General features: G+C 44.7%; 2 protein-coding genes across 2 annotated transcripts; one reads left to right on the top strand and one right to left on the bottom strand.

The window, feature by feature from the left end:
* Positions 1-3,249: 3,249 nt before the first annotated feature.
* Positions 3,250-13,705, top strand: LHFPL5 (LHFPL tetraspan subfamily member 5). The gene is made up of 3 exons (XM_040422007.1): positions 3,250-3,661; positions 3,844-4,080; positions 12,287-13,705. Exons 1-3 carry the CDS (start codon positions 3,250-3,252, stop codon positions 12,301-12,303), a joined length of 666 nt encoding a protein of 221 aa, XP_040277941.1. The 3' UTR covers positions 12,304-13,705.
* A 6,316-nt stretch (positions 13,706-20,021) lies between these two features.
* On the bottom strand, positions 20,022-45,024 carry CLN5 (CLN5 intracellular trafficking protein). The gene is made up of 4 exons (XM_040425341.1): positions 44,755-45,024; positions 33,334-33,508; positions 22,589-22,814; positions 20,022-21,344 (listed from the first exon to the last, which is right to left on the bottom strand). Exons 1-4 carry the CDS (start codon positions 44,862-44,864, stop codon positions 20,851-20,853), a joined length of 1,005 nt encoding a protein of 334 aa, XP_040281275.1. The 5' UTR covers positions 44,865-45,024; the 3' UTR covers positions 20,022-20,850.
* Positions 45,025-72,089: the final 27,065 nt, after the last annotated feature.

Genomic DNA, 72,089 nt, shown 5'->3' on the forward strand with positions numbered 1-72,089 from the left:
GTGAGCCTCAAAAACAGGAAGGCCAGATTAGAGTTTGCCAAACGACATCTAAAAAAGCCTTCACAGTTCTGGAACAACATCCTATGGACAGATGAGACTAAGATCAACTTGTACCAGAGTCATGGGAAGAGAAGAGTATGGAGAAGGAAAGGAACTGCTCATGATCCTAAGCATACCACCTCATCAGTGAAGCATGGTGGTGGTAGTGTCATGGCGTGGGCATGTATGGCTGCCAATGGAACTGGTTCTCTTGTATTTATTTATTGATGATGTGACTGCGACAAAAGCAGCAGGATGAATTCTGAAGTATTTTGGGCAATATTATCTGCTCATATTCAGCCAAATGCTTCAGAACTCATTGGACGGCGCTTCACAGTGCAGACGGACAATGAGCCAAAGCATACTGCAAAAGCAACCAAAGGGTTTTTTAAGGGAAAGAAGTGGAATGTTATGCAATGGCCAAGCCAATGACCCGAATCCGATTGAGCATGCATTTCCCTTGCTGAAGACAAAACTGAAGGGAAAATGCCCCAAGAATAAACAGGAACTGAAGACAGTTGCAGTAGAGGCCTGGCAGAGCATCACCAGGGATGAAACCCAGCGCCTGGTGATGTCTATGCGTTCCAGACTTCAGGCTGTAATTGACTGCAAAGGATTTGCAACCAAGTATTAAAAAGTGAAAGTTTGATTTATGATTATTATTTTGTCCCATTACTTTTGGTCCCTTAACAAGTGGGAGGCACATATGCAAACTGTTGTAATTCCTACACCGTTCACCTGATGTAAATACCCTCAAATTAAAGCTGACAGTCTGCAGTTAAAGAACATCTTGTTCGTTTCATTTCAAATCCATTGTGGTGGTGTATAGAGCCAAAAATGTTAGAATTGTGTCGATGTCCCAATATTTATGGACCTGACTGTATGTTGTTAAAACTATGAGCTGTCCTAGATCACAATAGCACTAGGTCTGAGAATTGTGTTATGTGCTCAGACCAATTACTAGGACTGTGTACACACACGGGGAGCAGATTGTGTGTCAGCAGGGCGGCGGGTTGTATATCCGGTGATACACGCTTATTTCAACCCCCACACATGTTGCCCCAACATACTACTCATCAGCTGGGTTCCACACTATCACTGAGCCCTGAACTGCTACCCTAGGTGTACCTACTCATATAGGCTGGCTACAGTGTGATTATAATTCCTATCATAAGGATATTGGTTTCTATATCACTTGAGGTATCTAACCCTATTCTGCTTGACGCGTTTCTTAGTTGCAGTGTTCTGCAACTTAGTCATCAGGAGCGCAGAGTAGCATTTAGAAACAAACAAACATATAGCGCTGCACGCTCTCATACATAGCGTGCAGTCACGTATCCTGCGGCACTGGGACGGCCGTGCCGCAGGCTACGTGGCTGCATGCTATGTATGAGAGCGTGCAGCGCTATATGTTTGTCTGTTTGTTTCTAATTGCTACTCTGTGCCCACTTGACAGTGACCTCCACAGGAGCCTGCCCCCCTTACCAGTGGCCTTTACAGCAATCTGCCCCTTAACACTGACCTCCATAGCGGACCATCCCCTTAACTGTGACCTCCACAGCAGCCTACCCCTAGGGTGGCCAGAGGTCCAGTTTTAGGCCGGACAGTCCGGCTTTCAGACTCCCTGTCCTCCGTCTGGTGCAGGGCCTGGACGGACACAAGGATGTCCTTTTGAACAGCTCACTCTTAGACAGCAGCACTGTGCTGTCTGAGTGTGAGCTGCAGGAAGAAAGTCACCCTCCCTCCCACCCACCCCTGCAGCTGACAGAAGTTGATTTTTAACTTCATTTTTTCAATCCCTGTCATCTGAGTGGGAGGGGGGCATGGCCTAACTGAATCGGGGGCATGTCTAATCGGGACCTAGAAGTTGATTTTTAACTTCATTTTTTCAATCTCTGTCGGCTGAAGAATGGGAGGGGGCGTGTCCTTTTGAACAGTTCACTCTAAGACAGCAGCACTGTGCTGTCTGAGTGTGAGCTGCAGGGAGAAAGTCACCCTCCCTCCCTCCCACCCCTGCAGCTGACAGAAGTTGATTTTTACCTTCATTTTTTCAATCCCCGTCGGCTGAGGAGTGGGAGGGGGCGTGACCTAACCAGATCAGCGGTGTGGCTTATTGGGACCTGGGGGAGGGATTTTAAGTTCGTCTTTTAAGGGTGGACACATTGTGGCAGGGCTCCTTCCTGCAAGAGTGACGCCCCTCTGGGCACCTTAAAAGGCACATCTTGAAATAAGGTACTAATTGGTATTAGGCCATGGCTTTGCTTCAATAGCGATTATCCTGTTAACAAATTTCCTTTAAAGCTCACCTACAGCAGTGAAGAAAAATGGCTGGGTTGTTATGGAAACCTGGAGTAAAACTGTGTATGTGGAGGCTAAGGGCCTGCGAGCTTCTATTAGCTGATGCATTTTTTTAAGGAATATCTCAGGAACGGTACTTCCTAGAGGGCTGAGACCTGGTCTAAAACCTTCCCGGACACCTGATGTACCTGTTTGCCAAATTTCGTGATTGTAAATGCGACGGTGCGGATTCCTTTAGCGGACATACATACACGCACACATATACTCAGCTTTATATATTAGACAAATATGATTTATTCATCTTTCATAATTAGGGTTTTTCATTTGACAAATGTGTGAAAATTACCCTGTTGAAGGAGGAAACCGAACAACACAGAGGATCTGTCTGCAATTAATAAGTGATCGTTACTTACCCAGCAGATCATTTGCAGCCACAGCAGGTCTTCCGGCCAGGATCTGTTTACCTGGTTGCAGCAGTGATGACACGTCGACAAGATGTGACCGCTGCAGCCAATCACTGGCCTCAACAGTGCACTGAAGATGATAGTGATTGGCTCATGGTCATGTCTTGTTGTCGTGACATCACCCTTGTCGCTAAGTAAACAGATCCTGAGCAGGAAAACGAGAGCGGCTGTTTAGGATATGATAGGTAACGATCACTTCTTTATTGCAGGCAGATGCCGTGTTGTCTGGTTTTCTCCTGAAAATTGCCATTTCTAAGTAGGCCAAGGTCCTAGCTACTAGCATGAACCACACTAAGATGGAAGACGTTATGTGATAGAGAAAAGCTTGAGTGAAGTGCTCTGAAAATAATTTGTGTATTTACTGTAAATTATCTTCATCATGGTTTTGTTGCTTTTCTGCCTTTACAGGTTTTACTTTTGAAAAGCATTATACCCACATTGAATCAAAATGGTTCAGCTGCTGCCAGCAAAAGAAGCAGCAAAAATATACCATACCAACTATGTACGCAACGCACGTGCAGTCGGGGTGTTGTGGGCAGTGTTTACCATATGCTTCTCTATCATCATGGTGGAAGTTTTCATCCAACCTTACTGGATTGGGGATAGTTTAAACACCCCACAAGCAGGTTATTTTGGTCTGTTCAGCTACTGCATAGGAAATGCACTGACATCAGAATTAATCTGCAAAGGAAGTGCCTTGGACTTTGAAAGCATACCTTCAGGAGCCTTCAAGACTGCCATGTTTTTTGTTGGAGTCTCCATGTTCCTGGTGGTGGGTTCCATGCTGTGCTTCAGTCTTTTCTTTTTCTGCAATTCGGCCACAGTGTACAAAATCTGTGCGTGGATGCAGTTGGCTTCAGGTATTAAATGAGAACTATTACTTTTCAAATGATGTTGCATGATATAACTCCAGTACAGTACTTACTGTCTACATCCTTTATGCGTAAGATTTTATACAGTTTTTTGTACTTTTTTTGTTTTGTTCTCGTAGTTATCTCAAAGCATGTCAAAACCTTAGTACTTTTTATTTTTTACCTTGCAGGTGCAGGCTTGATGATTGGATGCCTAATTTACCCAGATGGGTGGGACTCTGCAGAAGTGAAGCGTATGTGTGGCGATAAGACGGATAAATACACGCTGGGAGCCTGCACTGTGCGGTGGGCCTACATCCTAGCTATCATAGCTATAATGGATGCTGTCATTCTTTCCTTCCTCGCCTTTACACTTGGAAACAGGCAGGATAATTTGCTGCCTGAGGATTTCAAGATCCAGAGCAAAGGTAAGTCTTTCATTAGTCGCAGTTTCTTAGGTTGCACTTCACTCCACATATACAGGTGAAACTCGAAAAATTCGAATATCGTTCAAAAGTCCATTTATTTCAGTAATGCAAATTAAAAAGAATTGCATTAATGCAGCTTAAAATTAGAATTTTGTGAAAAGGTTCAATATTCTAGGCTCAAAGTGTCACACTCTAGTCAGCTAATTAATCCATACCCCCTGAGCAAAGGGGACCTGAGATTGTGACTTTGGGGTTTCATAAGCTGTAAGCCATAATCATCCAAATTATAACAAATAAAGGCTTGAAATATCTCGCTTTGCATGTAAAGAGTCTATCTCATATGTTAGTTTCACCTTTTAAGTTGCATTACTGAAATAAATGAAAAATTAGAATATCGTGCAAAGTTCAAGTTTCACCTGTATATTTAAGGCTACTTTCACACTGGCGTTTCTGGGTCCGCTTGTCAGATTCGTTTCAGGGCTCTCACAAGCGGCCCAAAACGGATCAGTTTAGCCCCAATGCATTCGGAATGGATAAGGGTCCGCTCAGAATGCATCAGTTTGCCTCCGTTCAGCCTCCATTCCGCTCTGGAGGTGCACACTAAAACGCGCAGCGTTTTGATGTCCACCTGACGATGAGGAGCCAAACGGATCCGTCCTGACTTACAATGTAAGTCAATGGGGACGGATCCGTTTTCACTGACACAATATGGTGCAATTGAAAACGGATCCGCCTCCCATTGACTTTTAGTGTAAGTAAAAACGGATCCGTTTGCATTATCATGAACAAAAAAAATAATGTTTTTTAATTTTTTTTTTGTTCATGGTAATGCAAACGGATCCGTTCTGAACGGATACAAGCGTTTGCATTTTAGGTGCGGATCCATCTGTGCAGATACCAGACGGATCCGCACTTAACGCAGGTGTGAAAGTAACCTAACACAGAAGACACTGTACACATGAAGAAAACTAATGACATCTTTATTAATTACTGAAATCATAAAAACACTAAAAAGATAGAGCCAAACAGTATCCATGAGGACATATGGTAAGAAGTGAGTTATATCCTATAAAAGTAAGGCATGTATCACAAGATACAATATATATGGCTGAATAGCAGAACTGTCACATTACCCCTACCACTGATTTAAACATCATATACACCGAGCAAAAATATAAAACGCAACACTTTCGGTTTTGCTCCCATTTTGCATGAGCTGAACTCAAAGATCTGAAATGTTTTCTACATACAGAAAAGACCCATTACTCTCAAATATTGTTCACAAACTGTCTAAATCTGTGTTAGTGAGCACTTCTCCTTTGCCGAGATAATCCATCCCACCTCACAGGTGTGGCATATCAAGGTGCTGATTAGACAGCATGAATATTGCACAGGTGTGCCTTAGACTGCCCACAATAAAAGGGCACTCTGAAATGTGCACAGTTTTGCCTTACTGGCAACACATCTCCGTCACATAGAGTTGATCAGGTTGTTGATTGTGGCCTGTGGAATGTTGGTCCACTCCTCTTCAATAGCTGTGCGAAGTTGCAGAATATTGGCAAGAACTGGAACACGCTGTCATATACACTGATCCAGAGCATCCCAAACATGCTCAATGGGTGACATGTCTGGTGAGTATGCTGGCCATGCAAGAACTGGGATGTTTTCAGCTTCCAGGAATTGTGTACAGATCCTTGCAATATGGAGCCGTGCATTATCATGCTGCAACATGAGGTGATGGTCGTGGATGAATGGCACAACAATGGGCCTCAGGATCTCGTCACAGTATCTCTGTGCATTCAAAATGCAATCAGTAAAATGCACCTGTGTTCGCTGTCCATAACACACGTCTGCCCATACCATAACCCCACCTCCACCATGGGCCACTCGATCCACAACGTTGACGTCAGCAAAGCGCTCACCCACACGGCGCCACACATTGTCTACAATCTGCCTTGAACAGTGAAACCCGGGACTCATCCGTGAACAGAACGCCGCTCCAACATGCCAGACGCCATTGAATGTGAGCATTTGCCCACTCAAGTCGGTTACGACGATGAATTGCAGTCAGGTCCAGACCCCGATGAGGCGACGAGCATGCAGATAAACTTCCCTGAGACTGTTTCTGACAGTTTGTGCAGAAATTCTTTGGTTATGCAAACAGATTGTTGCTGCAGCTATCCGGGTGGCTGGTCTCAGACGATCATGGAGGTGAACATGCTGGATGTGGAGGTCCTGGACTGGTGTGGTTACACGTGGTCTGTGGTTGTGAGGCCGGTTGGATTTTCTGCCAAATTCTCTTATGGTAGAGAAATGAACATTCATTGCATGAGCAACAGCTCTGGTAGACATTCCTGCTGTCAGCATGCCAATTGCATGCTCCCTCAAATGTTGCGACATCTGTGTGATCAAACTGCACATTTCAGAGTGTCCTTTTATTGTGGGCTGTCTAAGGCACACCTGTGCAATATTCATGCTGTCTAATCAGCACCTTGATATGCCACACTTGTGAGGTGGGATGGATTATCTCGGCAAAGGAGAAGTGCTCACTAACACAGATTTAGACAGATTTGTGAACAATATTTGAGAGTAACGGGTCTTTTATGTATGTAGAAAATGTTTCAGATCTTTGAGTTCCGCTCACGCAAAATGGGAGCAGTACCGAAAGTGTTGCATTTATATTTTTGCTCAGTGTAGTACATGGCAATCTCTTTGTAACAAAGCTAGAACCATCCCTGTACCTCACGTGGATCCAGAGATCTCCCCAATTGCACAGCTAGATTTGTTTCAAGATGGCAGCTCAGGGGCGTGCCATTTCTGTTGCAGTTCTCTCCCTATCACAGCTCATGAGGCAGCTGAAGGATGGACCCTAAGCACGTGCGTCCACCTCAGCAAAGTGCATAGAAAAATAAGAAAAAGAACGAATAGCAGGTGGCACTATACAAATACATTTTAATGAATAACTCCGGGACTATACAACATTTTTTATTAAATGCAGTTACAAAAATATTCAGATCCAGGTGCTGGTTTGAAAACTGCAGTATATTTTTTCGTGGGACAACCCCTGTGCTGTAATGAGGAATTGGGGGTCCACTATGTGCACTCTTGTTCCTCCTGCTTCCTCTGCCAGCCCCTTCTTCTCCTTCTTGATAGACAGGTCCAAGTAAGAAGTCAACATTTTGAAATTTAAATCTGTTGAAACGGGGGGATTCTGCTCATGACAACACATTAGAAAAATTTGAGAAATAGATGGATAAGCAGGCACACTCTTATTTGGGTCAATCTATTATGATTTATTTGTAATAGTAAATACTTATTGTGGTTGTAAGGTCTTTTATGATAAAAAAAAAGTATGTATTAAAACATTAAAATATAAGGTGAGTGCTGGTGGTAAAAGTCATAGGATTAATAGTTCAAGATTAGGAGTCTATGAAAAAATGAATAAAAAAGTCCTTTTTAATAAGTGATAAAAATGTAGAAAAATGTAAAAATAAAAAATAGTAAAAATAGTCATAAGTGGGTAATCACCACTAAGTAGAGGATGAACAATCGCCACTGGGTAGAGGATAAATGATGCGCTTTTTATAGTGATGCCTCTATTCATGGAATAGTCTTGTTGTAGTGGTGCCTCTATTCATAGGGAAGTCTTTCATAAATCAGTAGCTGCTGGCTAGAGGGTAAATGGTGCGCCTTCTATAATAATGTCTCTATTTATAGAGTAGTCTTTCATAGATCAATAGCGATATAAAGGAGATTTTTAGTTCAAGACTTCAAAATATATAATAGTATATATATATATATATATATATATATATATAATGTAAATCGCTGTATTCCTTGTACAGAGCTGTGGGAGGAAGGGATGCTCTGTGCCTGAGTGCGGCGTCCCGCACTGTCTCTGGCTACAGAGGTCACTTACCCTTCACCCGGCGCTGTTGTATCAGGTGCTCCAATGATGGTCGGCTGTTCCTGGGAGAGTATCTTGAATCCAGCGCAGTTCAGAGAAGTCGACAGCGTGCCTCGTGTTGCCTAGGACGCCGGGGGGCGTGGTTCGCGATCTTCTCAATGCTTTTTCACAGCAATTCTTTTGCTCTGGTCAGGATGATGCGCTGTAATTAGTGTTCTACCAATCCTCGGCTTCTTAAACGCGTTTCGAGAGCCTCTCCCTTCATCAGTATGTCACTCAGGCACAGAGCATCCCTTCCTCCCACAGCTTTATATAAAGAATACAGCGATTTACATTATATATATATATACTATTATATATTTTGAAGTCTTGAACTAAAAATCTCCTATATATATATATATATATATATATATATATATATATATATATATATATACAGGAATATAAGGTACAATTTCTGTTCAAATATTTAACCCTCTAGCGCTACAAAATCCTGGACACAAGTGAGCAAAAAGTCCACGCAATAAAATAGAAGAAATGGAGTGCGCTGCAGGAGAGTATACTAAAATAATAATAATAATAATAAAGTCCAAAAATATATTTTCTTTCTTGTGTAGATCTTCGGTCAAATGGGTTCATCCATATACATCAAACATAACTGCGGTGTAGAAATCTGGAAAAATAGAAACCGCACAATGGTGTAGTACTTCTGGAAAGTAGTATCACCTGGCCGCAGGTTATACTTACAAAACTCAGATGGTAGAGAATGTGTAGATTCTGTAGTATCCAATAAAAGAACAGACATCAATTTTAAAATAAAAGGTAATCTGTCATGCAATAATGTGGGTGTCATTTACCTGTTGGAGTGCCCTTGTGGCCTCCAATATGTGGGGAGAACCACACGTAGTTTGAAGACCCGTGTGCAAGAACATATACGTAACATCAAAAAAGGATTGGAGACCCATAGTGTCTCACTTCACTTTAAAATTCACCACCAAAAAAATCCCAGGGGGCTTATTTTCACTGGCATTGAGTTGGTCCGCACCCCTGTACGGGGAGGGGATTTCATTTCAATACTAAACAAAAGGGAGGTGGAGTGGATGTTTTTATTAAACACCATTCAACCCCAGGGACTCAACATAGAATGCGATGTGAATGCTTGTATAGTTTAAATCCAGTATGTTGGTATATTAGGTCTGTTTTGTCCATGATAGGGAGAGGATTGTACTAGTTTTTTTATATATATATATATATATATATATATTTTTTATATATCTTTTTATATATATCTATTTTATATTTATTTTAGGGACCATATTTTATGTTTCCTACCCGTCTGTGTGCGGGGGAGGAAAATATACATGGTTGTGTATTGATTTTATAAGAAACTTTTATTTGAAAAGTCTCATGACGCCTAACAGAGGAGGTTCCCTGGATCCTTTATATTCAGCTGCATGCACTTAGGAACATACGCCCCAGACGAAGCATCATGGCGAAACCCGGGTCGGGCACTTTGTACTTGTTTTAAATTGCTCCTAAACTTGCTGTTTTTGTGAGTATAATAAATCCTTTTTATCCAACATTGCTGTATTTACTTCACCATTGGTTGCTATCCTTCCTCTGAGACCCTGAAGAGTGCAAAGGTGGTGACATCCTACCAATTTGAGATCTAACCTGTGCCTGTGCAAGATTTCATACAAGCGGCTAAGATCTTGTTCGTTTGTGTGGCTTATTGAACGGCATCTGAGGTGTGCAGCTCCTGGGTGGATGAAAGTGCTGAGCCGGTTTTCTACGCTTATTACCATCTGAGTTTTGTAAGTATAACCTGCGGCCAGGTGATACTACTTTCCAGTAGTACTACAACATTGTGCGGTTTCTATTTTTCCAGATTTCTACACCGCAGTTATGTTTGATGTATATGGATGAACCCATTTGACCGAAGATCTACACAAGAAAGAAAATATATTTTTGGACTTTATTATTATTATTATTTTAGTATACTCTCCTGCAGCGCACTCCATTTCTTCTATATATATATATATATATATATATATATATACACTGCTCAAAAAAAATAAAGGGAACACTTAAACAACACAATGTAACTCCAAGTCAATCACACTTCTGTAAAATCAAACTGTCCACTTAGGAAACAACACTGAGTGACAATCAATTTCACATGCTGTTGTACAAATGGGATAGACAACAGGTGGAAATTATAGGCAATTAGCAAGACACCCCCCAATAAAGGAGTGGTTCTGCAGGTGGTGATCACAGACCAATTCTCAGTTCCTATGCTTCCTGGCTGATGTTTTCGTCACTTTTGAATGCTGGCGGTGCTTTCACTCTAGTGGTAGCATGAGACGGAGTCTACAACCCACACAAGTGGCTCAGGTAGTGCAGCTTATCCAGGATGGCACATCAATGCGAGCTGTGGAAAGAAGGTTTGCTGTGTCTGTCAGCGTAGTGTCCAGAGCATGGAGGCGCTACCAGGAGACAGGCCAGTATATCAGGAGACATGGAGGAGGCCATAGGAGGGCAAGAACCCAGCAGCAGGACCGCTACCTTCGCCTTTGTGCAAGGAGGAACAGGAGGAGCATTGCCAGAGCCCTGCAAAATGACCTCCAGCAGGCCACAAATGTGCATGTGTCTGCTCAAACGGTTAGAAACAGACTCCATGAGGGTGATATGAGGGCCTGACGTCCACAGGTGGGGGTTGTGCTTACAGCCCAACACCGTGCAGGACATTTGGCATTTGCCAGAGAACACCAAGATTGGCAAATTCGTCACTGGCGCCCTGTGCTCTTCACAGATGAAAGCAGGTTCACACTGAGCACATGTGACAGACGTGACAGAGTCTGGAGACGCCGTGGAGAACGTTCTGCTGCCTGCAACATCCTCCAGCATGACCGGTTTGACATTGGGTCAGTAATGGTGTGGGGTGGCATTTCTTTGGAGGGCCGCACAGCCCTCCATGTGCTCGCCAGAGGTAGCCTGACTGCCATTAGGTACCGAGATGAGATCCTCAGACCCCTTGTGAGACCATATGCTGGTGCGGTTGGCCCTGGGTTCCTCCTAATGCAAGACAATGCTAGACCTCATGTGGCTGGAGTGTGTCAGCAGTTGCTGACGAAGGCATTAATGCTATGGACTGGCCCGCCCGTTCCCCAGACCTGAATCCAATTCAGCACATCTGGGACATCATGTCTCGCTCTATCCACCAACGTTACGTTGCACCACAGACTGTCCAGGAGTTGGCAGATGCTTTAGTCCAGGTCTGGGAGGAGATCCCTCAGGAGACCGTCCGCCACCTCATCAGGAGCATGCACAGGTGTTGTAGGGAGGTCATACAGGCACGTGGAGGCCACACACACTACTGAGCCTCATTTTGACTTGTTTTAAGGACATTACATCAAAAGTTGGATCAGCCTGTAGTGTGTTTTTCCACTTTAATTTTGAGTGTGACTCCAAATCCAGACCTCCATGGGTTGAAAAATTTGATTTCCATTCTTTTATTTTTGTGTTATTTTGTTGTCAGCACATTCAGCTATGTAAAGAACAAAGTATTTCAGAAGAATATTTAATTAATTCAGATCCAGGATGTGTTATTTTTGTGTTCCCTTTATTTTTTTGAGCAGTGTATATCGCTATTGATCTATGAAAGACTACTCTATAAATAGAGACATTATTATAGAAGGTGCACCATTTACCCTCTATCCAGCGGCTACTGATTTATGAAAGACTTCCCTATGAATTGAGGCACCACTACAAAAAGACTATTCCATGAATAGAGGCATCACTATAAAAAGCGCATTATTTATCCTCTACCCAGTGGCGATTGTTCATCCTCTACTTAGTGGTGATTACCCACTTATGACTATTTTTACTATTTTTTATTTTTACATTTTTATATCTTATTAAAAAGGAATTTTTTTTCATAGACTCATACTCTTGAACTATTGATCCTATGACTTTTACCACCAGCACTCACCTTATATTTTAATGTTTTAATACATACTTTATCATAAAAGACCTTACAACCACAATAAGTATTTAATATTACAAATAAATCATAATAGATTGACCCAAATAAGAGTGTGCCTGCTTATCCATCTATTTCTCAAATGTTATTCTCCTGACTGGGTGAGTCAGGCTTAGCAGTCTCTGCACCTCTACTATTTGCCTGAATAGTAGATCCGTCTATTCCATTTATCACATTAGAAAAATGCATATAAAGCAACTTGTTGATATCAATTTATGTAGATAAATTAAACAGGTATGTTATTTTATGTTTTGCAGAAGATGAGAGTGGTTGAGTGGATCTTCTTTCCACTGCAAGAATATGAATACTTATTTCAACTTTCCTATGTAGGATGATAATACTGATAACCAAGACAGAAATTCCCAACAAACATCTCTGTCCGGCAGTGAATGGAATCTGTTCAAGGGAGATGATTAATAAAAATTGTATATTACTGTACACATGCAGTTTACATAGTAATATAGTTATATAACTGATCGACAATACTCAATAATCAGTAGTATCGACTAAGGCGACATTCACATGTGCAATAGCCTGCCGGAGTGGATTGATATTTTTGTCCAGCCAAAACAAACCACTCATGCCATCATGTAGCCAGATTCCAATATTAGTGTATGGTGTCCGGCGGTGAACGGCAACAACGGAGCCGGTGAACTCCAGCAGACTGTTCTCTACTACAACAGCATACTAGATCAGGCTACCACATGTGAACGTATTTAAAATGTTGTCTTACAAAGTGTTATTGAATGCTTCACTTAGGGTATGGCTGGATGGCGCCATGTTTCGTGCAACATTTCATGTAATGTATTTTAATGGCAGTATGCCGCAAAAAAGCCATCCAAGTCGAATTTTTTTATTTATTTTTTTGCGAATGTCAGTCGCAGCTTGTTGCATTATATGAAATGTCGCCATGTAACCATACCATTTTCTGTTGCACGACACGTGTCACCGTTTAGCCGTATCCTTATAGCATTGCGCTACTGCCCTATAGAAGCCTACAGTATTTGGCAGTATGTGCCTGGAGATTTTATTTTTTTCATTTCCAGATGTACAATGCCAACTGTATAGCCAAACATGGTGGATATAGGGGCTAACATATGTAGACCCACTAATGGATTATTTCTTTACACGAACAGTACAAACCAGCAAAATTATAAGGAATACAAATATAAAGTACATGGTAATACATGACCAGAATTCTGTTTTACTTTCTATACTTTATTTGATGGGTCTCCTGTTTTAAGATCACTAAAAAAATTCAGTTTCCATGAAGATTTTATTTGGTCTTTTGTCTTCACTGGCAGGAAATCAGTCAGGTATAACTACAACGGAGAATGGGTTAATAAATAAGAGTGACAGAAAGTCTTGAAAAAAAGAATGGGATGCCTTGATCAGAATTTGATCAACCAACTGGTCCTGTATAGTGGACACACAATTGCTAAGCTGCTCATATATACGAGAGATAAAAGTCAGCTGATATGGGCCAAAATGTGATCCATCCTGTTGGGAAATTTAGGCTGTGGCCAATCCTCTGCCATTCCAGTGTGTTTTCCTCCTCTTCTAAACTGGCTACCTGATCTTTCGGTTTACTCTGTGTTGTTGGTTGGATTGTTCATACCAGTGATCCCACCAGCAACACAGGGTTACAGACAGTGAATGTGGATCCACTGTGCCCACAGGACAGCGGCAGCCATGAATCACCATTGTAACACATAACAGATGATACATCAGCCACATTCAGTTTGATACTTCTGCCATGTGTATGGCCGGCTTTACTCAAATGTGTAATTCAATACAATGAATAGCATGAGGGTCATTTATCAAATCTGCTATGTCAGTTTTGTAGCGTAAGAAAGTTGCAAATGATGCCCGCATGCGACATTTGGTGCATATTTTTGTGACATTTGGTATGCTTCGCAACTTTTAGAAGTGAAGTGAAAAGTAGGTCAGGATTTCAGATTAGTACACCCTTAGGCTAGGTCTACACAACGACAATAAGTCGTGCGACAGATAGGGCACAACTACACTGCAACATTTGTCGCGCGACAATTTTTATAATGGTAGTCTATGGTGTTGCAATGCGACTTCGAAGCGACAGTCACAGAAAAATCCATCTCCATAGACTATCATTATAAAAGTTGTCGCGGGACATTGGTGCGAAAAAATATCGTGCGACAAATGCCGTCGTGTAGACCTAGCCTTAACACCTTCCCCACTGGCTATATACATTCTATCTGCACATACCCTGTGCAAATAGCACGTATATAAAATGGTCAGGCAGTGCTGTGTGTAATGCCCCTACAGGGCTCTTTTCCCCTATACCCGGGTCTCCTGTAGATGTCCCAGTTACAGTGAAAAAAAAAAAAAAAAAACTTTTAATGACCTCCTGGGGGACATATGTGCCAAAAATAAATTAAAATGTAATAAAAAATGATAATATACAAAAAAAGCGTCACTAATGGAAACCGTCACCATAGTCGTCCTGTTCACTCAAAGCTATACATGTTATATATCAAAACAATCAGCATAAAATAGGGAACCCATTGCAATAGTTACATTTTGTCAGCTTTAATATTTAAGAAATAAAAAGCTAAAATAAAATAAAAAATGACTAATAAGAATTAGCGGTTTCCCCCAAGTTAAACCCTTAAAAAAGGGGGAAAAAAACATGCTAATAAAAAGTCCTATGTGTCAAGTAAAAACATTGCAAAAACTATTTTAGTAGTCAAACAAATAAAAAAGGGTCACTAAACCACCACATGAACAAAATCACAAATTTTAGACCCGGTCATGAAAGGGTTAAGTTTAATTTATGATCTCACAAAAAAAGTCACAAAAAATTCACATCTTCACACCAGTGCACTTTTACAGACATAAGGCATACACCATATTGCACTTGTGCCAAATATATTATTACTGTGCGCCATTTCATAAATTTGGTGCAACCTCACAAAGCAAAGACAGACTTAAAACTGACACCAAAACCACTGCAAATAAATTCCCCCTATACACCTAAAGGGGACCTGGCACCGTCCCAGACATGTCCGTTTTAGTAACTACTTGCCTCTCCCATGTAACAGTTCTGGAGCATGATGTGCCATTCCTCTGTTGTTTCTACTAGATGTTTATGAATGGTCAGCAGCTTGCAGTTAACGTACAGATGGGTGTTACAGTCCGACAACAGCAGCACTGATTGGACTGAGTCAAACACATCAGCTACTGGTAACACCCAGCAGTACCTTTACTGCAGACTGCTGGCAATTTTTTTTTTGTAAGCTTCTAGCAGGAATAATACAGGAGTGGCACAACATATAGGGGGTCATTTAATACCCTAAAATAAAAGCCTATATTACGCATAGTTCAGGTGCAGATTGTGGCGCAACTGTTGTTTGGGCTGGAATCTGCGGCTTCTCCCCACTCACGCCAGGTCTAAAAATAAAAAAAAGTGGGCGTGGTATGGGCGGGGAAGGAGATGGGCCGGTAGGCCCGTCTCATTCATCATTTTCTATGCCTGTTTTAGGCTTAGAAAATGGTATAAATGTAAGACCGCTAGGAAGCTGGCTTACATTTAGAAGTGACGCTGGATGCGCAGAAGTTATGTAGAGGCCGGTACCGCTACATAACTTTGGCGATCCACCGCAGGGGCTTTATTAAGACCGGCGTCTAAAATGTTGGTCTTAATAAATGACCCCCATAGTCTTAATAGATGCTCCAGAATTGTTGCACGTGGAATGCACGTAGTTACTAAAGCTGACATGTCAGGAGAGGTGACCCGTCCAATTTTAAGGCAGGGTCTCCAACAAGCAAGAATCATCTGTATGTGGTTTTACAAGGTGGAGTTTACCTGTGTTTCACTGCTTAACAAATGGCTCAAGAACTGGTGTAGGAAGGAGGGGTTTGGGTTCCTGGAGAAATGGGCCGACTTCTCTATTGGCTACAGGCTCTATCGTAGGGACGGGCTGCACCTCAATGGGGAAGGGGCAGCTGTGTTGGGGAGAAAGATGGCTAGAAGGTTGGAGGAGTGTTTAAACTAGGGACTGGGGGGGAGGGAAATTACAATATTGGAGGGGAAGATAGTGCAGATAGAGACCGGGGCAAGGTAGTGGGACTGGGGGAGGAATGGAAGGAGGGACTAGAACAGTTCAGAAGGAAAGGTAGACTGGGAAACTGAAAGCTGTACATCCCATAAAGGAAACAGGTTCTTGGCAATAACCAAAGACAATTACCTCTCCCAACTGGTTCAGGACCCGACTAGAGGGACGTCCATACTGGACTTAGTATTAACCAATAGGCCTGACAGAACAACAGACGTGCAGGTTGGGGGGGGACACCTGGGAAATAGTGACCATAAAGTAATAACCTTCCAATTATCATTCAAAAGAGTGTTTCTACAGGGAGGAACAAAAATACCAAACTTCAAAAAAGCTAAATTCAGCCAACTAAGAGAGGCCATAGGCCTAATTAACTGGGACAAAGTCCTCAAAAATAAAAATACAGCCACAAAATGGGATATCTTTAAAAGCATCCTAAAATCTCATTGTGAGAGGTACATACCGTATGGGAATAAAAGGTTAAGGAACAAAAATAAACCAATCTGGATAAATAGAACTGTAAAGAAAGCAATAAATGACAAAAAGAAAGCATATAAATCACTAAAACAGGAGGGGAGCACGGATGCACTGAAAAACTATAAGGAAAAAAATAGAACATGTAAAAAACTAATAAAAGCGGCCAAACTAGAGACCGAGAGATTAATTGCCAAAGAGAGTAAAACTAACCCTAAAATGTTCTTCAATTATATAAAGGTTAAAAAGTATAAATCTGAAGGTGTCGACCCTTTAAAGAGTAATATGGGGGGAGTCGCAGAGAGCGACGAGGAGAAAGCAAAGCTGTTAAATATTTTTTTCTCCAATGTATTCACTGAGGAAAATAAACTGTCAGATGACATGCAGAATGTAAAAATAAATTCCCCATTAAAAGTGTCCTGTCTGACCCAGGAAGAAGTACATCAGCGACTTAAAAAGATTAAAATAGACAAATCACCAGGACTGGATGGCATACACCCCCGTATCCTAAGGGAATTAAGTAATGTCATAGCCAGACCCTTATTTCTGATATTTGCGGACTCTATACTGACAGGAAATGTCCCACAGGATTGGCGCATGGCAAATGTGGTGCCAATATTCAAAAAGGGTCCAAAAACAGAGCCTGGAAACTATAGGCCGGTATGTTTAACATCTGTTGTGGGTAAACTGTTTGAAGGTTTTCTTAGAGATGCTATCTTAGAGCATCTCAACGGAAATAAGCAAATAACGCCATATCAGCATGGCTTCGTGAGGGATCGGTCATGTCAAACTAATTTAATCAGTTTCTATGAGGAGGTAAGTTCTAGACTTGACATCGGCGAATTAATGGATGTCGTATATCTGGACTTCTCCAAAGCATTTGACACTGAACCACATAAAAGGTTAGTATATAAAATGAGAATGCTCGGACTGGGAGAAAATATCTGTATGTGGGTAAGTAACTGGCTCAATGATAGAAAACAGAGGGTGGTTATTAGTGGGACACACTCAGATTGGGTCACTGTCACTAGTGGAGTACCTCAGGGGTCAGTATTGGGCCCTATTCTCTTCAATATATTTATTAATGATCTTGTAGAAGGCTTGCACAGTAAAGTATCAATTTTCGCAAATGACACTAAACTGTGTAAAGTAATTAACACTGAAGAGGACAGTATACTACTACAGAGGGATCTGGATAGATTGGAGGCTTGGGCAGATAGGTGGCAGATGAGGTTTAACACTGACAAATGTAAAGTTATGCACATGGGAAGGAATAATGCAAGTCACCCGTACATACTAAATGGTAAAACACTCGGTAACACTGACATGGAAAAGGATCTAGGAATTTTAATAAACAGCAAACTAAGCTGCAAAAAACAGTGTCAGGCAGCTGCTGCCAAGGCCAATAAGATAATGGGTTGCATCAAAAGGGGCATAGATGCCCGTGATAAGAACATAGTCCTACCACTTTACAAATCATTAGTCAGACCACACATGGAGTACTGTGTACAGTTCTGGGCTCCTGTAAACAGGTAGACATAGCAGAGCTGGAGAGGGTCCAGAGGAGGGCAACTAAAGTAATAACTGGAATAGGGCAACTACAGTACCCTGAAAGATTATCAAAATTAGGGTTATTCACTTTAGAAAAAAGATGACTGAGGGGAGATCTAATTACTATGTATAAATATATCAGGGGTCAGTACAGAGATCTCTTCCATCATCTATTTATCCCCAGGACTGTGACGAGGGGACATCCTCTGCGTCTGGAGGAAAGGTTTGTACACAAACATAGAAGAGGATTCTTTACGGTAAGAGCAGTGAGACTATGGTACTCTCTGCCTGAGGAGGTGGTGATGGTGAGTACAATAAAAGAAATTCAAGAGGGGCCTGGATGTATTTCTGGAGCGTAATAATATTACAGGCTATAGTTACTAGAGAGGGGTCGTTGATCCAGGGAGTTATTCTGATTGCCTGATTGGAGTTGGGAAGGAATTTTTTATTCCCCTAAAGTGGGGAAAATTGGCTTCTACCTCACAGTTTTTTTTTTTTGCCTTCCTCTGGATCAACTTGCAAGATGACAGGCCGAACTGGATGGACAGATGTCTTTTTTGGGCCTTATGTACTATGTTACTATGTTAGATCAAAAACAGAGAGAGTGAAGAACACTGCCACCTAGAGCTACCGGCGCAAAGTATATTTTCAGAGATCCTACCTGTTAAAATCTGATTTATGCACAAGGAAACCTTATCTTTAGAAAACATTTTAATATTTAAAATTATTTCTCAGTTGAAAAATACATTGATAATATGGAAACAAGCTTAGCTAGCAATTCTTCAATATAATATTATTCACAGAATTTGCTGTGAGGCTATCCGGGAATACAGCAGGGCTTTCCCAAGTCCCCCACCGATGCCCTTTGCATTTTTATGTGGACTATGATAGGATGCAGACTAGCAGACAGAAAAATAGCTGAGGGTAATTTCAACTTCCCATGATGGCATTCCTAGAATGTTGGATTACTCAGTGGTAGGGATGAGTGAATCGATATGTACAATTCAATCTTTTCATTAAATAGAGTCCTTCAGCTGAGGGGCTGTCCCCACTGCTGAAAAAGCCCCCCCTTGCCAACTGAAAGACAAGGGTGGACATCTCACCTGGCCCTGACAATCTTGCGTCAGCCACCAGTACTGAAGGAGCTACTGTTTATGCACCGCTACCCGAAAGTATAGCGGCAGATGCACAGTTGCTGCTTCGGCATCAAAAGCAGAATCTCTGCACTTGTTCGGCTACTCAGGGGAGCGGCGGTACTAATGTGAGATTGTCAGGATTGGGCAAGATGTTAAGCCCTGTCAATCAAAAGGCAAGGGGGAACTTCTTCATCAGCGAGGAACAACCCCTCTGCTGAAGAAATCTATTTAATGAAAAGACTGATTCACCCGTCTCTACTCAGTGGTTATTGGGAAAAGTTTCATTAAAAGGGTAATGAAGTGCAAAAAAAGTGGTCCCATGGACTGCATGTGCTGTAAAAAAAAATTACAGAACTTAAAGGCCCCTGCCAAGTATGCGGCAGCTCCCGTCCTGACCTCCCAGCACTGACCGGGTCGCATAGCATTATATTGATTTATGATGCTATGTAACCATTACAGTTCTGGAATGTACTGGATAACACTGACAGCATTAGGTCACTCTAAGGCCCCTTGCAGACGAGCGTTCCTCCCGCAGCGAGTCCGCATAGCAGCACCCAGCCTGACGGGATTCAGATAGCATCATAAATCAATATAATACTATGTAACCCTTACAGTTCTGGAATGTATTGGATAACACTGGCAACATTATGCCAGTGTTATCCAATACATTCCAGAACTGTAAGGGTTACATAGCATTATATTGATCTATGATGCTATGTGACCCCCGGCAGCGCTGGGAGTTCAGGCCAGGAGCTGCGTTGCGGACTCGCTGCGGTAGGAACGCTCGTCTTCAAGGGGCCTAAGGGTTACATAGCATCATAAATCAATATAATGCTATGCGACCCGGTCAGTGCTGGGAGGTCAGGGCGGGAGCTGCCGCATACTCGCATTGCGAGTCAGATGCGTGGAACTCGCTCATCTGAAAGAGGCCATACTCACCTCACCGATATCCCGCTGCTTCTGTTCTGATGGCTTCTGGGGTCACTGCACTCCACTTCCAGCCCCTGCCTCCACATGGCAGGAAATAGCGATTAATGCCATTCAGTCAATCCCTGCCTGTAGTGATGACCTGCCTCATCGGCTGGGCGGCAATCCCAGTAATTTCATGCTAAGCTGAGCAGGAGCAGAAAATGGAGTGAAGCAAGGACATATCAGAGTGGGAGACAAAGTCTCTTAAACTTACGTAGCAACCACTTGACTTTCTGTCTGGGTGAAGACCAGTTGGTAGATGTAGCTACTCTTAAGCTGGTCACAGGAGGTTTGTATATGTATCATACACCGCCTCTCTATTGTTACATGGCCCTTTTATGGTCTTCCACTCAGGTGGCTCCAGGGAGGAAATATGCAGAAACTCTAATTTTTTTCTTTGTTGTTTAGAGACACGTTTGAAAATAGGGCATAAAAATGGCAGCTCCTCCACTTTTTTCTGGTGGTAGTTCGGATATATAATTTTCATTGTGTTCTTTATAGAGATCAACTTACTGCAGTAAGAGCTAAGGTGGCATGAATAAAGTTCAGTCCACATTACTGAAGCTATGCAATTTCTGAAGGTACAAGCTTGTCAGCACGTTATCTGGAGGGTAGGGGAATTTCCTCATACGTTATCTTCACATAAGGAGGCTTCATTGGTAAATACCAGTATTCAAAGTTATAATACAGATAAAATGTCTTGTTTAAAATGACCTTCCCATATATATCTAGAATACTCAGGAGAAGTTGTGTAAAGGATTGATGGGATCTGTAAGGGAAGTAAAATTTTTGAATATCGGAAGCCAATGACTTATTTCCCTGTGGACCAAAGATTGAGCTTTCATTCCCTAGATACACAGGTTCTCCACTGAACAAGAATAGGCGAGTATAGTTGGTTGGTATATTTCTCTTAAACGTGGCACCAAGCTGAAAAAGCTTTTCGTAAGTTCGGAGCACAAACTTGCTGCAGTCATAGGAATCAAACCACACAGATGAGTTTGGTTCCAAAGATCCCTGCACAGTCCAAGTCTCATAATAAATGCCAGTGTTGTTATCCTCTCGTATCCATTTTGCCAACTGATTAAAAATGGAGCCTAAAGGAAACAAAAAGTAAATAATGATTTTTTTTTTTTAACCCCTTAAAGGGCCTTAAAATGGTTCTCTGGCCTAGGAGCCAACAGCCCCTATGGTCCTAACGTGTACCCCATAGAAAAAAAAAATATGCACTCACTTGTCCAAGGTCCCCCGTTCTTGTCTGTTTCTAGTCCCTTCAAGATCAGGAAGTGGAGGAAGTGGCTTGGATCTCTGACCAAAGAGGTCAACCACTGGCCTCAGTAGTCAGTTACATCTGCTTGAGAGATTCATCTCAGCAGAGGTGTATCATTCAAGCACAAGTGACTGCTGAGGCCTATGACTGGATGAAGCAGTCACAGGACCAAGCCATTTCCTGAGGGTGGAAGTGGCTGGGAACGACGCCACAAGTACTTAAAGCAGCACAGCAGGACCACGTTTTTTTTTTTTTTTTTTTTTTTTTTTTTTTTAAGTGGCACACATTAGGACCATAGGGATTGTTGGCTCATAGGCCAGACAAACCCTTTAAGGTCAAAGTATTTATTATCATTTCTCATTTTCTGATTCCAACAGACTTTTTGAATTAGTGAGTGGAGACTATTATTGCAGCATGAGGTGTCATTTTAAACTACACCATTTTGGGGTACATATAACATTAACATTTATTAACTCTTTCTTGGAGGAATGGAAAAACAAATTCTGCTGTTCCTCTTTTTTGCTTTTTATTTTGAGCCATTCACTTCGCAGCATAAATAACATTACCTTTATTCTGCGAGCTGATAGGATTATGGCAAAATATACCAAATATTTATAGGTTTGTTTATGTTACTTCTTTTGCACAACAAAATGTTTTAAAAATGTCTTTGTGTCTCCATATTTTGAAGCCATACGTTTACGGTTTATTTTTTGTGGGATTATGGCCTTTTGCTAATTTTTTTTTAGAAGGCAGGATAAACCAAAAAAACATTAATTCTGGCTCGATTCTGATAGAGAATTAAGACTGTGGACAGTAAGTGATAATAACGTCTGTAAGGCGCTGCGGAATATGTAAAATAAAGAAAGAAAAATGTGGATTGTTAGTGGATCTGATGTGGATGGCTTGAATGGAGCCTTATAAAGAAATCATGCCATGCATGCCCTTTACGACAACCATTCTGTATTTACAACACTAATTATATGGAGGACTGTAAAAATCATGATCATATAAATATGCCAGTCCTATTAAGCCCCTAACGCCATGTTGCAGTGAACCTTCCACCTCCATTACCTGATATTGTTGCTACTGATGCTAAAGTCCCGTTACTTTTCCAGTGCTGATCATCGATTCCTTCAAAGAAACACGCTGCTCCCTGATTGCACCAGAATGGCTGTGACATGCCAGGCCTGAGATGCGGGAAGGTGCAGTTACCCAGCTGGAAGAGTTCATACCATTCCGCTGTGTAATTCTTTCCAGTTAATGTGCTTCGGAAACCAATGGCGTCATGCATTATTTTCTGCAAGAAAAAAAAAACACAACAACAAAAAACAGAAATGTTTCATTAGAACTTAGTACTAGTATATGTGACCGCACATGGACCTATAGAATTACAAGGTGCTATTCACATCTCCATTTTTATGTAGGGCATGCACTACTTTGGTCTGGAGACACGTGGTACCGATGGTGATCAGATCTGGGTCCTACATGGACATCACTATAATAAAATCATCCGTGTGTTTCAGGCGCAACATGGACAATCTTTAATACAGACATCTGACCCTAAAAACCACCTCAGTCTTTTAAAACACTGACCCCATTACCAGGGTCTCATCTGGCTATGGCCTCATGCACACGACCGTTCCATTTTTTGTGGTCCGCAAACCGCAGATCCGCAAAAAACAGAATCCGCCCGTGTGCCTTCCGCAATTTGCGGAACGGAACGGGCGGCCCATTGTAGAAATGCCTATTCTTGTCCGCAAAACGGACAAGAATAGAACATGTTCTATTTTTTTTGCAGGGCCACGGAACGGAGCAACGGATGCGGACAGCACACAGAGTGCTGTCCGCATCTTTTGTGGCCCCATTGAAGTGAATGGGTCCGCATCCGAGCCGCAAAAAACTGCAGCTTGGATGCGGACCAAAACGGCTGTGTGCATGAGGCCTATAAAGAATCCATGGCTCACAAGACATACCAAGCTGCAAAAAATGCATTCCAGTATTGCCAAATGACAAACATCACCAAAGATGACTTAGGCTGTGTTCACACTGTGCTTGGCATGTATGTGTGAACTAAGCCACTGACTTCCATTGTAAGAAAAATGTATATTGTGCAGTCGTCTATGGATCTAGTCGTAAGGAGTCAGGACTATAGTTTCTAATACTGTTTGGAATAAAAAGGTTCGCCATCAATTACCAGCCAAATGTACGCTAAAAGTAGTCTTTGAATAATAGTAGTCTATGGATGCACTGGTGAATACACTGGGAAGTGTATCTGGTGTACACGCTAGGTACAGAGTCCAAGCAGAGTGTTTCAAATGTCCTCTTGTGCCATTGAGTCCAGGCGCAATGAAGATGAGCAGTGTGGAGTTGGAAGCAGCTGTACCAGGATCCGATAAGCCAACACACAGCATGCTGCAATATACACTGCCTGTCAAAAACAAACAAAAAAAAAAAAAAAACTCGCCACTGTTGCAAGCGAATTTCTAAAACAGCCACCAAAAAAAATTAAATAAAAATTATTCTCAATGGGGTTAAGGTCTGGACTCTGTGGTGGCCAATCAATGTGTGGAAATGATGTCTCATGGTCCCTGAACCACTCTTTCACAATTTGAGGCTGATGAATCCTGGCACGGTCATCTTGGAATATGCCCGTGCCATCAGGGAAGAACAAATCCATTGATGGAATAACCTGGTCCTTCAGTATGTTCAGGTAGTCATCTGACCTCATTCTTGGAGCACATACTGTTGCTGAACCTAGACCTGACCAACTGCAGCAACCCCAGATCATAGCACTGCCCCCACAGGCTTGTACAGTAGGCACTAGGCATGATGGGTGCATCACTTCATCTGCCTCTCTTCTTACCCTGATGCGCCCATCACTCTGGAACAGGGTAAATCCTAACTCATCAGACCACATCACCTTCTTCCATTGCTCCAGAGTCCAATATTTAGGCTCCATAGCAAATTGAAGCCTTTTTTCTGGTTTGCCTCACTGATTAGTGGTTTTCCTACGGCTACTCAGCTGTTCAGTCCCAATCTCTTGAGTTCCCTTCGCATTGTGCATGTGGAAATGCTCTTACTTTTACTATTAAACATAGACCCGAGTTCTACTGTTGTTTTTCTTCGATTTGATTATCACCAAACGTTTAGGTAATCGCCGATCACGATCATTCAGCATTTTTTTCCCGCCACATTTCTTCCTCGAATATGATGGGTCCCCACTATCCTTCCAGTTTTTAATAATGCGTTGAACAGTTCTTAACCCAAGTTTCTGCAATCTTCTTAGATGTTTTCTCTGCTTGATGCATGCCAATGAGTTGACCCTTCTCAAACAGACTAACATCTTTTCCACGACCACGAGATGTGTCTTTCGACATAGTTGTTTAAGAAATGAGAAGCAACTCTTGGGGTTAAATAACTTATTGCCAGCTGAAAGATAATCGCCCATTCAGTAATTATCCAATAGGAGGCTCATAACTATTTGCTTAGTTAAATCCAGGTGGCGACTTTTTTTTTGAACAGGCGGTGTATCATAGATTTCACAAGTGGAAAACTAAGAAGAGATCACCACTTAGGTAACTTCAGTGATAAAACAAAAAAAAGGGATAGCTGCAAATTGTGTATTAGCATTTTGCTTTCTTCAAGGCTCTCTACCCTTACAAATAATTTTCATACATTGTTCTATGACTCGTCAATAATCCATCAATCGTCGGGTCCAATTAATATCAGGTTCATGGAATTGTACTGCAGTAATAATAAAGGGATAACTTCCAGATGTCAAGCAGCTTTTCCCCTTCTCTACTAAAAGTTTTCGCACTGGCCACTAAGGCTAATAGGCACCACTTCTTAGTCTGTACAGATCACTTTACTGCAGTTATCTGCTTATCTCTCATTCTAATCCTGCCTGTATCGATATAACATTTGATAAAAACTATATGCAAAATATATGTGAAACTATATGCAAAAATCCTTGCACCTAGATCACAGGCTTTACTCCCAAATTTTGTTCACCCAGACCAAACAGGGTTTGTCTAAGGTAGAGAAGGTAGGGACAACGTCTATAAAATAATTAACGCTCTTTCTTCCAGAAATATCATTGGCCTTTATTATTATGATTAGGAACCGACGCAGAGAAGGCCTTTGAGAGGGTCTCCTGGCCATACATGGAAAACACCCTAGCCAAAATTCGGCATCCTGGTACACTTCATTCAAGCCATCATGACTATGTACAAAAACCCCAATGCATATATTAAAATCAATGGCACCCTTACCGAAAAAGATCTAATAAACAACGGAACAGGGTTGCCATCTTCCCCCCTGTTTATTAAGGCCATGGGGACCCTGTTACAGTCCATACATCAAAATAAAGATATCCAGGGCCTGGTCCACTGAGATAGGGAATACAAAAGGGTAAATTACTCTTACCGGTAATTGGATTTTCCAATAGCCTCCACAACGGCATTCCCAGGAGGGTGTCCCCGCCTCCAGGACAGGAAACAACGAGGAAGCACAGGATTTAAGGAGCCTCCTCCCCTTACCTTACCAGTCAATAAGAGAGGACACAGAAGTGATGCAGAAAAAATTATATATTATAGTAAACAAATTACATCATTCGTCTACATTCAAAATTTGGGAGGGAAACCAGTGCCGTTGTGGAGGCTATTGGAAAATCCAATTACCGGTAAGAGTAATTTACCCTTTTCCCCGGCGCCTCCACAACGACATTCCCAGGAGGACTAACAGAGTAATCAAATATCAGGGGGCGGTTATAGTAGATAGAACTTTACGACCAAAGGACAAGTCCTGATCCCTTACTACATCTAGCTTATAGTGCCTGAAAAAAGTCATAGGGTTAGCCCATGTGGCGGCCTTGCAGATTTTTTCCAGAGGGACCGCTTTCGTCTCTGCCCAGGATGAGGCCACTGCCCTTGTAGAATGAGCCCTCAATACCTCTGGTGGCTGACAGTTCTTGGTAACGTAGGCAGAGGATATTACGTTCCTAATCCATCTAGCTATGGTTGATTTGCTAGCCGCTTGCCCCTTATTAGGGCCCTGAAATTGCAGAAAGAGGCGGTCCGATTTTCTTAGCGGCTTAGTGGCTTGTAGGTAAGAAAGGACTGATCTCCTGACGTCCAGATTATGAAGAGTTCCCTCCAAGTCAGTAGATGGAGACTGAAAAAACGAAGGTAGGGAGACTTCCTGTTCCCGATGAAATCTGGATACCACCTTTGGGAGAAAGGCAGGACAGTGTCTGAGGATTATACGATCATCCAGAATTGTAAGATAGGGAGGCTTGCAAGAAAATGCTTGAATTTCCCCAACTCTTCTGGCAGAGGTTATGGCAACTAAAAAAACCGTCTTCATGGTGAGGAGCCTTAGAGGGATATTATCAATTGGCTCAAACGGAGGAGTAGTGAGAACAGACAGAACTAGGCCCAAGTCCCAGGGAGGAACCACCGGACGGGGGAAGAAGGAAGTTCTTACTGCCCCCTTCAAAAAACGTTTGATCAGAGGGGAATCTGTCAGTTTTACGTCCAAGAAGGCGCTGAGCGCGGAGATCTGTACTTTTAGAGTTGACGGGCGGAGGCCTTTTTCCAACCCAGCTTGCAGGAACTGGAGGACCTGAGGAACATCAGGAAAATCCACACTACCCAAAAAGGACAAGAAGGCATTCCAGGTTCTCAAGTAGATCCGGGAAGTTATGGGTTTTCTGCTTTTTAGCATCGTGGAAATAACCGCATCTGACAGGCCTTTCCGTTTTAGCAGGAGGCGTTCAGATTCCAGGCCGTCAAACTGAGTTGCTTTACACTGGGATGATTTATTGGTCCCTGGTGGAGTAGGTCTGGGTTTGACGGCAGTGTCCAATAAACTCCGGCTGATAGTTTGAGCAGGAGTGGAAACCAAGCCCTTTTCGGCCAGAAGGGGGCCACCATAATTACACGGACCCTCTCTTCCTGAGTTTTTACCAGGACTCTGGGAATGAGACTGAATGGAGGGAAGGCATAAAGGAGCTGTTTTGGCCATGGCCGGGAGAGGGCGTCTAGCCATACCGGATGATCTTTTTGCGAGAGGGAACAGAATTTTGTGACCTGCCTGTTGCTTTTGGTGGCAAATAGATCTAATACTGGGGTCCCCCACATCTGGCAGATCTGGATGAAAACGTGGTGATTTAGGGACCATTCGGTTTCTCTTATGAGATGTCGACTGAGATAATCGGCCACCACGTTCTTTTCCCCCTTGATATGTACCGCCGAAAGGGACAGAAGGTTTCTTTCTGCCCAACAGAAAATGTTTTTTGACACTTCCGCCAGTGAGCGACTTCTGGTTCCCCCTTGTTTGTTTACGTACGCCACCACTGTAGTGTTGTCCGTCAATATTTTTACGTTCTTTGGGGAGGTAGTTTTGAAAAGGGAAAGGAGAACTCTGTGGACAGCTGACAATTCCTTTAAATTTGAGGAGGCGTCCTGCATGTTTTTTTCCCAGGATCCTTGAACCACTGATCCTGAGGAATGACCTGAGTTGCTGGCGTCTGTTGTAATGACCATAACATCTTTTGGGCGCCAGTGAACCCCTACGCTCAGGTTTCCCTTTATTCTCCACCAGGTTAGTGACTGTTTTACCTGTCTGGGAACGTGAATTTTTCTGTCTAGAGACGAGTTCTTTCCGTCCCATGAGGATAGGAGAAAGGCCTGAAGGGCTCTTGTGTGACTTTGGGCCCACCTTACTGACGGGATTGTGGCCGTTAGCAGCCCTAGTACAGCCATGATGTCTCTTATCGAGGACCGATCCCTGGTGGAAAAATGAGACACTGTTTGGATTAAGTGAGATTGTTTGTCCTGAGGAAGGAAAGACATTAGATGCCTTGAGTCCAACAGCACCCCTAAAAATACCTTTTCCTGATTGGGGATAAGGTCTGATTTTTTTGGATTTATTATCCACCCTAGATCTGTAAGACAGTCCCGGATTTGCTTGAGGCGTGACTGTAGAAGTTGGCGCGACTCCGCAAACACCAGAAAGTCGTCCAGGTATGGACAGATCTGTACCCCCTGAAGGTGAAGAAATTTTGTGACTTCTGACATTATTTTTGAAAAAACTCTGGGAGCAGAGGATAGGCCGAAAGGAAGGGCTGTGAACTGAAAATGGGACAGCTTTCCTAGATAATAAATTGCAATCCTTAGAAAACGCTGATGACTATGGTATATTGGGACGTGGTAATAAGCGTCCTGAAGGTCGACAGTGGCCATAAAGCAGTCCTGTGGAAGGATCTGTGTGGTAGATTTTATGGTCTCCATTTTGAATCTCTTGTAAATGATGGACTTGTTTAAGGACTTTAAATTTATTATTAGGCGAAAGGAGCCGTTTGTTTTTTTTATCAAAAATATAGGGGAATAGAATCCTTCGCCGTGTTGTTCTTCTGGTACAGGGATGAGGACTCCTTTGAGGAGTAACGTAGTTATCGCTGACTCTAGGGACGCCTGTTTGTCGGGCTGCTGTATTTGGTTGAGAAAAAAATGTTTTGGGGGTGGGGAAACAAATTCTAGCTTTAGGCCTTCTCTTATGGTACAAGTGACCCAAGGGGAGGCATAAATTTCTTGCCAGGCGGAGGAGAATTGTTTTAGTCTGCCTCCTACCTGGATCAGCATGTCACTGGGTAGGGCGGGTAGAGGCCTCTGGCTTAAAAAGGTATCCCCTTCCTCTACCTCTAGAAGGTTGCCATCTTTTTGATCCGTCCCTTTTACTTTGATCCGCTCTTGACCTCTTCTGATTTTGAAAGGAACGCCTCTGTTGATAGTAACGATTATCAGATGGGAACCCTTTTTTTCTGTCGGAGGCCTTCTCCAGAATATCGTCAAGAGCGGAGCCAAATAACCTATCTCCCTCACATGGGATGGAGCATAGGCGGTTCTTAGATCCTGCGTCCCCCGTCCAGGAACGGAGCCATACTGCCCTACGGGTCGCATTGGCTAAAGCACTGCTTTTTGCAGAGAGTTTAACCAAGTCGGCCGAGGCATCCGCTAGAAAATTAGATGCTCTCTTTAAGGTGGGAAGGGAGTTCAAGATTTCTTCCCTGGACGTACCCCCTAACAGATTGCTTTCTAGCTGATCTAGCCACACTGAGAGGGTTCTGGCCGTACAAGTGGACGCTATGCTGGGGCGCAACATCGCAGTATTTGTCTCCCAGGATTTCCTTAACAGATTTTCGCATTTTTTGAAATACGGGCCACCGGAGCATCTATTTTGGGAGTTTTATCCCACAAATCAGAGTCAGACTCTGAAAAAGGGTATTTGCGCTTGAAGGCGGCTGATACAGTCCACCTTTTATCAGGATCCCTCCATTCCCTGGAAATAAGGGCTTTTATATTATCGTGGATGGGGAAGGATCTCTTCTTTTTTTCCCCCAACCCCTGAAAAATCTGATCGTGAAGGGACTGAGTCTCTTTTACATCTTCCAAATTAAGGGTAGATTTGATATCTTTTAGTAGGGATTGTGTTTCTTCGGGAAAGCACATAGGCCTCCCTGCAGCCTCCTCAGAGGATAAGGAGACCTGATCATCAAGTAACTCCCCTTCATCCAGATCCACTTGGTCTGATATTTCCAGATTTAGGGAACGGGAAGGCCCAGGGGAAAGCGCCAATTGTCTGGAATCAGCTGCAGCCTTAATTTCTTCTCTAATGAGGGTTCGCATGGACTCCACAAAGGAAGGAGATTCTTCTGAGATGACTTTCTCAATACATCTGGGGCAAAGGGTCTTTTTTGGATCCGACACCAAGCCTTTACGGCAACCACCACACTTTTTGCGCCCCGAATCCCCTTTGGTTTTAAGCTTTCTGGACTCACTGTCCTAAAGGGAATAAAACAAACTTTGTATAGGATAAAGGAGGGACCCAGAGTAAGGGTGATGAGGGGTAAGTATATAACATTACAGACACCCAGCGTGTAGGGGGAGGAGAGGTACAGGACTCCTTAACCCTATATATCTATGTGGAAACATAAAAGCATAGGGATGACTCCCCCAGGGAGGAGGCTTACCGGGCTTAGGGCCGAAACAGCGGGATCACCGGAGCGCTTTGACGACTCTCTGTCGCTGGAAGGCATCTCTGCAGAACGGCGGCGGTGATGAATGTGAGCTTCCTTTTAAATTTCCCGCCGCACGCAGGAGCCGTTTTCCCGCGAGAATCTCTTGCCCAAGGAGATCTCGTTCCGGTGACGTCACAACGCCCTATCCCGCGCGAGTTCCGGCGGACTCGCAAGCCTGGGGATGCCTGAGATTAGGACTTACTCCGCAGGATCGAGGAAGGGAGACAATGCGTCCCTGGAGCCCCCAATCCCTGCACCAGCCCTCCTAAATCACAGGGAAAAGACCAGGCTGGTGCGGTAGATAAATTCCTGGATAATCCCAGAAGTGGCTTCCACGCACGTCCGAGGACAGGAAACAACGACTGGTAAGGTAAGGGGAGGAGGCTCCTTAAATCCTGTGCTTCCTCGTTGTTTCCTGTCCTGGAGGCGGGGACACCCTCCTGGGAATGCCGTTGTGGAGGCGCCGGGTAAAATAGCAGCCTACGCTGACTACCTCCTCTTACTAATCTCAAACCCTGAAATAGCTGTCTCAAAATTAGACTCACTTTTGAAGATGTTTAGTGAAATTTCTAATTTCAAATTGAACATCAGCAAATCACAAGCTTAATATTACAATTGCCCCTGAACGTATACAACAAATAAAAAACAACTCCTCCTTTGAATGGCCTGATAACTTTATCAAATTTCTATGGATTAAAATATCGGCAAAAGTAAATCAGCTGTTCGGCCTTAACTACAAACCTCTACTTACATCTTTACTATCCATTATACATTCCTGGTTACCTGCATTCCTCTCATGGATTGGCAGAAAAAATATATACTAAATTCCATGATCATACCAAAAGCTACCTCCTCGAGGTCCTTCCAATCTCTCTACCAAAGAAGGTATTCCAACAGTTCGAGAGAATTTGGTCCATCTACATATGGGACAAAGTCAAACCTCGTATATCACGCAAAACTCTCCAATTCCCCCCTCACAAAGGTGTGAACGGATTCCCTTCAATACATAAGACTTATCGGGCAATTCATTTGAGCAGGATCATAGACTGGTTTCAGATGCCCCACTCACAAGGATTAGGTTCATCTGGAAGAGGGTCTAATCAAAATACCCCTAAGACACCTAATACTTACACAATCTCCTAATATATTGCAGCCATCTTCATTTGGGACACTTCCAACCGCTACAATGAAGGTTTGGAAGCACAATCACATTACTGATCTATGCTCCAAATTGCCCTCCCCATTAGTAACACTCAGAGTTTTTCCTCAGCTGAATTTAGGTCAGGAAAAGTCCACCTCTCATTCAAGAAAGCAGACAACTATCCAGCCAAGCTGCTGGACCGGGAGGGCACCTTTCTTTTGGCTTCTTAAATACCAGATCTATTAATCATTCCTTCTTAGAAGATAAACAGTACAAATACTCGTGTGAAGATATTCGCCTTTATCTAATTTTCAAGTGTAGAGCAATGACCCCTTTCCTGGTTCGAGTGGCTATGTGTCCAAGCAAAACCCCCATCCAAGTTAATCTCTACCATAAACAAACATTCCGTCCCTTTAGAGAACCCGTCCATTCCTTACTTCATCAGAGAGTGGGAAAGAGAATTACAAACCAAATTCTCACCCTCCCAAATTATATCACTTTTACGCAATCACAAACATATTTCTAGATGTGTGAAGATGCAAGAGAACTCTTACAAAATCCTCTCCATGTGGTATTTAACACCACTTAAGTTGAGTCAAATGTACGACACGACACAGCAGATGCAAATTGCTGGCGATGTTAGAGCATGAGGGGCCCTTTCCTACACATTTGGTGGGACTGCGAGACAATCAATTCTTTTTGGCAATAGATCTTTAAGACCACCAGCAAAGTCTATAGCTCTGCTCTTGCTGTAGCCCTCAGATGTAAATGGGAAAACTATACGGCTTTCTAACCACATGCTAGCAGCTGCTAGACTTCTAAACCCATTGCATAGAGATGTTCCCTCAACTCTACATTGGCTAAACGAGATGGACCAGATCTCCAGATTTGAAGAAATTTCTTCCTGGGAATCAAGGTCACACCTAGCTTTCTTTCTCGTATATGGTCACCTTGGTCCCGACACAGGGGACTTCTCTATGACTCCTGCCCTGCACCCTCTGTTTCTTAGCTCTCACATCCGGTCAAACTCCCACTTTTATTTCTAACGTGCGTCATACATCGCTCTCTATTAATATTTGGCCACTCTAACCCATTCTCTGATGTGCTGGCAAACCGAACTGATTAAGCCCGCCTAGGAGACGGTGGCGCCCCTTCCTTTTTCTATCATGTTAGGTGGCTTTAGTTCTCTACTTGTTGTAATGATGTCAAGATTACTTGAAAATGACAAGCTTCTGTAATTTTGATTCTTTCAATCGTGCACCTATATCAAGAAAGGAGCCTGCGCATGCGTAGCCGCCCTCCATTCACTTTCTATGTGGCCGCCAATAGAAATGAATGGGAGCAGTGGTCAGTCATACGCGGTGCGCTTCCATTCCCTTTTAATGGGGAGAGCGTTTGGTGGTGGCCGGACCGGAGTCCTCCAGCCACCACTTTGTGGAGCTTTGTTCCCGATATAGCGGCGGGTCCCAGCGGTGGATCCTAGCGATATGCCCCCATTGTCTGAGTTGAGACAACCCCTTTAATGTATAGCACCATGGAATTAATAGCACTTTAAAATAGATAATAATAATAATAACACTATAAAATCATACATACAAAGTGTCCAAGCATATCGCCATATTTGAATTCCCACACAGGTGCCTGTAGTCGGAAAACCTCGATGACATCTTCATTCTTCATAAGGGGAATAAATCCATCTGCATACCCAGTAGGGCAAAACGTGTATTGGGCTTGACAGTATGGATCAGACATTGGCCGATGGTCAAAACGCCTGGAAATAAAAACAAAAGCAATCTACTCCATACAGTCTAACTGTACATTCTCAAAAACAGTGGACAGGATAACGCCCCCTGGATACTATAACAAGAAGCTTTACAGTCACATTAAAACAAAAGGCCTCAGACTGAGAGTCTTCACATACGTCATTGGTCACTTTGAGGTGACTCCTAATGTTTGTAATAAATTCTAGTAGTGAGTATATTATTCCTTAAAGAGGACCTTTCAGTAGTTTAAAAACTAAAAACTAACTATATCAGTGGGCAGAGCGGCGCCCAGGGGTCCCCCTGCACTTACTAGTATGTCTGGGCGCCGCTCGGTTCGCCCGGTATAGGCTCCGGTGTGTGCAGCTCCCTCTTTTGTACGGGGCAGAGTTTTTGTATTAGGGTTGTCCCTTGCTGCAGCGCTGGCCAATCGTAGCGCACAGCTCATAGCCTGGGAGTCCCAGCATGCCTAGACTGCCTACAGCTATCATCCTACAGCAGGGCATGGGGGGAAAAATCATAGTTTTACAACAGCTGGAGAGCCGCAGGCTGGCCATCCCTGCTATATATCAATCTGCTCAGCTCCTCTTGCTCTGTAACATGCTGCCTACAGTTCAGAAGCCACATTCAATGTGACAGGTTGCCTTTAAAGAGAACCTGTCACCAAAAAATGCAATACAATCTGAAAGCACCATGTTCTAGAGCAGGAGAACCTGAGCAGATTAATGCATGTGTGGGAAAAGATTCAGTAAAACTTGTAATTTATCCATTTACATCTGCAGTCCTGTAAAGTGTTATCGGTACAGGAGGGAGGTGTCTGTCTCTGTATGTACACTAAATACACCCAATGCTATCAATCACTGATAGCTCCTCCCACCTGCACTGACGCTGTTAACAGATGGTAGAAAAAGCAGAGATGTAAATGTAGAAATTACAGGTTTTACTGAATCTTTTCTCACAAAAATATACATCAATCTGCTCCTTCTGCTCTATAACATGGTGCTTTCAGACTGTATTGCATTTTTTGGTGAAAGGTCCTCTTTAAAGGGGTTCAGCAGTTCTTTTAAAATGATGATCTATCCTCTGGATAGATCATCAGCATCTGATCGGCGGGGGTCCGACACCCCTGCCGATCAGCTGTTTGAGAAGGCAGCGGTGCTCCAGGCGCACCGCGGCCTTCTCTCGGTTCCCTCAGGCCCAGTGACGTCACAACTAGTATCACTGGCCTGGGCAGGGCTAAGTTCTGTTCACTTGAATGGAGCTTAGCCGCCCCCAGGCCAGTGATACTAGTCGTGACGTCACTGGGCCAGTGGTAAACAGTGAGAAGACCGCGGCGCTACTGCCAGCGCCGCTGCCTTCTCAAACAGCTGATCAGCAGGGGTCCCGGGTGTCAGACCCCCGCCAATCAGATGCTGATGATCTATCCAGAGGATAGATGAGCTGCAGTAACCTGGCATGGCCACTACACTTTGAATGAAGCTCCACTTCCAGCTCCATTCAAAGCGCTAAACCCAGCACCAGAGGCTGCAGGATACAAATGAATGGGGGAAGGATGCCGGACATCCACTGATCAGATATTGATAACCTATCCTATAGGTCATCTATATCAGGAGCCTGGAAAACCCCTTTAAGAAGTGGTCTATTTAAGGCCTTTAGAGCCAAGTAATTCTTCCACTGAGAAATTTCTAAAGCTATAACTTTATTTTTCTGTTGACAAAGCTGTATTTGAGCTGTTTTTCCTAAGAAAAGTTATAGCCCAACACTGACTGCTGTAATGGCTGGGGGGCTTGCTCTGGTACTCCAACAGAAATCCCCTGGAGCAGCAGCACACATTTCCAACAAGCCGCTCCGTCCATTACAGGGGACTCAACGTTCTTCTAAAAGAGGGGGTCCCGGTGGTAGGAACCCAACGGATCTAATAGTTATTATAAATTTATATAACTGGAATAACCCTTTAATAAAAGTTAACCAAGTGACATGTACTGTACCTCCAAACTGTGCCACAAAAAAATATAACTGCCTGTATGCAACAACAAAAAAAACTAAAATCCTGGGGCCTTAACACTAAAATAATACTTTAGAGGTTAAAGTGACTCCTATCCACAGGACAGGGAATAACTAACTGATCAGTGGCGGACCAGCTACTGGCACCCCCACCAAACCAGAGTATGAGGGTCCTGCTTTCCGTTTCCTGGAGTGACAAGCCAAGCATGTACAAGGCTGCGCCATTCATTTTCCATTGGACCATTGGAGAGCAAGAAAAAAAAAAAAAGACTAAAATCAATAATCATTGTTAAACTGAAACAGTAGTAAGGTTGCAAGTACTCATAGTGGTAGTGTGACATGCAGCAAAACAGCAAGTGGTTTTAACCCCTTAAGGACCCTTGCCGTACATGTACGTCACAGCTGGATGTGACTTAAGGACCAGCGACGTACATGTACGGCACAAGGTCCGCCGGGTGCTGGGAGGGAATCGCAGGGGGTAATCGGGGCACCATTGCTGCTCTTACCGGCAGGCATCCATGACAGATAAAGGCAGGATGGTGCAGCACCACCCCCCTGAAGCTCCAAGCGCTGCAATTGGCCAGTCAATGAAGGCCGGCACATCGCAGCACCGGAGCAGTATGGAGCTGCGGGGCGGGTGGGGGTGACCGGTGCTGAATCGGTCTTCACCTGTTTCCTCCGATGTGAGGCAGAGGACACCAATGTTTGGCGTCCCCTGCCAGCGCTGCGATTGGCTGGAACAACGCTCCAGCCAATGGCAGCGCTATAGCTGCACAGGAAAGGCCTGAACCTGTCTGCATGCAGCCATTCTAGCTGGTGACTGCATGCAGAGAGGTTCTGTGCTTTTCTGTGCTGCTTGTTGGCTTGCTGGGACTTGTGGTGCATTGACACGGATTTCAAATTTTCCTGCTGAAGGAAGAAGAAAAAAAGGAATTGCTGCACTGATTTTATTTTTTTTATTTGCAGCTGTTCCAGATCCCTAAACGACCCTCCATACCTGTCCCTTCCCGCCGCCCCCACCCCGTTCTTTTTTTATGGACGCCATTTGGTCCGTGCGCTTTTTTTTTTTTTTTTTTTACAATTTTCCAGCTCTGTACCACTTTTTCTGCGTGTGAGCTGTGACCGGCAAGTGCTGTTCAGTGCATACCTGTCTGATCAGCACCTGGGGATTATTCTTTGCGCTTTTTTTTTTTTTTTTTCACGTCCGTGTTCAAAAAGAATATATAAGAGTATATATACATACATACATATATACATACACACAGTACAGACCGAAAGTTTGGACACACCTTCTCATTTAAAGAGTTTTCTTTGGACACACTATAAAAGGCATCAAAACTATGAATTAACACATGTGGAATTATATACATAACAAACAAGTGTGAAACAACTGAAAATATGTCATATTCTAGGTTCTTCAAAGTAGCCACCTTTTGCTTTGATTACTGCTTTGCAGACTCTTGGCATTCTCTTGATGAGCTTCAAGAGGTAGTCCCTTGAAATGGTCTTCCAACAGTCTTGAAGGAGTTCCCAGAGATGCTTAGCACTTGTTGGCCCTTTTGCCTTCACTCTGCAGTCCAGCTCACCCCAAACCATCTCGATTGGGTTCAGGTCCGGTTACTGTGGAGGCCAGGTCATCTGGCGCAGCACCCCATCACTCTCCTTCATGGTCAAATAGCCCTTACTTTCAAAGTTTTCCCAATTTTTCGGCTGACTGACTGACCTTCATTTCTTAAAGTAATGCTGGCCACTCGTTTTTCTTTACTTAGCTGCAAATACAAATTCTAACAGTCTATTCAGTAGGACTATCAGCTGTGTATCCACCTGACTTCTCCTCAACGCCACTGATGGTCCTAACCCCACTTATTAAACCTGACAGGGCACACCTGTGAAGTGAAAACCATTTCAGGGGACTACCTCTTGAAGCTCATCAAGAGAATGCCAAGAGTGTGCAAAGCAGTAATCAAAGCAAAAGGTGGCTACTTTGAAGAACCTAGAATATGACATATTTTCAGTTGTTTCACACTTGTTTGTTATGTATATAATTCCACATGTGTTAATTCATAGTTTTGATGCCTTCATAGTCATGAAAATAAAGAAAACTCTTTGAATGAGAAGGTGTGTCCAAACTCTTGGTCTGTACTAATATATATATATATTTATTATAAGTTAATTATTAGCCATTGTTCACTGTAGTGAATTTTTATACTAGTTTTTGCACGCACAATCAGTAGTGTTTGTGTGTGTATATATATATATATATATATATATATATATATATATATATATATATATATATATATATATATATCAGGGCTCGACAAATCCCAGACGCCAGGTCGACCAGGAATTTAGTCCTGGCGCTTGGGTATTTGTCAGCCCGTTTTCAAAGGTGCCCGGGGCGATGGGTGCGGAGCTGCCGTTCTGTCCGGAGGCAGTACCGTGTGAAACAGCTCTGTCACAGCACACAATAGCAGAGACGCTGGCAGCAGGGAGGGGAGGGGCTCGGGAGGAGTGTAATCTGATCCTAGAGTGAAGCTGCTTCTGCCAGCCCCTCCCCTCCCCGCCCACCAACCAATCAGAGCTGAGGCAAGGCAAGCACTAGCAGCTCTGAGTCACTGACACAAGTACAGGGAGTCTAAGGCCTCTTTCACACTTGCGTTGTCCGGATCCGGCGTGTACTCCACTTGCCGGAATTACACTCCGGATCCGGAAAAACGCAAGTGTACTGAAAGCATTTGAAGACGGAACCGTCTTCCAAATGCTTTCAGTGTTACTATGGCACCCAGGACGCTATTAAAGTCCTGGTTGCCATAGTAGGAGCGGGGAGCGGGGGAGCGGTATACTTACAGTCCGTGCGGCTCCCGGGGCGCTCCAGAGTGACGTCAGAGCGCCCCATGCGCATGGATGACGTGATCCATGTGATCACGTGATCCATGCGCTTGGGGCGCCCTGACGTCACTCTGGAGCGCCCGGGGAGCCGCACGGACGGTAAGTACACTGCTCCCCCGCTCCCCGCTACACTTACCATGGCTGTCAGGACTTTAGCGTCCCGGCAGCCATGGTAACCACTCTGAAAAAGCTAAATGTCGGCTCCGGCAATGCGCCGAAACGACGTTTAGCTTAAGGCCGGATCCGGATCAATGCCTTCCAATGGGCATTAATTCCGGATCCGGCCTTGCGGCAAGTGTTCCGGATTTTTGGCCGGAGCAAAAAGCGCAGCATGCTGCGGTATTTTCTCCGGCCAACAAACGTTCCGTACCGGAACTGAAGACATCCTGATGCATCCTGAACGGATTTCTCTCCATTCAGAATGCATTAGGATAATCCTGATCAGGATTCTTCCGGCATAGAGCCCCGACGACGGAACTCTATGCCGGAAGACAATAACGCAGGTGTGAAAGAGCCCTAAGTAACAAAGAATCGAATGAGTCACAGAATCTAAAGATCCGACTCAGTTAGTGACTCATTCGATTCTTTGAGTTAAAAGAACCGTCAGTCAGACTCTAGAACAGGTTACACTGAGGCTGTCGCTGATGCTTTTGCAGTAGTGATAAGATTAGGGACAGGAGCAGAGAGATGAGAGAAGTGACAGGACACAGTTTAGATTACAGTTTGAATTAACCCTTTAGGATCAAATTGGCTTCTCAAGGAGATCTATATGTTAAAGGCATCCCTTCTTCTGTCTCATTCAGTAGCTATAGAACTAAGGCTACTTTCACACTTGCGGCAGGATGGATGCGGCAGGCTGTTCACCCTGTCGGATCCGTCCTTCCGCTGTTTCGCCGGACCGCAGCTCTGTCCCCATTGACTATAATAGGGGCAGAGCTCTGGCGCAGCACGGCAGTGCATGGTGAAAGGCCGCCGGACTAAAAGTCCTGCATGTCCAACTTTTTAGTCCGGCGGCCTCTTACCGCGAACTGCCATGCTGCGCCGCAGCTCCACCCCCGTCCCCATTATAGTCAATAGGGTCCGGGGATAGAGCGGCAGTATATGTAACATGGTATACAGCATTATTGGGGGGGCTCTATGGAGAAGTGGGGGGGGGGGCACCTACTAGGGGCTTTATGATGCGGCTCCGCCTGGCTCCTAACTTTTTTAGCTGGCTCCTAGATTCCAAGGAAATTTGTCAAGCCCTGATATATATATATATATATATATAGATATATATATATATATATATATATACACACACACATATATACACACACACACACACACACTCACCTAAAGAATTATTAGGAACACCATACTAATACAGTGTTGGACCCCCTTTTGCCTTCAGAACTGCCTTAATTCTACGTGGCATTGATTCAACAAGGTGCTGATAGCATTCTTTAGAAATGTTGGCCCATATTGATAGGATAGCATCTTGCAGTTGATGGAGATTTGAGGGATGCACATCCAGGGCACGAAGCTCCTGTTCCACCACATCCCAAAGATGCTCTATTGGGTTGAGATCTGGTGACTGTGGGGGCCATTTTAGTACAGTGAACTCATTGTCATGTTCAAGAAACCAATTTGAAATGATTCGAGCTTTGTGACATGGTGCATTATCCTGCTGGAAGTAGCCATCAGAGGATGGATACATGTTCTCATTCTGTTTACGCCAAATTCGGACTCTACCATTGGAATGTATCAACAGAAATCGAGACTCAACAGACCAGGCAACATTTTTCCAGTCTTCAACAGTCCAATTTTGGTGAGCTCGTGCAAATTGTAGCCTCTTTTTCCTATTTGTAGTGGAGATGAGTGGTACCCGGTGGGGTCTTCTGCTGTTGTAGCCCATCCGCCTCAAGGTTGTGCGTGTTGTGGCTTCACAAATGCTTTGCTGCATACCTCGGTTGTAACGAGTGGTTATTTCAGTCAACGTTGCTCTTCTATCAGCTTGAATCAGTCGTCCCATTCTCCTCTGGCCTCTAGCATCCACAAGGCATTTTTGCCCACAGGACTGCCGCATACTGGATGTTTTTCCCTTTTCACACCATTCTTTGTAAACCCTAGAAATGGTTGTGCGTGAAAATCCCAGTAACTGAGCAGATTGTGAAATACTCAGACCAGCCCGTCTGGCACCAACAACCATGCCACGCTCAAAATTGCTTAAATCACCTTTCTTTCCCATTCTGACATTCAGTTTGGAGTTCAGGAGATTGTCTTGACCAGGACCACCCCCCTAAATGCATTGAAGCAACTGCCATGTGATTGGTTGACTAGATAATTGCATTAATGAGAAATAGAACAGGTGTTCCTAATAATTCTTTAGGCGAGTGTATATATATAAATTTCAGTTAGTGTCAGTTTAGAACTTTGCATTTGTAAACTCAGTTTTGAATAGCTTGAGGGGTGTAGTTTCTAAAATGGGGCGATTTATGGGTGGTTTCTAATATGTAAGCCCCACAAAGTGACTTCATAACTGAACTGGTACTTAGAAAATCGGGTTTTGCAAATTTCCTTAAAAATTTTAAGGTTGTTTCTAAACTTCTAAGCGTTCTAACGTCCCCAAAAAAAATAAAATGTCAATTCAAAAATGATCCAAACATGAAGTAGACATATGGGGAATGTAAAGTAATAACTATTTCTGGAGGTATTACTATTCATTTTAAAAGTAGAGAAATCGAGATTTGCTAATTTTTCTCAAAAAATTTGGTATTTTTATTATAAATAAAAATGAAATATTTTGACTCAAATTTACTAGTCATGAAGTATTTTGGTTGCATGGTTTGGACAGGTGAAGCACATCTTCTGAAATGTCAACAGATAGGGCCAGCTGGGACTCCACAACCAAAGTGGTTCAGGGTAGGGATGGGCGATATGGCCTAAAATCTATACTGCGAGATAATTTTAAGCATGTGCGATATGCGATATATATCACAATATATTGTTTTCTATATTTGGGGGGGGGGGGGGGTGGTGTTTAAACTTTTTTTTTTTTACTTTTTATTTAATAACTATTAGCCTACTTAAGGGCTAGAGCCCTTGTCATATTCACCGTAATAGAGCTCTATTAGGGTAAATAGGACTTCACACTCTCCCTGCTGCCCTGTGCTTTGTGCACACAACAGCAGGGAGCTGACCATGGCAGCCAGCCTCTCATGTGCCCCCCAGCCTCTGATCCACCCCCCAGCCTCTCATGTTCCACCCCCCCCGCCTCTGATCAACCTCTCATGTGCCCCACCATCCTCTCCCTCTTATCAGCCCCCTCTGGTAACTCAAACCTCCCCCCCAGTGTAATGCTGGGGCTCCGATCGGTTACCATGGCAGCCAGGAGTCACGCTACTGAAGTCCTGGCTGCCATGGTATGTTAGTGAGCAGCATTATACTCACATGCGCCGTGGCCGCCGGTCGCTCCTTCTCATAGGTCTGCGCCGCACAGACAGAAGAAGGAGCGACCGGCGGCCACGGCGCACGTGAGTATAATGCTGCTCACTAACATACCATGGCAGCCAGGACTTCAGTAGCGTGACTCCTGGCTGCCATGGTAACCGATCGGAGCCCCAGCATTACACTGCTGGGACTCCGATCGGAACTGCCCACTGCCACCAATGATGGGGGGGAGGAGGGGGACCCTGTGGGATATGGCCGGCACATTCATTGGTGGCGCAGTGGCCACAGTCCCTCCCCTCCTCCTCTGTCCTCATTGGTGTTCAGCAGCAGCCGCGCACAGTGGGGAGGGAGGGACTCCCTCCTTCTCCACTGTGCCGGCTCAGGAGAACATGGTGCGCGCCGAGAGCGCGATCATATCGCGGTCCGGCGAAAATCCATATCGTGGCTTAAATTTATATCGCATATCGCCCACCCCTAGTTCAGGGTGCTCTACCCAGCATGTACACTGCAGGGCATACAGATATATGAAGAAGTGGGGTCCTATACTAGGAACCCCCTCCCCATAAGGTAGGCTTTCTTGACCACTTATGACATGCAATGTCTTGTGATGCATTCTCACATGAACACACCGCAAACTCCCATGCAATAAGCACAGAAAAGTACATGTAATAAACAATGCAGCTTTACATCTCTGTTCACATTGTGTCTGAGCCCTACATTTGCTGCATACGCGTTAGGCTACTTTCACACTGGCGTTTCTGGGTCCGCTTGTGAGATCCGTTTCAGGGCTCTCACAAGCGGCCCAAAACGGATCAGTTTAGCCCCAATGCATTCTGAATGGATAAGGATGAGTTCAGAATGCATCAATTTGGCTGCGTTTGGTCTCCGTTGCGTTTTTTTAGGCGGTCACGAAAACACAGCTTGCAGCGTTTTGGTGACCGTCTGACTATGCAGAGCCAAATGGATCCGTCTAGCCTTACAATGTAAGTCAATGGGGACAGATCCGTTTTTCACTGACACAAAATCTGCAATTGAAAACGGATCCGTACCCCATTGACTATAAATGTAAGTCAAGACGTTTTTACTTAGACTTTTTTTTTATGAATAATGCGAACGGATCTGTTATTAACGGATACCAGCGTTTGCATTATTCGTGCGGATCCGTCTGTGCAGATACCAGACGGATCCGCACAAAACGCGAGTGTGAAAGTAGCCTTAAACATATCCATAGGGCTCCACTTACCTCACAGAAGCCAAGAGTGTCCTTTTGGCCCCCGTCAGGCTTGTATATGTTACAGTATGCATTCTTTTACAATGGGAGTTAATAGGTAATTGCCTACAGTCAGCAAAACTCTGGAGTCCTGAAGTATACGTCTGACGGAAGACGAGTTGAATGCTGCCTTCTTTGTAAAGACCTGTACAAAATTTTAAATCACACTGTGACTTCATCACATATGGCGAAGAACATAAAAAATGTAAAAAAAAAGAAAAAAAGTTTTTCCAAATTTTTTTCCAGCTTTCCACTACAACCACTAAAGGTGCCATAAAAAAAAATGTCCCGCAAAAAAAAAAAAAAAAAGCCCTCATATGGCTATGTGAATGGAAAAATAAATAAGTTATGACTCTGGGAAGGTCGAGAATAAAAAACCAAAAAAAAAAAAAAAGGAAGGGTCCGGGAGGGGTTAACAGAGCTCCGAAATGTATTGTGATCACATGAAATCATGCGTACACCTTTTGTTTCATGTGCTCACATTAGGATATAGGAGACGCAAGTGCGTTAGTTATTTATTGCCAAGGAGTCCTGGCCTTGGAGTGAAGAGGCCCTCACCCTGAAGGTAATAGGTTAAAAACAAGCCTTTAGATGGAAATGTCAACAGAATAATAAAAAAAAACTCAGGATCCTTAAAGGGGTTGTCTAGCAGATGTGTGCCTGAAATTGGATAGGGGATAAGTGTCTGACCAGTGGAAGTTTGAGCCCCCGCTCTTTCCCATTCTAATGGAGTGGCGGTCATGCATGGGTGCTGCCGATCCATTCAGCTCTGTGGGGTCATCAGCAGTAGCTGAATGGAGAGCATGGGTCCCTGTTCTCATGTGGCAGGTGTGGACAGGACATAGACCCTACAGGGAAATTTCCCAGGGGGCCGCCAGAGTCCTCCTCACGGCCGCTGTCCAGGTACATAATGATCTGATGCTTAAGCACCTGGCCAACCGTGCGGCACTGCTGGCCCCGCCGACTTGTGTTGCCCAACCTTCTGCCACTTTGGACTCTCCTACAACATGAGGCCACTTTTAGGTTTTTTTTCCCTTTAAGTTCCCAGTCCGACCCTTGACAAGCAACCCCTTTAAAAGAAATCACTTGGTTCGGGGCCACTAAATGATCAGCATGTCCTTATGCAGCTGGGGTCCAGCTTTCTAAAGATGCTCCTGTCGCTGAATTTTGCAGTAACTCTATAACGCCGCGTTCACATCACATTTTTAAAGGACTTTGGAGGATGGAAAATTGTGGTGGGCACTGCGGCAAAATTTGGTAGGTAGGCGGTTGTGTGGTGTCTGCCTAGCACTGTTCTCAGGTGGAGGCAGAACTGCAGTACATGGGCCGGAGGTTTAAAGTCAGGACCGCAGTGACCTTCTTGGCATGCTGTCCGAACAGACGCGGCTGCGGGTGTCCATTCCAATGGCGCTCAGCCACAAGCAGGTCTGCGGCATCTCAAAGCGAACAACCACAGCAGAAACCACTGGGATAATAGAATATCCAGCGGATTATAACCGCATCAACATCAGACATGTGAACAGACACTAACAATAAGGGGCCTGAGCTGCACCAGGGCATACTGGTGGACTAGTGCCCCCAAACATAGTAACAGGTTTTCTTTAAGGGGTTAAAAGTTCTCCAAAACAGAGGCATAAGGTGATGAAGGGCTTCACGTACCTGTACGGCACCGGCCACTGCCGCTCTCCAGCGGTGCCGCACACTAACAGCCCCGTCCACAGCAGTACCGCTGCCGCCCGCTGCGGCTTGGTCTGAACGCAGCGACCCATGCCAACACCGAGCCCCGTGTAATGCTCGCTGCTCCTTCCTCACCACACTGCTCTATCATATGACCAGGAAGACGCGCGCACACAGATAGTCTGCGGCCTGCCTTACATTCACACCCTGCCTGCTCCTGCACGAGCTTCAACAGTTTAATATAGAAGCACCAGCAACACAGCGGGACCAGACATAGACGTGTACGCTGCAGCTTTATTTATCAAGAAGTCATCCCGCCAGGATCAAACATGGCCGAAAAGCATTCAGGGAACCTGCAGAGAGCTCCTGATGACGTCACTGCCACGCGACGCAAGGTCATGTGATCGTCACATGATTCAAAGCCGTGATAGCGCCCTATGTAGCGGGACACAGCCAGAAAACTCTCCAGCTCCCCCTGCTGCCAGTCCTCCAAGTGCGCAAAAGACCCTTTTTGTGCCAGCAGCTATTGTGCATTGGATCCTGTGGGCTGATAATTTACCAGTCATTTGTAATCTAATGCAGGTTAGGGAAGCAATAGTGACACTTTATATCTGTAAACAATAACTGCCTGGCAGACAAAGGGTCAAATACAGCGCAAGCACCAGCTCTCATGCTGCTCTGTCCATCCATTTATTATGACATTTTGCATACCCACTGACTTCACCGGGGTCTGCTTTCATACTTTGAGTTGGTAAAATTGGGGCATATAAGAACAGCTCCAAACGTGCCCGGGAACACCCACTTGCAAGCGGGGTTTGCGTTAGCCCTGCCTACTTTTGGCTTGGGACAGCGCGTATTTGCCAGGACTGTCTCTGAAAATCAGGGACAGTCCAGGCAAATTCGGGACAGTTGGCAACTATGTAGCACCGTATCCATATGTCCGTTCTGTTCTGAAAAAAAGTAGAACATGTCCTATACTTGGCCGCAAAATGCAGGCCATTGACCCGTTGAAGTCAATGGGTCTGCAAAAAATGCAGATGCAACACAGACGGTATCTTTATTTTGCAGATTCGCAATTTGCAGTCTACAAAATACATACGGTCACGTTCATGAGGCCTAATTCACACTTGTATGTTTTGTTTAGAATTTATTATGTTTTCCAAAGTTTATAAAGCTGCAAAAAGACATCCGTCCATCCAGTTCGGCCTGTTACCCTGCAAGTTGATCCAGAGGAAGGCGAAAAACCCCTGTGAGGTAGAAGCCAATTTTCCTCACTTTAAGGCCTATTGCACACGACCGTATGGCTTTTTCAGTGTTTTGCGGTCTGTTTTTCACGGATCCGTTGTTCCGTTTTTTGTTTCCGTTGTGTTTCCGTTTTTCCGTATGGCATATACAGTATACAGTAATTACATAGATAAAATTGGGCTGGGCATAACATTTTCAATAGATGGTTCAGCAAAAAACGGAACGGAAACGGAAGACATACGGATGCATTTCCGTATGTGTTCCGTTTTTTTTTGCGGACCCATTGACTTGAATGGAGCCAAGGAACGTGATTTGCAGGCAATAATAGGACATGTTCTATGTTAAAACGGAACGGAAATACGGAAACGGAATGCATACGGAGTACATTCCGTTTTTTTTTGCGGAACCATTGAAATGAATGGTTCCATATATGGACCGTATACGGAACGCAAAAAACGGCCAGTAAAAAGGCCTCTTTCACACGGGCATTGCGAGCGCGTTGCGGGAAAATGCACGATTTTTCTGCGCGAGCGTTTTAATGCGTTTTGCACGCGCGTGAGAAAAATCATCATGTTTGGTACACAAACCTGGACTTCACAGAAGTTCGGACTTGGGATCGGTGTTATATAGATTTTATTATTTTCCCTTATAACATGGTTATTATTATAACATGGAGGGGTTAAAATATATATTTTTAAACTTAAACTCACCTCATCCACTTGTTCGTGCAGTCCGGCTCCTCTTTTTTCTTCTTCTTTGAGGACCTGGGAGCAAAAGGACATTTGGTGACGTCACTGCGCTCATCACATGATCCATCACCACCTCCTCAGGCAGATAGTTCCATAGTCTCACTGCTCTTACCGTAAAGAATCCTTTTCTATGTTTGTGTACAAACCTTCTTTCCTCCAAACGCAGAGGATGTCCCCTCGTCACAGTCACAGTCCTGGGGATAAATAGATGATGGGATAGATCTCTGTACTGACCCCTGATATATTTATACATAGTAATTAGATCTCCCCTCAGTCGTCTTTTTTCTAAAGTGAATAACCCTAATTTTGATAATCTTTCAGGGTACTGTAGTCCCCCCATTCCTGTAATTACTTTAGTTGCCCTACTCTGGACCCTCTCCAGCTCTGCTATGTCTGCCTTGTTCACAGGAGCCCAGAACTCTGCACAGTACTCTATGTGTGGTCTGACTAGTGATTTGTAAAGTGGTAGGACTATGTTCTCATCACGGGCATCTATGCCCCTTTTACTGCACCCCATTATCTTATTGGCCTTGGCAGCAGCTGCCTGACACTGGTTTCTACAGCTTAGGCCTTTTGCACACTACCGTATTTATTTTGTGGTCCGCTAAAAACCGATCTGCAAAAATATGGATGACATCCATGTGCATTCCGTATTTTGCGGAATGGAACAGCTGGCCCTTCATAGAACAGTACTATCCTTGTCCCTAATGCGGACACTAATAGGACATGTTCTGTTTTTTTTTTTGTGGAACGGAAATACGGACATACGGAAACAGAATGCGCATGGAGTAACTTCCGTTTTTTTTGCGGATCCATAAAATTAAATGGTTCCGCATACGGTCCGCAAAAAAAACCCAAAGTACACGGAGAGAAAATACGTTTGTGTGCAAGAGGCCTTAGTTTGCTGTTCACCAAAATTCCTAAGTCCTTTTCCATGTCAGTGTTAGGCCTCTTGCACACGAACGTATGGATTTTTAAGTATTTTGCGGTCCGCAAAAAACGGATCCGCAAAAAATCCAGATTAAGTCCGTGTGCATTCAGTTTTTTGCGGAACGGAACAGCTGGCCCCTGATAGAACAGTACTATCCTTGTCCATTATGCGGACAATAATAGGACATATTCTATCTTTGAACGGAAATGGAAGGCATACAGATCCATTGAAATGAATGGTTCCGTATACGGAACACAAAAAACGGAACGTAAACGGAAAAAAAAAAAGTTCCTGTGCAAGAGGCCTTACCCAGTGTTTTACTATTTAGTATGTACGGGTGTCTTGCATTATTCCTTCCCATGTGCATAACTTTACATTTCTCAGTGTTAAACCTCATCTGCCACTTCTCTGCCCAAACCTCCAATCTATCCAGATCCCTCTGTAGTAGTATACTGTCCTCTTCAGTGTAAATTACTTTACACAGTTTAGTGTCATCTGCGAAAATTGATACGTTACTGTGCAAGCCTTCTACAAGATCATTAATAAATATATTGAAGAGAATAGGGCCCAATACTGACCCCTGAGGTACTCCACTAGTGACAGTGACCCAATCTGAGTGTGTACCATTAATAACCACCCTCTGTTTTCTATCACTCAGCCAGTTACTTACCCACATACAGACGTTTTCTCCCACTCCGAGCATTCTCATTTTATATACTAACCTTTTATGTGGTACAGTGTCAAATGCTTTGGAGAAGTCCAGATATACGACATCCATTGACTTGCCGCGGTCAAGTCTAGAACTTACCTCCTCATAGAAACTGACCCTGAAGCAAAATACTTACTTAAATGAAACCAACTATAATTATAAAGCAAGTTTTTTTTTTTTTTTCAAAATGTAGACTGTTCTAAAATATTGCAGTTTTCACTTTGGCCACTAGATGTCAGCATGAGCGCAACAGGCTACCCTCTAGAGTGGTCAAAAAATGAATTTGACAGCCTATCGTGAAAATGAAAGAGATTGCCCTCCTGGATTAGAGGGAAAAAAAAGCTTAACTTTTTTTTTTTTTTAAACATCACATAACCATGAGGTTTCTGTGGTGTTTCAGTATATTTCCATTTATTGAATGAGGATGAGCTGCAAGATCAGGGCTGTGTGTAGAAGCCACTCAGATCCTGTTGTTTTTTTTTAATACTGGGCAACCCCTTTAACCCCTTAAAGGGTTTCTGTCATCAGAAAAATCGTTATGTAGCTGGCTGACATTAGCAATGTGCTAATGTGAGCAGAACATAACAGTATGACTTATATCACCCTGCCTGCCGCCGTTCGCGCTAAGGGTACTTTCACACTTGCGGCAGGACGGATCCGACAGGCTGTTCACCATGTCGGATCCGTCCTTCCGCTATTTTGCCGTGCGGCCGGACCGCCGCTCAGTCCCCATTGACTATAATGGGGACGGGGCGGAGCTCCGGCACAGCACGGCGGTGCACGGCGAGAGCCGCCGGACTAAAAAGTCGGACATGCAGGACTTTTAGTCCGGCGGCCTTTCGCCGTGCTGCGCCGGAACTCCGCCCCCGTCCCCATTATAGTCAATGGGGACGGAGCGGCGGTCCGGCGGCACGGCGAAATAGCGGAAGGACGGATCCGACATGGTGAACAGCCTGTCGGATCTGTCCTGCCGCAAGTGTGAAAGTACCCTAAATAATGACTTTTACAATATGCAAATGAGCCTCTAGGTGCTAGTGCGGCGTTGCTGCAGCACCTAGAGGCTCCGTCCTCTAACTGTTTGGCACGCCCTTGTAAAGGTGATTGACATCCTCGGTCTCCTCCGTGCCCCGCAAATCCCGCGGCTGCGCCGTCCATTTTAGCATTAGGCGCTGTGAGTGAAGGACGTGCCAAACGGTGAGAAGACCGAGCCTCTAGGTGCTGCAGCAACGCCCCAGTAGCACCAAGAGGCTCATTAGCATATTATAAAAGTCATTATTTAGCGCGAATGGCGGCAGGCAGGGAGATATAAGTCATACTGTTATGTTCTACTCACATTAGCACATCGCTAATGTCAGCCAGCTACATAACGATTTTTCTGATGACAGAAACCCTTTAAGGACACGGCCATTTTTCATCTTAAGGACCAGGCCATTTTTTGCAAATCTGACATGTCACTTTATGTGGTGATAACTTTAAAACGCTTTTACTTATCCAAGCCATTCTGAGATTGTTTTCTCGTCACATATTGTTCTTCATGACAGTGGTAAATTTGAGTAAAAATATTTCATTTTTATTTATTAAAAAATACCAAATTTACCACAAAGTTGGAAAAATTATCAATTTTCAAAATTTCAATTTCTCTGCTTTTAAAACAGATAGTGATACCTCCTAAAATAGTTATTACTTTACATTTACCATATGTCTACTTCATGTTTGGATCATTTTGCAAATGACATTTTCTTTTTTTGGGACGTTAGAAGGCTTAGAAGTTTAGAAGCAAATCTTGAAATTTTTCTGAAAATTTCCAAAACCCACTTTTTAAGGACCAGTTCAGGTCTGAAGTCACTTTGTGAGGCTTACATAATAGAAACCACCCATAAATGGTCCAATTTTAGAAACTACACCCCTCAAAGTATTCAAAACTGATTTTACAAACTTTGTTAACCCTTTAGGTGTTCCACAATATTTAAAGGAAAATGGAGATGAAATTTCAGAATTTCACTTTTTTGGCAGATTTTCCATTTTAATCCATTTTTACAGTAACCAAGCAAGGGTTAACAGCCAAACAAAACTCAATATTTATTACCCTGATTCTTTAGTTTACAGAAACACCCCATATGTGGTTGTAAACTGCTGTACGGGCACACAGCAGGGCGCAGAAGGAAAGGAATGCCATTTCGTTTTTGGAAGGTAGATTTCACTGGGATAATTTTAAGTTGCGTTGTCACATTTGAAGACCCCCTGATGCACCCCTAAAATAGAAACTCCAAAACAATGACCCCATTTTGGAAACTAGGGGATAAGATGGCAGTTTTGTTGGTACCATTTTAGGGTACATATGATTTTTGGTTGCTTTATATTACACTTTTTGTGAGGCAAGGCAATAGCTGTTTTGGCACCGCTTTTATTTTTTGTTATTTAAAATGTTCATCTGACAGGTTAGATCATGTGGTATTTTTTTAGAGCAGGTTATTAGGGACGCGACAATACCAAATATTACTTTTTTTGGTTGTCTGTTTCAGTTTTGCATAACAAAGCATTTTTGAAAAAATTATATTTTAGTGTCTCCATATTCTGAAAGCCATAGTTTATTTTATTTTTTGGGAGACTGTCTTATGTAGAGGCTCATTTTTTTCAGTATGAGATGACGGTTTTATTGGTACTATTTTAGGGTGCATATGACTTTTTGATCGCTTTGTATTACACTTTTTGTGATGTAAGGTGACAAAAAATGGCTTTTTTGACACCGTTTCTATTTTATCTATTTTCCGATGTTCACCTGAGGGGTTAGATCATGTGGTATTTTTATAGAGCAGGTTATTATGTACGCGGCAATATACCTAATATGTCTACTTTTTTTGTTTATTTAAGTTTTAAACAATAACAGTATTTTTTAAACAAAAAAAATCATGTTTTAGTGTCTCCATATTCTGAGAGCCATAGTTTTTTTTTTTTTTTGGGCGATTGTCTTAGGTAGGGTCTCATTTTTTGCAGGATGAGATGTCGGCTTGATTGGTATGATTTTGGGGTGCGAATAACTTTTTGATCGCTTGGTATTACACTTTTTGTGATGTAATGTGACAAAAAATGGCTTTTTTTTAGCACATTTCTTTTATTTTATTTTTACGGTGTTGACCAGACGGGGTGGATCATATTATATTTTTATAGAGCAGGTTGTTACACACGCGGGGATACCTAATATGTCTTTTATTTATTTTTTCTGTTTATACAATTTTTTCTGTCCCTTTTTATAGGAAAGGGGCTTTTTTTTTATTGAAACTTAAATTATTTTTGTTAAAAACTATTTTTTTCACTTTTATTATTTTTTATTTTTGTCCCACAATGGGACTTCAACATTACAGGGTCTGATCCCTGTTTCAATGCAGCACAATACATCTGTATTGTACTGCATTGCTATATCAGTGTATTACACAGTGTAATACACTGATAGTTTGCCTATGAGACCCAGCCTGGAGGCTGGGCCTCATAGGCCTTCGTACATGCCGGGCCCCAAGGCCTTGGAATGGCTTGGGGCTGCCATGGCAGCCATCGGGTCTCCGCCACCGCAGTGTGTGGACCGGATGGCTAAGGAGAGGGAGCGCAAACCTCCCATATGCCACGGTCAGTGCTGACCACGGCATATTAGGGGTTAATCCACCGGCATCTGTATTATCACCGATGCTGGTGGATGCAGCAGGGATCTGTCTGTCAGTAACAGCCGGATCCGTGCTGCTTATTGCTGGACCGCACATTGGGTGGAGGAAGGACCACAGGACAAGAATGCTCGTCTTGGGGCGCAAAGTACTGGCCATTTAGGACGATGCTCGTCCTGGGTCCTTAAGGTATTAGTGTTATCACTTTATTGTCATTATAACCAGAGAATCAGTCCAGGACCACACCATTCAGACATTTTTATGTTATTCATCGCTGACCCAAAACAAGAGTAATATATAATATATATATATATATATGTATTTCACAGGGTGAAGTAATTGAGGGTGTATACGTGTCTCCCAGGTTCCTAACATATGCTGAGGAAAGCTATTTAGGAAAGGGTTAAAACCTCTAGCCTGGGTCCTGATGAGGAGCACCTGGCAAGGTGCTAGTTAACCAGGCTCCCCAGTTCACTTGGTCTCTTGGCCTTGGGAGAGGGAGAAGCCACATCTCTCTGAGAGACACTGAAGGTCCTATGCAAGGAAACCGCAAGTATCACAGGTTGCTGTTCAGCCACGTCCTAGAGAGGGACCTAATGTTTAGTTAGCGCCTGGACAAGGCTAGGTGTGGTTTTCATGATTTTGTTTTATGCAACCTGTGGAAATAAAACTGGTAGGACATCAGTTTAAACGCACTTCTGTCTCCTGAGTCCTCCTTGTGCGTAATAGACTGACTATTCCCCTACCTTTCACCCCTGGAAAGGTGAGCTTGCAAGACACATTATCACAATATATATATATATATAATTGTCCTCTATAGGCATCCAGACACCTGAACTGTTGGACACCAAATTTGGCATATAGGTACATCAGGTGTCTGAAAAGATTTTCGTGAAGATCTTTGCTCTCTAGGACGTACCATTGCTGAGATATTCCCCAAAAATGTATTAGCCAATAGAAGCTCGCAGGTTCTTCACTCATAGCCTCATACCTCCCAACCATCCCGGATCCGGCTGGACAGTCCCGGATTTCAGTGACTGTCCCACGGTCCTGGTATGGGGGAGTAATATCCCACTCTTAGTCAGCTGTCTCTACTTCAGCAAAGACAGTTGCCTGTAATGATGAAGCCTCTGCTCCTCCTCCTACACAGACCAGAGCAGCCGAAGTGTATCTTGCTGCCGCTGGGGAACGAGGTGAGTATGTGGAATTTATTTATCTATCTTTTTACTTTCTGTGAAGGGGGCACAATCCTGGGCATATTACTGTGAGGGGGCACAATCCTGGGCATATTACTGTGAGGGGGCACAATCCTGGGCATATTACTGTGAGGGGGCACAATCCTGGGCATATTACTGTGAGGGGACACAATCCTGGGCATATTACTGTGAGGGGGCACAATCCTAGGCATATTACTGTGAGGGGGCGCATATCTGAGCATTGTTACTGTGAGGGGGCACATATCTGGGCATCATTACTGTGAGGGGGCACATATCTGGGCATCATTACTGTGAGGGGTCACAATCCTGGGCATATATCAGTGCACATAACTGGGCATATTACTGTGAGGGGGCACATATCTCGGCATAATCTGTGAAGGGGGCACAATGTGGGTATAAATACTGTGTGCTGGCATGAAGGGGGAATAATTACTCTGTGGGGGGATTTAGACTAGGTGAGATTAGGTATTTAGTTATGTTTTAGGCAGAGTTAGAGGCTTGGCTTAGTGCAGAAAAAAATTGCTGCAGCTCCACACATAGTCTCCCTTTTCCCTCTTTTCAAAAGTTGGGAGGTATGTATCCTACATGCTATACACATAATCACATGACCCTTATTAGCCAATAGAAGTTCACAGGGTCCTTCACCCATATCGTAACTTCCATACACACGGACACATGACCCTTATTAGCCATATCGTAACTTCCATACACACGGACACATGACCCTTATTAGCCAATAGAAGCTTGCAGGTCCTTAAGTCTTGCCATACACATAGTTTTACACCAGATTTCCTTAGCAACTCAGCCATTTTATTCACTGTTAGGCTGGGTTCACACCTGAGCGTATTTGATAAGCGCTGTTTACAAGCGTTTTTATCAAGCGTTTTTGAGGCGTATTTTGGGGCGTTTTTGTATTTTGGAAACGCGCATCGTACGCGCGTTCTTGCTATTGACCACAGAGGCGTACAATGAAAAACAGAGGTGTTACACGCGACAATACGCCCCAAAGAAGCTCCTGTACTTCTTGGGGCGTAGGGCGTTCTACAGCGCGTTCGTACGCGCTGCAAAACGCTCAGGTGAGAACCATTCCCATAGGGAATCATTGGTTCTTGCCTGTTGAGCGTTTTACAGTGCGTAGGAACGTGCTGTAAAACAATCAGGTGTGAACCTAGCCTTATAGGTCACTGTTAAGAGGACAGTCCGCTGTGGAGGTAATTGTTAAGGGGGCTGGGAACTATGGAGGTCAGTGTTTAGGTGCTGGCACTGTGAAGGTCACAGTTAAGGGGGCAGGGCACTGTTGAGGTCACTGTTAAGGAGGCAGGTTGCTGTGGAGGTCACTGTTGAGGTAATTGTTAAGGGGGATGGGACGCTGTGAAGGTCACTGTTAAGGGGGCGGGATGCTGAGGAGGCCACTGTTAAGGGTGTTGGCGTGCTGTAAAGGTTACTAAGGTGGCGGGGTGCTTTGGAGGTCACTGTTAAGGGGGCATGGTGCTGTGGAGATCACTGTTAAGGGGCAGCGCACTGTTGACGTAACTGTAAAGGGGCAGGGTACTGTGGAGGTCACTGTTAAGGGGGCAGGGTGCTGTGGAGCTCACTGTTAAGGGTTAAGGGTGCTGTGGAGGTCACGGCTAAAGGGGTGGGGTGCTGTGGAGGTTACTGTTAAAGGGGTGTAGTGCAGTGGAGTTAACTGTTAAAGGGGCAGATGTTGTGGAGGGTATTGTTAAGATGCGCAGGGCACTGTGGAGGTAACATTTAAAGGGGTGGGGTACTGTGGATGTCACTGTTATGGGGAAAAGGTTAATAAAATAAATGGATTAGCCTCCTGGGCACATTTTGAATAAAAAAAAAAAAATATAATATATACATAGAAACATAGAATGTATCGGCAGATAAGAACCATTTGGCCCATCTAGTCTGCCCAATATACTGAATACTATGAATAGCCCCTGGCCCTATCTTATATGAAGGATGGCCTTATGCCTATCCTATGCATGCTTAAACTCCTTCACTGTATTTGCAGCTACCACTTCTGCAGGAAGGCTATTCCATGCATTCACTACTCTCTCAGTAAAGTAATACTTCCTGATATTACTTTTAAACCTTTGCCCCTCTAATTTAAAACTATGTATCCTTGTAGCAGTTTTTCTTCTTTTAAATATTCTCTCCTCTTTTACCTTGTTGATTCCCTTTATGTATTTAAAAGTTTCTATCATATCCCCTCTGTCTCGTCTTTCTTCCAAGCTATACATGTTAAGGTCCTTTAATCTTTCCTGGTAAGTTTTATCCTGCAATCCATGTACTAGTTTAGTAGCTCTTCTCTGAACTCTCTCCAAAGTATCAATATCCTTCTGGAGATATGGTCTCCAGTACTGCGCACAATACTCCAAATGAGGTCTCACGAGTGCTCTGCAGAGCGGCATGAGCACCTCCCTCTTTCTACTAGTAATGCCTCTCCCTATACACCCATGCATTCTGCTAGCATTTCCTGCTGCTCTATGACATTGTCTGCCCACCTTTAAGTCTTCTGAAATAATGATAAAACTATGTATGAAAGTATACGTCCCTAGTAATCAAACAGAACAAATATTGAAGAGGGACGTTAAAAGGGCAAAAATAATAAAAGGTTTATTAGTGCTACAGGGATGGGGGTGAATGCCTACATTAATCATGAGACATAGTAACAAATCCGTCTAACCAGCTAGTACAACCAAAATATTGTTATTCAGGAACCAACCAGACCAGGGTTAATTGGAGGATCACTGTATAGTAGTTAGCGGATAGACGGACTAATATGTTAAAAAATATATATAAATCCACTGCATAGAAACCATTTGTGGTCTATTGAGATTCATGGGGAATGTCACTCAGTGGTAACCTATGCAGACGGACTATGGACAAAATGGTATGGTCACTGAGTTGGTCAAAGTGTGGATGACCTATATAACCATCAGGACCCTACCACATACAGCGCACATCTACCACTAACCAGAGACAGTGGTATCGCTGGGCAGTAAGGGATAGTATGAGGAGCAGTAGTATGTAATACCGTGCCTCCCAATACCTATCTCCGATGTGGAAGTGTATAATCACAGGTGAGAGGCTATTGCTGCCAAAGCGCATGCAGCAAACCGCCCACCCGTGCGAACTGAGCTACGGCTCGGAGCTGTTGCCGTCGGAGTATATGCAGCAAACAACCCGCCCGTATGTGTTGAACTACGGCTCAACGCGTTTCCATGCACTTCATCAGTGCATTTCTTCAGGAGCCAGCGTATCTATAACACATTCGCCTGCCTGAGCCGATACCCTAGTGTGGGAAACGGCGAATAATATGAGGCTAATTATAGAGTGCCGCCGAGTCCTAGTGTAGATCTCGGTGCACTGTTTTTAACAAACAAAGTCTCGGCATTGTAATGGCCGCAGAGCGGCCACGCCAACACCGTGATTTAAAGGGGCAGTATCCCGCCCCCTGGACACACCTCCTGCCGGCAGCCAATCCACCGCAAGGGTATGCATGATGGGCTGGTTGACTGACAACAACGGAGGAATAAGGATGTGTCCAGGGGGTCAGCGCACAAGCGCTGCAAGGTAAAAATATAAACGGGAAGATCAACGGCGACTTTATATATATGACGAGGTGGCAATGTATAATTTGCAAAACGGTGATCACAAAATAATCAGTAAATAGGTACAGCACTATTAAGAGGGTAGATGTATAAAACAAATAGCCACATATGACCTGAGGTGACATATATGTATTGGACAATTAGCCCTATAAGATTGCATATATCACTCATCAAGTTCAAAATGAATAAATATGCATATATACTTGTCCCAAAAAATAGCGGATTACAACTCCACTGGTACAGTATGTCCACAGTGAATAAATAAGTAAAATAGTACAACATCCACTATAACTAATACAAATCACAATGACTATTTGTGAAAAAGGTCTAAACAGGAGTAACCATAGCATACTATTCACAGGAGGACAAAGAATGATCACAGTAAACCACAATGGAGCCCAGAACTATTATAAAAATGGGACAAAGGAAATTGCATCATTTAACCCATTGGGTTTAGTGGTCCCCAGTCTAAAGATCCATTGAGCCTCCTTTTGTAGGAGGATACGATCTAAATCTCCTCCTCGCGGAGTTCTCTTGACCATATCAATGCCCTGAAATTTAATGACTGAAGCCTGGCCACTGTGGAACTCATCCACATGACGAGCGATAGGAGTATCTTGAGAGTTGTTAATATCTGATACGTGTTCCCCAATCCGCCGTCTAAGCTCGCGTATCGTTTTACCGACATATTTTACGCCACATCTGCAAGTCATTAAATAGACCACACCGGTGGATTTACAATTCACAAAGGGTCTAATGAAATATGTTCTGTCAGAGGTAGAGCCGGTGAATGATTTGTTTTTATTGATGTAAACACAGAACTTGCAATTTCCACATGGGAAAGTACCTGAGATGGATTTATGTAACCAGGTATGTTGTCTGGGACTCTGGTACAAACTATGAACCAAGATATCCCGCAAGTTCTGACTCCGGCGGAAAGTAATTGCTGGTTTCTCAGGAATAAGATGGCCTATATCTGAGTCAGATCTAAGAATATCCCAGTATTCCGTTAATACATGACGTACTTGGTCATGTGCACCATCAAACGTTCCAATGATCCGCACATCATCACCCCCTTGCAGTTTTTGTTTTGGGGATAATAGCGAATCCCTATTGAGGCTCAAAGAATGTTGATAGGCCTGTTTGAGTAAGTAGAGCGGATATCCTCGAGATCGAAATCTGTCACGAAGGTCACCCGCAGCCTTTCTGAAATCAGTCAGGTACTTTCCCATGTGGAAATTGCAAGTTCTGTGTTTACATCAATAAAAACAAATCATTCACCGGCTCTACCTCTGACAGAACATATTTCATTAGACCCTTTGTGAATTGTAAATCCACCGGTGTGGTCTATTTAATGACTTGCAGATGTGGCGTAAAATATGTCGGTAAAACGATACGCGAGCTTAGACGGCGGATTGGGGAACACGTATCAGATATTAACAACTCTCAAGATACTCCTATCGCTCGTCATGTGGATGAGTTCCACAGTGGCCAGGCTTCAGTCATTAAATTTCAGGGCATTGATATGGTCAAGAGAACTCCGCGAGGAGGAGATTTAGATCGTATCCTCCTACAAAAGGAGGCTCAATGGATCTTTAGACTGGGGACCACTAAACCCAATGGGTTAAATGATGCAATTTCCTTTGTCCCATTTTTATAATAGTTCTGGGCTCCATTGTGGTTTACTGTGATCATTCTTTGTCCTCCTGTGAATAGTATGCTATGGTTACTCCTGTTTAGACCTTTTTCACAAATAGTCATTGTGATTTGTATTAGTTATAGTGGATGTTGTACTATTTTACTTATTTATTCACTGTGGACATACTGTACCAGTGGAGTTGTAATCCGCTATTTTTTGGGACAAGTATATATGCATATTTATTCATTTTGAACTTGATGAGTGATATATGCAATCTTATAGGGCTAATTGTCCAATACATATATGTCACCTCAGGTCATATGTGGCTATTTGTTTTATACATCTACCCTCTTAATAGTGCTGTACCTATTTACTGATTATTTTGTGATCACCGTTTTGCAAATTATACATTGCCACCTCGTCATATATATAAAGTCGCCGTTGATCTTCCCGTTTATATTTTTACCTTGCAGCGCTTGTGCGCTGACCCCCTGGACACATCCTTATTCCTCCGTTGTTGTCAGTCAACCAGCCCATCATGCATACCCTTGCGGTGGATTGGCTGCCGGCAGGAGGTGTGTCCAGGGGGCGGGATACTGCCCCTTTAAATCACGGTGTTGGCGTGGCCGCTCTGCGGCCATTACAATGCCGAGACTTTGTTTGTTAAAAACAGTGCACCGAGATCTACACTAGGACTCGGCGGCACTCTATAATTAGCCTCATATTATTCGCCGTTTCCCACACTAGGGTATCGGCTCAGGCAGGCGAATGTGTTATAGATACGCTGGCTCCTGAAGAAATGCACTGATGAAGTGCATGGAAACGCGTTGAGCCGTAGTTCAACACATACGGGCGGGTTGTTTGCTGCATATACTCCGACGGCAACAGCTCCGAGCCGTAGCTCAGTTCGCACGGGTGGGCGGTTTGCTGCATGCGCTTTGGCAGCAATAGCCTCTCACCTGTGATTATACACTTCCACATCGGAGATAGGTATTGGGAGGCACGGTATTACATACTACTGCTCCTCATACTATCCCTTACTGCCCAGCGATACCACTGTCTCTGGTTAGTGGTAGATGTGCGCTGTATGTGGTAGGGTCCTGATGGTTATATAGGTCATCCACACTTTGACCAACTCAGTGACCATACCATTTTGTCCATAGTCCGTCTGCATAGGTTACCACTGAGTGACATTCCCCATGAATCTCAATAGACCACAAATGGTTTCTATGCAGTGGATTTATATATATTTTTTAACATATTAGTCCGTCTATCCGCTAACTACTATACAGTGATCCTCCAATTAACCCTGGTCTGGTTGGTTCCTGAATAACAATATTTTGGTTGTACTAGCTGGTTAGACGGATTTGTTACTATGTCTCATGATTAATGTAGGCATTCACCCCCATCCCTGTAGCACTAATAAACCTTTTATTATTTTTGCCCTTTTAACGTCCCTCTTCAATATTTGTTCTGAAATAATGACCCCAAAATTCCTTTCCTCAGATACTGGGGTTAGGACTGTATCACCGATTTTATATTCTACTCTTGGGTTTTTATACCCCAGGTGCATTATCTTGCACTTATCAACATTAAAGGGATTCTGTCATGAGATTTTAGCCCTATAAGCTAAACATATGCCCATGTCCGTACTAATAACATAAATACTAAACTGGCCATATTAAACCTGCTTGTGGCTCTATTAGCCCAAAAAACTGGTTTTTATAACCTGTCAATCACCTACCTAAGGTGCCCAAGGGGTTTTCCGTTAATACCGGGTGCCTGGCCGCACCCATTGCCGTCTGGGGCCCAGCGCCGCCTTCCCAGTCATAATCGCCGCCCTCCTTGTCTACAGTGCCGCCTTCGTCACTTCAGCGCCGCCTCCGCAATCCACCCGTCCCTCTACCAGATCCGGCGCCTGCGCACTAGGCTCAGCCTGATGCGCCGCGGACTCCTGGCAGCGGCCTCGTTGAGCAAAGTGCGCATGCGCCCGGCCTGATACACATGCTCACTTTGCTCAACGAAGCCGCTGCCAGGAGTCCGCAGCGCATCAGGCTGAGCCTAGTGCGCAGGCGCCGGATCTGGCAGAGGGACGGGAGGATTAAGGAGGCGGCGCTGAGGTGAGGAAGGCAGCACGGTAGACAGGGAGGGGGGCGATTAAGACTAGGAAGGAGGCGCTGGGCACCAGACGGCCGGGCACCCTGTATTAACGGACGTCCCCTTAGGCATATTAGGTAGGTGATTGTCAGGTTATAAAAACCTGTTTTTTGGGCTAATAGAGCCACAAGCAGGTTTAATAAGGCCAGTTTAGGATTCATGTTATTAGTGTCACGGAACCATGAACCAGACGTACAACAAGAGATAAGTGAAAATAAGAAGGCTTTATTGAAAATAAAGCTGTAAAGCAAAAGTCCAAACGGATGGTGAAACCGAGCAGAGTCTTTGCGAAGCCAGAGGTCAGGAACCAGAAGGGTAGTCAGACGAAGCCAGGATCAGGAACCAGCAGGGTAGTCAGACGAAGCCAGGATCAGGAACCAGCAGGGTAGTCAGACGAAGCCAGGATCAGGAACCAGCAGGGTAGTCAGACGAAGCCAGGATCAGGAACCAGCAGGGTAGTCAGACGAAGCCAGGATCAGGAACCAGAAGCAGCAGCAGTCTTAGAAGCATGTGAACACAAGAGGACCAAGCAAGGAACTGAAGCCACAGACCTCCTATATATATGAGCTAGGCATCCAGCTCCTCCCAGGGGAAGGAGGAGCCGCAGGGTGGAAGGCTACAAGAAACCCAGGACCCAAGATGGCCGCCAGCACATGTCAAACGAAGGAGAGCAGCAAGCAGGTAAGACCATGACAGTACCTCCCCCTCAAGGGCCCCTCCTCCGCGGAGCACAAAACGGTTTCTGAGGGAAGCGTGCGTGGAAGGCTCGGAGCAAGGCAGGAGCATGAACATCTGCGGAGGGAACCCAGGAACGCTCCTCTGGACCATAACCACGCCAATGGACCAAAAACTGCAACCGACCGCGGACCAGGCGTGAGTCCAGGATATTGCTCACCTCATATTCCTCACGATTGCCCACTTGGACCGGACGAGGCCGAGGAACCGAGGAAGTGAAACGATTACACACCAGTGGCTTCAACAGGGAGACATGAAACACGTTGGAGATCCGCATGCCAGGAGGAAGCGCAAGGGCATAGGCTACCGGGTTTACCCTGCGAAGCACTCGGAAGGGACCAACAAAGCGAGGCGCCAGCTTGGGAGTGGGCACTCGAAGGTTGAGGTTGCGGGTGGACAACCATACACGGTCTCCGACCTGGTAGGAAGGAGCAGGCGCTCGTCTGCGATCAGCCTGGAATCTCTGGCGCTGCGCAGAGACCTCAAGGGACTTCTGGATCTGTACCCAAGAAGCACGTAGGACGGAAAGGTGATCCTCCACAGCCGGAATATCCTGGGGAGAGAATACTTCCGGTAACACGGCAGGTTGGAACCCATAATTGGCCATGAAGGGAGACGTCCCAGAGGAAGAGTTCACCGCCGTGTTCCTGGCAAACTCAGCCCAAGGCAGGAGGTCAACCCAATTGTCTTGGTGATCGGAGACATAGCAACGAAGGAATTGCTCCAAGGCCTGATTGGATCGTTCTGCGGCCCCATTGGACTGAGGGTGGTAGGCCGAGGAGAAGGAGAGATGAATCCCCAACTGGGAGCAAAAGGCGCGCCAGAACCTGGACACAAACTGACTCCCCCGATCCGACACAATCTCCTTAGGCAAACCGTGCAACCGGAAGACCTCCCTGGCAAAAATCGTGGCCAACTCTTGTGCAGAGGGTAACTTCTTGAGAGGAACACAGTGGCACATTTTGGAAAACCGATCCACAATCATGAGAATGACCGTATGGCCTCGGGATGCAGGGAGGTCCACAATGAAATCCATCCCCAGGTGTGACCATGGGCGCTCCCCGGTGGCTATGGGTTGCAGAAGGCCCAACGGAAGGTGCCGAGGGGACTTACTCTGGGCACAAACGGAGCATGCCGCTACATATGCGGCGATGTCGGAACGTAGGGAAGGCCACCAGAACAGACGTGAAACAGCCCAGGACAGCTGATTCTTTCCAGGATGCCCCGCGGTCTTGGAGTTATGGTAGGTTCGCAACAACCGAGTGCGCAACTCCTCAGGCACAAAACATCTGCCGTTGGGTCTCCCAGAGGGAGCACCAGATTGAGCCGCCAAAATCTGCTCACCCAGGGGAGAGGTCAGGCTGGTGCGAATGGCGGCCAGGATCTGATTCGGAGGTATGACCGAAGTCGGAATCGACTCCTCCCTGGACAGCTCGGAGTACTGCCGTGATAAGGCATCCGCCCTGATGTTCTTGGAACCGGGTAGGTAGGAGACCACGTAATTAAAACGTGACAAGAACAGAGCCCATCTGGCCTGACGTGGTGTCAATCTCTTGGCCTCAGAAAGGTAGGTCAGATTCTTGTGGTCCGTCAGGATGAGAACCGGAACCACCGAACCCTCGAGCAAGTGCCTCCATTCTTTAAGGGCCTGCACGATGGCCAATAACTCCCTGTCACCAATCTGATAGTTGCACTCCGCGGAAGACAGTTTCCGGGAGTAAAACCCACAAGGAAGCAGAGGACCCTCTGGTGTTCTACGCTGAGACAGAAGGGCGCCTACTCCCGTCTCAGACGCGTCCACCTCGAGGACAAAGGGCAACCCAGGGTTGGGATGCGACAGAATCGGAGCCGACACAAAGGCGGACTTTAGGGCCTCAAAAGCTCGGATGGCCTCGAGCGGCCAGACCTGGGAATTACTGCCCTTCCTGGTCAGATCCGTGAGAGGCTTGGCCAGCATGGAAAAGTCCCTGATGAACTTCCGATAATAATTGGCGAAGCCCAAAAAGCGCTGCAGGGAACGAAGACCACTGGGCTGGGGCCACTGTAAGACAGCCGAAACCTTCTCAGGATCCATGGAGAACCCCTCAGCGGAAATGATGTAACCTAAGAAGGTTACCTGGGATCGGTGAAATTCGCATTTCTCAAGCTTACCGAACAGCTTGTTCTCTCGTAACCGTTGCAACACTCGTCTGACATCCAGAATGTGGGCCTCCATGGATTCAGAATATACCAAGATGTCATCCAAATAGACTACCACACACTGCTGCAACAGGTCACGGAAAACATCGTTGATGAATTCCTGAAAGACTGCGGGCGCATTGCACAACCCAAAGGGCATAACCAAGGATTCGTAATGACCGGTCCTGGTGTTAAACGCGGTCTTCCACTCATCGCCCGCCTTGATCCTTACCAGGTTATATGCCGCCCTCAGGTCGAGTTTGGTAAAGACCGTGGCCCCTTTAAGGCGATCGAACAGCTCGGAAATCAAGGGTATCGGGTAAGCGTTCTTGATCGTGATGCGATTGAGACCCCTGTAATCGATGCAAGGCCTCAACTCACCGCCCTTCTTTTTCACAAAGAAAAATCCAGCCCCTGCCGGGGACGAAGATTTGCGAATGTGTCCGCGTGAAAGCGCCTCCCTCACGTACTCCTCCATGGCCTCATTCTCCGCTACCGACAGTGGATAGACTTTGCCACGAGGAGGAACGGCACCAGATTGTAACTCTATGGCACAATCGTATGGGCGGTGCGGAGGTAGGGCAACCGCGCGCACCTTATCGAATACATCCCGGTACTCCTCGTATTCAGGAGGCAACAGAGAGTCCGAGGAAGTACACAGCAACTTGACAGGCCCATGGATGCAACTAGCCCCACACTGCGGTGACCACGAGAGGATCTCGACCGATCTCCAATCGAAAGTCGGATTATGCTTCTGGAGCCAGGGGTACCCCAAGACCACCGAGTAGTGTGGAGACGAAATAACCTGGAGGCAGACCGACTCTCTGTGAACGGCACCAATGGCTATCCCCACTGGAAGGGTCTCATGAGTCACGTGTGGTGGCAGAAGGGGTCTGCCGTCTATCGCCTCAAGAGCCAGTGGGGAACCTCGAGCCTGCAGAGGAATGGAATTGGCGGCAGCGAACACACTATCAATGAACAAACCACCAGCACCAGAGTCCACCAACGCCTGGGTCGTCACCGAGCCCCCGACCCAGGAGAGGACAACAGTGATCAGTGGTTTGTCAACACGGGAAACCGGGGACGAGGAGACTCCACCCAAGATCTGCCCCCGACAGGATCTCAGGGTACGAGCGTTTCCCGGACGGTTCGGACATGCCAACCGAAAATGCCCACCGAGACCACAGTACATGCATCGGCCCTCGCGCCTCCGGAGTGCCCTCTCCCCCTCGGACAGGCGAGCAAACCCCAGCTGCATGGGTTCACCCCCAGACAAGTCATCCCCAGAAGGCGTGGGAGGAGAGGGAGGCACGGGTGGGACAGCAAACGTAGGCACCAATCTGTTAGAAGACCTCCGCAGGTTCTCCTTAAAGGAAGGTCTCTCCCTGAGTCTGGTGTCAATCAAAATCAGGAAAGAAATAAGAGACTCGAGCTCAACTGGTAGGTCCTTAGCTGCAACCTCATCCTTCAAGGCATCCGAGAGACCATGAGAGAAAGCAGCGACCAGAGCCTCATTATTCCAGCCCACCTCTGCTGCCAGGGTACGAAACTCAATGGCGTATTCAGCTACGGATCGTGAACCCTGTCTGATGGACATAAGGAGCTTCGCAGCAGAGGCAGCACGAGCCGGCACATCGAATACCTTCCGAAGAGAAGCAACAAAACCGGAAAACTCGGCAACCACCGGATTGTTGTTCTCCCATAAAGGGCTGGCCCAGGCCAAGGCCTTGTCCGAGAGCAGCGAGATCAAGAAGCCCACCTTTGATCTCTCAGTAGGAAAGGCATGTGGCAGCAACTCGAAATAAATGCCCACCTGGTTAAGGAAACCTCGGCACTGAGTTGGCTCTCCCCCAAAGCGCTGTGGAAGAGGGGCAGAACCGGTCATACCCCGAAACACCGCAGGCGCAACTACAGGTGTCGGGGTAGACTCTGGCGCAACAACCGGAGCGGCAGTAGGAGCGAGCCCAGGAGCGACAACCGACCCATCGGCAACGGGAGCGAAATGAGCCGTGCGTTCAAGCAGGGTTTGCAACGCCACAGCGAACCGACCCAACAGGTGATCCTGCTGATCAAGTCTGGCAACCAGCGTGGGTAGCGAGGATGGCCCTGTACCGTCAGAATTCATGGCTTGGTCCTAATGTCACGGAACCATGAACCAGACGTACAACAAGAGATAAGTGAAAATAAGAAGGCTTTATTGAAAATAAAGCTGTAAAGCAAAAGTCCAAACGGATGGTGAAACCGAGCAGAGTCTTTGCGAAGCCAGAGGTCAGGAACCAGAAGGGTAGTCAGACGAAGCCAGGATCAGGAACCAGCAGGGTAGTCAGACGAAGCCAGGATCAGGAACCAGCAGGGTAGTCAGACGAAGCCAGGATCAGGAACCAGCAGGGTAGTCAGACGAAGCCAGGATCAGGAACCAGAAGCAGCAGCAGTCTTAGAAGCATGTGAACACAAGAGGACCAAGCAAGGAACTGAAGCCACAGACCTCCTATATATATGAGCTAGGCATCCAGCTCCTCCCAGGGGAAGGAGGAGCCGCAGGGTGGAAGGCTACAAGAAACCCAGGACCCAAGATGGCCGCCAGCACATGTCAAACGAAGGAGAGCAGCAAGCAGGTAAGACCATGACAATTAGTACGGACATGGGCATATGTTTAGCTTATAGGGCTAAAATCTCATGACAGAATCCCTTTAAATTTTAGTTGCCAGATTTTTGACCATTCCTCTAGTTTTCCTAAATTCTTTTTCATTTGGTGTATCCCTCCAGGAAAATCAACCCTGTTACAAATCTTTGTGTCATCAGCAAAAAGACACACCTTACCATCGAGGCCTTCTGCAATTTCGCTGATAATGATATTAAACAATATGGGTCCCAGAACAGATCCCTGAGGTACCCCACTGGTAACAAGACCATGGTCTGAATATACTCCATTGACTACAACCCTATGTTGTCTGTCCCTCAGCCACTGCCTAATCCATTCAACAATCTGGGAGTCCAAGCACAAAGACTGCAATTTATTGATAAGCCTTCTATGTGGGACAGTATCAAAAGCCTTACTAAAGTCTAGATAAGTGATTTCTACTGCACCTCCGCCATTTGACATGATCTCCCTGAAGTAAACCCATGCTGTTTTTCATCCATCTTTCAATCCATGGGATTTTAGATGTTCCACAATCCTCTCCTTAACCACCTCCGGACCGCTGTACGCAGATTCGCGTTCCGGAGGTGGCAGCCCTGCGCTCAGCGACGCATATACGCGTCATCTCGCGTGAGCCGGGATTTCCTGTGAACGCGCGCACACAGGCGCGCGTGCTTACAGGAACGGAAGGTAAGAGAGTTGATCTCCAGCCTGCCAGCGGCGATCGTTCGCTGGCAGGCTGGAGATGTGTTTTTTTTAACCCCTAACAGGTATATTAGACGCTGTTTTGAAAACAGCGTCTAATATACCTGCTACCTGGTCCTCTGGTGGTCCCCTTTGTTTGGATCGACCACCAGAGGACACAGGTAGCTCAGTAAAGTCCCACCAAGCACCACTACACTACACTACACACACCCCCCCGTCACTTATTAACCCCTTATTAGCCCCTGATCACCCCTGATCACCCCATATAGACTCCCTGATCACCCCCCTGTCATTGATTACACCCCTGTCATTGATCAACCCCCTGTAAAGCTCCATTCAGATGTCCGCATGATTTTTACGGATCCACTGATAGATGGATCGGATCCGCAAAACGCATCCGGACGTCTGAATGAAGCCTTACAGGGGCATGATCAATGACTGTGGTTATCACCCCATATAGACTCCCTGATCACCCCCCTGTCATTGATTACCCCCCTGTCATTGATCAACCCCCTGTAAAGCTCCATTCAGATGTCCGCATGATTTTTACGGATCCACTGATAGATGGATCGGATCCGCAAAACGCATCCGGACGTCTGAATGAAGCCTTACAGGGGCGTGATCAATGACTGTGGTTATCACCCCATATAGACTCCCTGATCACACCCCTGTCATTGATCAACCCCCTGTAAAGCTCCATTCAGATGTCCGCATGATTTTTACGGATGCACTGATAGATGGATCGGATCCGCAAAACGCATACGGACGTCTGAATGAAGCCTTACAGGGGCGTGATCAATGACTGTGGTTATCACCCCATATAGACTCCCTGATCACCCCCCTGTCATTGATTACACCCCTGTCATTGATTACCCCCCTGTAAAGCTCCATTCAGATGTCCGCATGATTTTTACGGATGCACTGATAGATGGATCGGATCCGCAAAACGCATCCGGACGTCTGAATGAAGCCTTACAGGGGCATGATCAATGACTGTGGTTATCACCCCATATAGACTCCCTGATCACCCCCCTGTCATTGATTACACCCCTGTCATTGATTACCCCCCTGTAAAGCTCCATTCAGATGTCCGCATGATTTTTACGGATGCACTGATAGATGGATCGGATCCACAAAACGCATCCGGACGTCTGAATGAAGCCTTACAGGGGCATGATCAATGACTGTGGTTATCACCCCATATAGACTCCCTGATCACCCCCCTGTCATTGATTACACCCCTGTCATTGATTACCCCCCTGTAAAGCTCCATTCAGATGTCCGCATGATTTTTACGGATGCACTGATAGATGGATCGGATCCGCAAAACGCATACGGACGTCTGAATGAAGCCTTACACGGGCGTGATCAATGACTGTGGTTATCACCCCATATAAACTCCCTGATCACCCCCCCTGTCATTGATCACCCCCCCTGTCATTGATCACCCCCCCTGTCATTGATCACCCCCCCTGTCATTGATCACCCTCTGTAAGGCTCCATTCAGACATTTTTTTGGCCCAAGTTAGCGGAATTTTTTTTTTTTTTTTCTTACAAAGTCTCATATTCCACTAACTTGTGTCAAAAAATAAAATCTCACATGAACTCACCATACCCCTCACGGAATCCAAATGCGTAAAATTTTTTAGACATTTATATTCCAGACTTCTTCTCACGCTTTAGGGCCCCTAGAATGCCAGGGCAGTATAAATACCCCACATGTGACCCCATTTCGGAAAGAAGACACCCCCAGGTATTCCGTGAGGGGCATATTGAGTCCATGAAAGATTGAAATTTTTGTCCCAAGTTAGCGGAACGGGAGACTTTGTGAGAAAAAAAATAAAAAATATCAATTTCCGCTAACTTGTGCCCAAAAAAAAAAATTTCTATGAACTCGCCATGCCCCTCATTGAATACCTTGGGGTGTCTTCTTTCCAAAATGGGGTCACATGTGGGGTATTTATACTGCCCTGGCATTCTAGGGGCCCCAAAGCGTGAGAAGAAGTCTGGTATCCATATGTCTAAAAATGCCCTCCTAAAATGAATTTGGGCCCCTTTGCGCATCTAGGCTGCAAAAAAGTGTCACACATGTGGTATCGCCGTACTCAGGAGAAGTTGGGGAATGTGTTTTGGGGTGTCATTTTACATATACCCATGCTGGGTGAGATAAATATCTTGGTCAAATGCCAACTTTGTATAAAAAAAATGGGAAAAGTTGTCTTTTGCCAAGATATTTCTCTCACCCAGCATGGGTATATGTAAAATGACACCCCAAAACACATTCCCCAACGTCTCCTGAATACGGCGATACCACATGTGTGACACTTTTTTGCAGCCTAGGTGGGCAAAGGGGCCCACATTCCAAAGAGCACCTTTAGGATTTCACAGGTCATTTACCTACTTACCACACATTAGGGCCCCTGGAAAATGCCAGGGCAGTATAACTACCCCACAAGTGACCCCATTTTGGAAAGAAGACACCCCAAGGTATTCCGTGAGGGGCATGGCGAGTTCCTAGAATTTTTTATTTTTTGTCACAAGTTAGTGGAAAATGATGATTTTTATTTTTTTTCATACAAAGTCTCATATTCCACTAACTTGTGACAAAAAATAAAAACTTCCATGAACTCACTATGCCCATCAGCGAATACCTTGGGGTCTCTTCTTTCCAAAATGGGGTCACTTATGGGGTAGTTATACTGCCCTGGCATTCTAGGGGCCCAAATGTGTGGTAAGGAGTTTGAAATCAAATTCTGTAAAAAATGACGAGTGAAATCCGAAAGGTGCTCTTTGGAATATGGGCCCCTTTGCCCACCTAAGCTGCAAAAAAGTGTCACACATCTGGTATCTCCGTATTCAGTAGAAGTTGGGGAATGTGTTTTGGGGTGTCATTTTACATATACCCATGCTGGGTGAGAGAAATATCTTGGCAAAAGACAACTTTTCCCATTTTTTTATACAAAGTTGGCATTTGACCAAGATATTTATCTCACCCAGCATGGGTATATGTAAAATGACACCTCAAAACACATTCCCCAACTTCTCCCGAGTACGGAGATACCAGATGTGTGACACTTTTTTGCAGCCTAGGTGGGCAAAGAGGCCCATATTCCAAAGAGCACCTTTCGGATTTCACTCGTCATTTTTTACAGAATTTGATTTCAAACTCCTTACCACACATTTGGGCCCCTAGAATGCCAGGGCAGTATAACTACCCCACAAGTGACCCCATTTTGGAAAGAAGAGACCCCAAGGTATTCGCTGATGGGCATAGTGAGTTCATGGAAGTTTTTATTTTTTGTCACAAGTTAGTGGAATATGAGACTTTGTATGAAAAAAAAATCATCATTTTCCACTAACTTGTGACAAAAAATAAAAAAATTCTAGGAACTCGCCATGCCCCTCACGGAATACCTTGGGGTGTCTTCTTTCCAAAATGGGGTCACTTGTGGGGTAGTTATACTGCCCTGGCATTCTAGGGGCCCAAATGTGTGGTAAGGAGTTTGAAATCAAATTCTGTAAAAATTGACCTGTGAAATCCGAAAGGTGCTCTTTGGAATATGGGCCCCTTTGCCCACCTAGGCTGCAAAAAAGTGTCACACATCTGGTATCTCCGTACTCAGGAGAAGGTGGGGAATGTGTTTTGGGGTGTCTTTTTACATATACCCATGCTGGGTGAGATAAATATCTTGGTCAAATGCCAACTTTGTATAAAAAAATGGGAAAAGTTGTCTTTTGCCAAGATATTTCTCTCACCCAGCATGGGTATATGTAAAATGACACCCCAAAACACATTCCCCACCTTCTCCTGAGTACGGCAATACCAGATGTGTGACACTTTTTTGCAGCCTAGGTGGGCAAAGGGGCCCATATTCCAAAGAGCACCTTTCGGATTTCACAGGTCATTTTTTTACAGAATTTGATTTTAAACTCCTTACCACACATTTGGGCCCCTAGAATGCCAGGGCAGTATAACTACCCCACAAGTGACCTCATTTTGGAAAGAAGAGACCCCAAGGTATTCGCTGATGGGCATAGTGAGTTCATAGAACTTTTTATTTTTTGTCACAAGTTAGTGGAATAGGAGACTTTGTAAGAAAAAAAAAAAAAAAAAATCATCATTTTCCGCTAACTTGTGACAAAAAATAAAAAGTTCGATGAACTCACTATGCCCATCAGCGAATACCTTAGGGTGTGTACTTTCCGAAATGGGGTCATTTGTGGGGTGTTTGTACTGTCTGGCCATTGTAGAACCTCAGGAAACATGACAGGTGCTCAGAAAGTCAGAGCTGCTTCAAAAAGCGGAAATTCACATTTTTGTACCATAGTTTGTAAACGCTATAACTTTTACCCAAACCATTTTTTTTTTTTACCCAAACATTTTTTTTTTATCAAAGACATGTAGAACAATAAATTTAGAGCAAAATTTATATATGGATGTCGTTTTTTTTGCAAAATTTTACAACTGAAAGTGAAAAATGTCATTTTTTTTGCAAAAAAAGCGTTAAATTTCGATTAATAACAAAAAAAGTAAAAATGTCAGCAGCAATGAAATACCACCAAATGAAAGCTCTATTAGTGAGAAGAAAAGGAGGTAAAATTCATTTGGGTGGTAAGTTGCATGACCGAGCAATAAACGGTGAAAGTAGTGTAGGTCAGAAGTGTAAAAAGTGGCCTGGTCTTTCAGGGTGTTTAAGCACTGGGGGCTGAGGTGGTTAAAGGGTTTCTACCACCACATTTTGACCTAATTAGCTGTCAGACACTAGAGATCTGCTAGTGTCTGCTGTACCTAACCATGCTATTGTAATTCCTTTCTGTGCAGCGGTTACCCTAAAAAACATAGTTTTATTGCTATGCTAATGAGCCTCTAGGTGCTATGGGGCGTCTTTTCAGCACCTAGAGGCTCCGTCCACTCACTATTTCTGCCGCCCAGCGCGCTCCAGCCCGCCCCTCTCCTCTAGATTGACAGACTACTTCTCTGCATCTCGGCCGAATTCTCGCGCCTGCACCGTGTGCTTCTGTATTCAGCGCAGGCGCAGTGACTGTCTCCCTGCGTCGGCATCTTCACTGCGCCTGCGTCGGTTACGGCGCAGGGAGCAGTCCAACAGTCACTGCGCCTGCGCCGAATACAGAAGCAC

This window comes from Bufo bufo, chromosome 3 (genome assembly GCF_905171765.1).
Source record: "Bufo bufo chromosome 3, aBufBuf1.1, whole genome shotgun sequence".
Classification (NCBI taxonomy): Eukaryota; Metazoa; Chordata; class Amphibia; order Anura; family Bufonidae; genus Bufo; species Bufo bufo.

What these genes read in the sequence shown, in the direction of transcription:
- CLN5 (XM_040425341.1), bottom strand. Translation starts at nt 44,864, where the DNA reads ATGGGTCGCTGCGTTCAGACCAAGCCGCAGCGGGCGGCAGCGGTACTG. An exon ending in CAGTGGCCGGTGCCGTACAG is followed by an intron (nt 33,509 to 44,754) that starts GTACGTGAAGCC and finishes TTTTATTTCCAG; the next exon opens with GCGTTTTGACCATCGGCCAA. An exon ending in ATCAGTAGCAACAATATCAG is followed by an intron (nt 21,345 to 22,588) that starts GTAATGGAGGTG and finishes TGTTTCCTTTAG; the next exon opens with GCTCCATTTTTAATCAGTTG.
- LHFPL5 (XM_040422007.1), top strand. Translation starts at nt 3,250, where the DNA reads ATGGTTCAGCTGCTGCCAGCAAAAGAAGCAGCAAAAATATACCATACC. An exon ending in GTGGATGCAGTTGGCTTCAG is followed by an intron (nt 3,662 to 3,843) that starts GTATTAAATGAG and finishes TTTACCTTGCAG; the next exon opens with GTGCAGGCTTGATGATTGGA.